This window comes from Petaurus breviceps, unplaced genomic scaffold (assembly GCF_028583685.1).
Source record: "Petaurus breviceps papuanus isolate PSGF00001 unplaced genomic scaffold, PetGlider_PUasm1.0 40, whole genome shotgun sequence".
NCBI classification, from domain to species: Eukaryota; Metazoa; Chordata; class Mammalia; order Diprotodontia; family Petauridae; genus Petaurus; species Petaurus breviceps.
The window spans coordinates 9,577,231-9,631,737 of NW_027186315.1; the positions used below are offsets into that span (position 1 = coordinate 9,577,231).

General features: G+C 35.9%; 1 pseudogene; it reads left to right on the top strand.

Annotated features, from left to right (window-relative positions):
• Positions 1-14,973: 14,973 nt before the first annotated feature.
• LOC138170896 (ski-like protein pseudogene) lies at positions 14,974-17,366 on the top strand (annotated as a pseudogene).
• The last annotated feature ends 37,141 nt before the right edge of the window (positions 17,367-54,507 follow it).

Genomic DNA, 54,507 nt, shown 5'->3' on the forward strand with positions numbered 1-54,507 from the left:
CATGGCATTACAGATGTGAAAGAACTGAGGCAAATCTTCTAGCTCTCTGTTCACCATCTTGAATCTCCTCCTTTTGATTTGCTTTCAAAATAATTATTTCATGTTGCTCATAATAATAATGACATCATCAACATTCTTATCCTCCTGATCCTCTTGTACGGTTCAGGATCTTTTTTTTTTTTTTCCTGCTGACTCTCACTCTGAAACTCTTCTTGTCCTTCTTATTGTTACAATTGTTGGTATGGGAATAATAAAGTGACTTTTGAGCTGTTTTCATGAAAAAACTTATCTTTCAGAAATACTTCCAAAAAGTAACATGGAGCAATGATGATGTGTTAAGACACTGATGTTTGTAGCCTGTTTCAATTATTAGTACATTTAGAATCAAGCGGAGTTTGATTATACAACTTCCTATAAGCTATGATTTGAAGAGCTCTAATAGAATTCTCCCTCTTTTGAAAAACATTTTTAGTATCTAGAAGCATTATCCATTCCTTTGGGTCAAGTCTTTTCTTATGTAAAAACATCAGAATGGATAAACCTTTGATCTGCTATGAACTAATACTTTATTGAAATTTAATTAATTTAGAGTGGAGAATAAGATCTTATGGCATAAGGGCATATGCCCACCTATTGTAGAGAGGGAACAGTTCATCCAGAAGGTAGATAGGAGTAACAATGTGTGGTGGGAATGCCACCAAAGAAAAATTGTCATTTTTTCGTGGATCCAGCCCCAATAATAGTATAATATATTTTGTTAATGCAATCCCCTTCCAAAAAGTTTTAATATTTTGTCTCAGATATTGATTTACTTCAAAAGATGGAAGAGAAGATGTATAGAGAGCAAAAGAACTGAAAGTTAAACATCTGAAAATGTGATTATATTATTCCAATGTCAATTATTCCTGTACTCAGATATGGTCAAGGTAAAGCTTGAAGTCATGTATTTCCAGAGCCTTTCTCTGCTGAATATAAATTATATTCAGGGGTTTTTATTTCTAATATACTCCAATTGACTTAAGGACATGGTCTGCAAACAAACGAGCAATTCTGACTTTATTGCTTTGCATTTTATGTTCTTTTTAGCCACCAGAAATATGTTAATCATCTCACCACACTGTCCCAGGAAAATATCTAACACAAACACACACACACACACACACACACACACACATGATGAAATAAGTGGCTGAACTTTAAATTCCAGTTCAATATTCATGTGATATGAAGAATACTAAAATCAAATTCCAGAAAAGAGGAGTAAGCCACTTCAAATAATTTGTGTAGTGAATTTTCAAAACTACACATACTTAACCTCATTGGAGCCAGGTGTGTGTGTGCATGAGCTATGTGGAAGAGGTTTTTTTTTTTTTTTTAATAAGGAAAATATGTTTGGAGAAGCTAGGTGGTGCAGTGAATAGAGCAGCAGCCCTGGAGTCAGGAGGACCTGAGTTCAAATTCAGCCTCAGAAACTTAACAATTACTATCCATACAACCTTGAGCAAGTCACTTAACCCCAACTGCCCAGCCTTCCCCTCCTTCAAAAAGAAAAAAAAAAGGAAAATATGTTCTTTTAGACATGGAATATTCAGTAACATGTCTCTTTTTCAAGGTCTCTTTTTTGATTTTTCAGTTTTATATTAGCCTAATTAGAGAATATAACTAAAAAAATTGAATTTTCTAAATTTTGACTTTAATTTTTTAAAAATGTAACAAGTAAAAATACACTCATGTTGAAGTAATTCATCCCTCTTGTTATAAATTTAATGAATGATTATTCATTAAATTTATAGACATAGTAGGAATTTCCTAGAGTTTGGAAAGAATGTATAAGAAAAATGGGGTTTGGACCTAAATTATTGTGCTAAAGTTATGGGAAAAAACATATTTCCAACTGTGAATGTTTACATTATTTTCCCTCTTCTCAAGTAATTCACTGCTCAATTATGAAATAAAAAAAGAAAATAATCTTTCTCAGATAATTCTTCTTCCCCTTATTTTATTGTGATCATACTTGAACAAGTAATGGCAGGTGAGGACATTATTTGAATATATCTAATGCTTTGTGAAATATGACAAATAACTCCAAAAATCCATTGCTTAGAAGTAGAATTAACAATAACAATCAGCTCAAAATTCACCAAGACCACAATCTATTTATTCAACTCACTATCTGATGAAGATTCTTACTTAATAAAAGGCATTTTCCTCACTTACCAATAACTTATAAGTAGATTGAGGATGATTATCACATTATTTGTTTTGACTTCATAAAGTAAAATCCAACTTGGAAAATTGGAGAATATTGTAAGTATGTATGTATGTATGTATGTATGTACACATGCAACTAGAGATGGACACCTGTAGACAGAGATCATGTATTAATATAGATATCTTTTTACATGTATGAAATAGCTCAAGATAAATGTTAAATGTGGAAAATCAGAGAAATCTTCACTCCAATTGTTCATATGGATTATTTCTGGACAACTTATGATATAGTCTTCTGATATTATATTGGCCTTAACAGCCATAGTTAGACATATACCTTGACCCAAGCATAGTGATGTCATTTTGGTCCTTTCTGAGCATGAAAAAGCAACAACATCTACACATATCAACATCCATTACCTATTGATTTAGATAGAAATGATTATTTATAGATATCTATCCCTATTTATCCTTCTTTCTTCTCTTATCTCTCTATTTTTTCTCCAAAAGAATGTCAAATCAGATAAAGAGATAATCATCACCAATCTAGGCATATGAAGTAGGTTCAGAGAGGTGGAGATTAAGGTCTCCCACTAGTATAGTTTTGCTGTCTATTTCTTCCTTTAATTCCTTTACCTTCTCCTCTAGGAATTTGGTTGCTATACCACTTGGTGCATATATGTTAAGTAATGATATTGCTTCATTCTTGATGGTGCCTTTTAGCAGGATATAGTTTCCTTCATTATCTCTTTTAATTAGATCAATTTTTACTTTTGCTTTATCTGAGATAAGGATTAATACCCCTGCTTTTTTTTTACTTTAGCTGAGGCATGATATATTTAACTTCAGCCTTTTACCTTTACCCTGGGTGTATCCCTGTTTCATATGTGTTTCTTGTAAACAGCATATTGTAGGATTATGATTTTTAATCCATTCTGCTATCCACCTCCATTTTATTGGAGAGTTCATTCCTTTCACATTTACAGTTATGATTATCTGTTTCTTTCCCTCAATCCTATTCCCTCCCCTGTTAATGCTTATATTTTTTTCTCCCCGTCTTCCTTCCCCTCCTTAATAGTTTTCCTTTTGACCACCTCCCTCAGTATTCCCTTATCAGTCTCCCTCCCTTTTCCTCCCCTTCCCCCTTACTTCTTCCCTCCCTACTAACCAATCCCCCCCCCTTTCTTAGTCCTTTCCACCTCCTATTGCCTGTAAGATATTTTTATACTTAATGAAGTATATTATGTCTTCTTCACACCAAGAATGACAGGAACAAATCTCATGTGAAGCTCCTCTCCCTCCCCTTTTTCCCTCTAATATGATATGTTTTGTGTCTCTTCTCCACAGAGTCCTATGCTTAACTGGTTGTTATTCCCTCTTTGCACCAGAACCAATGAGGGAAAAGCTCATATGATTCTCATCTCCCTCCCTTCTTTTCCTCTGCTATATTGTTTTTATGACTCTTTGTGTAGCATAATTTACCTTTTCCACTTCATTCATTCCTTTTTTTCCATTGCAGACCCTTTGTAGCCCTTAAGATTTTTTTTAATCATCATTTTGTGTTATTTTATACTAATACCCTCTACTTGTCTATGAACAGTTTGCTCTTGTTAAATAACAGGGTGTGTGTGTGTGTGTTTTCCTTGTTTACCTTTCTATGTCACTCTTGCATCTCATAATTGGAGGTTGAATTTTCCATTGAGCTCTGGATTTTTCATCAGGAAGGTCAGGAAATCTGTTATATAATTGAATGACCATCTCTTTGCCTGGAAAAATATGCTCATTCTTGCTGGGCAGGTGATCCTTGGTTTAGCCCGATCTTTTTTGCCTTCTGGAAAATTGTATTCCACTGCCTCTGATCTTTCAGTGAAGAGGCTGCCAAATCCTGTGTGATCCTCACTGTGGTTCCTCAATATTTGAATTGTTTCTTTATGGCCACTTGAAGTATTTTCTCTTTTACTTGGTAGTTCTTGAGTTTGGCCACAACATTTCAAGAACTTTTCAGTTTGGGATCTCTTTCAGCAGGTATCTGGTGGATTCTCTTGATTTACATTTTACCCTCAGGTTCTAGTATCTCATGGCAATTTTCCTTAATAAGCTCTTGGAGAATGTTGACCAGGCTCATTTTTTTATCATGTTTTTCTTGTAGGCCTATGATTCTCAGTTTATCTCTCCTGGTTCTGTTTTCCAGGTCAGTTATTTTTCCATTGAGATATTCTACCTCTTTTTCTAATTTTATATTCTTGTTGTTTTGTTTGACTAATTCTTTGTTCCTCATAGAGTTATTTGTTTCAATTTGGTTGATTCTAGTTTTTAGCAAATCATTTTCCTTGGTTAATTTTTGGAGCTCCTTTTCCATATCATACACTTTTCTTTTTAAGGAGTTGTTTTCTTCATTATAATGTGTTTTCTAATTCTGCAATTTTGATTTTTAAAAAAATTATTCATTTTTTCTTCTATCTCATTTGATTTTCAAAGTTCCTTTTGAGCTTGTCTAGGAGAGCTTTCTGTGCTTGGGACCCATTCCCTGTTGATGTTTCAGCTGTGGGTGTGGAGTCCACATTGTCTCCCTCTGAGTTTGGTTCCTCCCTCCAATGCTAGTAGGACTCCAGAATCTTTGTAGTCTGCTTTCAACCCATTTTGAGACAGGGCCCTAGCCACACCATTCCTCTAGGGTTCCCAAGCCTTAATTATTGAGGGTTTTGCCCTGGGGCAATAGTTACTATGTTTTCAGGGTCTGAGTGGGGGTTGGAGCAGGTGGGGTTCACTCTGCCATCCTGGTCCTTGGAGGTCCTGATAGGAACTTTTTTTTTTTTAATTTCTGGGCTATGGAGTGGTAGTCCCAGTAGTATTTGCTGTCCTGCACAGGGGCCCTGCATTTGGTTATTACCTTGCTCTTTCCAGTCCCAGCCCTTTGGTGATAGGCCTGGAAGTGGCTCTTGTGGTTGGTGGGATGACGCCCCCTGAGTTTATCAGGCCTCCTCCCAGCCTGCCTCTACATGCCCTCTGCCTTCCTGGACTGTCTCTGCACACCCACTGCCTTCCCAGCCTGAGAAAAAGAGTTTTTAAAAGATTTGCCCCAGTTGACAAATCCATATTTTTCTTGGAGGCCTTTAATGTTGGGGTTTTGACTGTTATCTTCTGTGTGTGTTATTTTTATCTTCTTTGTCACCATAATAACTATTTCTAGTTGCAGGAGCATGCCCCAAGCTTCAGCATTTTTGTGCACCTGTTTTTAGGGATGTTTCTAGGGACCTATAAGTTTTCTGTTCTTCTAAGTTGGTATGATCAAAGGAGAACTGTTTACTACTCTCTGGTCTGTGAGCAATCATGACTATTATTTTCTGCCCTGGAACTGTGATGAAGGTCCCCACTCCACTATGGCTGCAAGCTCTGGCATGCTAGTGCTCTTCTTCATACTGGGACTGTCACCTAGTACCATGACCCAAAGCCAAGTATGGGGAAAAAGAATCTGAGTTCTGCCCCAGTAGTAGCAAAGAAACCCCTGTGATATACTTCTGACAGATTGTTTGACCCTTTTGCCATCTGTGGGCAGACAACTCTGAAACAACTGCTGCTGTTGCTTATTCAATGGCTTTCAAGGTCTGCTCCTGGTTTGTCAGATGTGGGCCTGTGCTTCCCTGGCCTGCACTGGATTGTTCTCTATATTACCCAGGTGTGACAGACTTTTACTGCAGACCTAAGTGGTCTTTAGCTGGAAAGTTCTTTCACCACATCCTTTTTTGGGTTCTGCTGTTTCAGAGTTGTTTTAGAAAATTAATTTAAAGGTATTCAGAGGGATTTGGGGGATAACTCAGGTGAGTTACTGCTTTTCCTCTGTTATCTTGATTCTGCCATCAGTGTTGTTTTTATTATGATAGAAATAATTTAATTGCATTTAGATGCAGCACATCATCTCTGTTGGCCCGTTATTTTCGCCTACTATTTAGTTATTAGTAATACTACATACCAGAGCCCACAATAATAACTAAAACTGCACAAAGCTGCAAAAAAAATTTTATAGATATTTTTGACTGGATAAAAAAATATGCTTATACAACACATTTTCTTAAGCAACTAAAAAAACACAGCATTAACTATTTATTGGAGAAACCTATTTTGTAGAAAGGTCAAAAGATACTGGAAACACAACATTTTTCAAGTATATTGTATAAATTTTGTTATGCTACCACCTCTGCTGTTTCTCTACCAGTTCAACCCCATTAGGCAGGATGCAGGAATCATAATTGGCTATTACACTGCTGGAAACTCAGCAGTGCATATTTGATTTTGAGAGGTGCTAGACGCCAATGCTGGTTACATTAATGCTGCAGAAAATCAATAGGCAGCAATCACAATTGGGGAAAAGTTAAGAATTAAGGTGGAAAAGTACTGAGGATTTAAAAGAATGCGACAACAGGAAATGCAATCATATCTCATAAAGAGGCAGACACAGCTCAATGATCAGTGAAAATTAAAGAAAGAAAATGACCTGTTTCTCAAAATGAGCAATGGAAAATGAACTATATATTGGACTACATTCCTTTCCATCTTTGAAATAGATCCAGTGCTGCAAACATTATAATCCTTACATTTTACTGCTAAAGTGAATCAGATTTCAATACCTAAGAACACAAAGGAATAAAGTAAATTATTTTTAATATAATATATTTACATTATACTGTAATAATTTCATTAAAGTCAAATGATCCATAGGAAATATATTTATTTTTAGTAATTGAGCTCTAAATAGCTCAATATTTCAGAAACTCAGAGCATTTTCCCCAACTACATTAGAACTCTCATTCCTATACTTATTCATCCCAGAACCCTGTCTGATAATTCTGAAATGATTTCTATAAATACATATTGATATAAATTCCAAACATTGATTAAGCCCCTATGTTACCAGCCATTGTGCTAAGGAATGAGGGCACAAATAAAGGCAAAAGCAGTCCTTCAGCTCAATGAGTTCACAATCTACTGCATGACACAACATGCAAAGAACAATGTACAACCATGTTCATACATAATCATTTGGAGGCAAATAACAATATATTTATGTTAATCCTAAATAAGAAAATAAGGAGGGATATTAAAATGTGCATAGTCTTTGAGCCAACAATACTACTTCTAGGACTTTATTGCAAAGAAATATACAAATGGGAAAAGGACTCACATGTACAAAAATATTTATGGCAGCTCTTTTTGTGGTATTAAAGAACTGGAAATTGGGTGGCTGCTCATCATTTGGGGAATAGCTCAACAAGTTGTGCTGTATGAACGTAACTGAACACCATTGAGCTATAAGAAATGATGAGCAGGTTGACCTCAGAAAAGCCTGGAAAGACATATATGAACCGATGTTGAGTGAAGTGAGCAGAACAAGGAGAACATTGTACATAGTAACAGCCACATTTTGTGATGATTAACTTTCATAGATCTGGCTCTTCCCCCCAATGCAAGGATATAAGAAAACTCCAAAAGACTCATGATGGAAAGTGCTGTCCACATCCAGAGAAAGAACTATGGAGTCTGAATGCAGATCAAAGAATGCTATTTGCTCTCTCTTCTTTCTCATGGTTCCTCTCATTGGTTCTAATTTCTTCTCTACAACATGACTATATGAAAATAGGTTCTATATGAATGTATATGGAGAGCCTATGTAAAATTAGATGCCATCTTGGGGTGGGGAGAGCAAAAAGACAGGGAGAAAATTTGGAACTCAAAATCTTATCGAAGTGAATGCTGACAACTAAAAATAAATTAATAAATTTGATGGGGGAAAAAAAAAAAGAAAAGAAGGAGGCTACTCTAACCCTTTCCCAAGTGATACCGGTATTATTCTTGGACACTCTTTTTAGCCACCTGAGAGAAATAAGAAAAAAAAAACTCCAATCTGCCAGATTTGGACCCTATGTAAACTCACGCATATTATGGTGGTGGTGCCATCTCCCTTGTTGTAGTAATGGGAATAGTATGTATATCCATGTATCCATGTGTGGGTGTGTGTTTCCTAAATAGGCCTGTGAAACTTTCAAGACTGGAATCATTACAGCCATCAACATTTTCTGAAAACAACAACTCCTTCTTAAAATGTAAGACAGCAACTAGGAAGTGATTTTGTTGAACACACAATATGTATGTATGTCCACATGCATACATAATATTTTTTTGGTATAAAGCAATGTGATCTGAGTAGGTCAGTTAAGTGGACTTGACAGGACTAAGTTAAGGTGAGAAAAAAGGAAGGGTTAGTAAGAAAAATGTGAAATTAACATGAGATTTCAAAAGGAATGAAGAATGAGACACATTGAAAAGAGTCATTGCCATTTGAAATAATTTGACACCAGTTCCAGAAACCCAGACTAATTTTGTAATTTCCTATGTATATATGTTCATATTTAAACACATTTTTTGTTCAGCAAGCTAACTGCTGACATATGTGCACTGGATGGGTAGATAACAAAAAATATATCAATACAAAAACAAGTCACTGTACTCACAATTCTCTTACTGGGGAATTTATTGGTACTGAACTCAGTTATCTCCAGAGAAACACATACTTTCATGCATAAGTTAAATATGTTTCAATTTCTTTGGAAAATGAAAGTAGAGACAACATCCTAGTGAAAAAAAAAATCCTTGATTGAGTATGTGGTAGCCACAAATAAAAAGTTTGGGAATTGTGCATTACATAGATCAAAAACAAAGTTTCAAAACTGATTCCACAAAGGTAGAACTTGTGAGATTTCTCCATCCATACCTGAGCACAACTTCAAGAATCTTTCAGACACCTCTCCAAGTATCCAAAGGTATTTAGGGACATCTATAGCACTTACCAAGCCATGACATACAAACTCCTCATCTCCTCTTTAATTCTGGAAATGAAAACAGATAATAGGGCACAGGAATTAGTGCTTCTGCTTTGAAATAGCCATTCATTTCAAATTTTTATAGTTATTTTAGGGTTTGTTCTCTCCTACTTCACTAATACTAATAAGCATGTATGTCCCAGTTCAGCATGTATTAGTCTATTACTGGTTTTGACTTTAAATTTTATGATGGTGCATTTTATGTATTTGTACATATAAATAATGTATTTGTACTGGGGATAAAAGATTTTCCTAGTATTTATAATTATTCAATATATTTTTTTAAATGTGAATCAACTAATATATAAGTAGTTTTATTTTTCGCTTGTGTTTGATGGGTAGGTGATGAAGGTGAATAACATTTCATTTAAAAGAAAACTCAAATACAGAGAAAATATTAGATATAGAGAGAAATAAAGTTTTTTTTATACTGATAAGAATATTGAAGAAAACAACAAATATTAAATCTATCTGAGCACAAATGTCTGAGACCTAATGGATTTCACACCCTGCTTACAGATTATTAAAGGTTGTCATGAGTCATGGCTGTAAATGAAACAAAATTACACAACCCTTAATGCTAAACTCTTATCTTCCTCTCACACACATCTCCCATTACAATTAAATTTGCTAAACAATAATCTTTATAACTATTTAAAAGTTATTTATTTTAATTTGATCTATTCTATTTATCCTGGGTCATTTGTTTCCACCTTTATCAAGCTGTACTGTACATTCCCCTCTCCCCTTGGGGTGTGGCTAGGTCACAACATGGGTTTTCTGTGTGTTTTTTAACTGATCATAGTATTTTATAGTTACATCTTACACATTTTTTTTGCCATAGAAAATGGAGCTTTGAATATACTATATCTTCTCCTTTTCATGGTTCTTAACAGTTCCTAATGTTTTCCGATTATACTATTTTCTTTATTTTTGTATGTTAGTCAAGCTTGTTTTGAATAATTTTAAAAATATAGTTTTGTCTATAGACATTCCTCATTTGAACACTATAATATTTTGTTGTCTTAGAAATCTCCTATTGATAAAAGTATTGTATGATCATAGAACCTCAGAGTTGGTGAGGATATCACAAATCATTGAGGGTGATTTATATCTCAGCATGAACACCCTTTTTAAACCTCCAAAATGTAGTATCCACCTCTTTGCGAAGACATCTAATGAGGCAAACTTTCTACCTACCAAAATAGCATAGTCCTCTTTTAAGTAAATCTGATTGTTAGGAGGATTTTTCTTTTCATTGTGTCAAAATCTGCCTTTTTGAGATTTGAGATTATCTAATTTAGAGGAAGAAGATATCTTAATGACACTCCAGGTTAATAACTTCATTTTACAGGTAAATACACTGGCGCCTATTCAGCTACAATTTGGGTGATAATCCAAGAAGGGAATTGAGGAAGAGGAGTCAGAAAGGTAGAACAAAGAATGAAGAAAACTGAGGGAATGTCCATTAATTGGGAAATGGTGAACAAAATATGGTATGTGATTATATTATAATATTATTATGCTATAAGAGAAGATAAGAAGGAGGCTCTGAGAAATACTTGGAAAGACATATAAACTGGTGCAAAGTGAAATGCAATGTGTATAAAGTAACAGCAATATTGTATGATGATCAGTTGTGAATGATTTAGCTATTCTTAGCAATACAATGATAGAGGAAAAGTCTGAAGGACTTATGATCAAAAATACTATCTATCCCCAGAGAAAGAACTTATGGTGCCTGAAAATACAGATTGAATGTACTCTTTTTTTTTTTTTTTTTTTTTTTTTTAGATTTTTTTTTTTGTCTTTTCTTTGACAACTTGACTATTATGGAACTTTTGTAGGACTACACATAACCTATTTCAAATTGCTAGTCTTCTCAATGGAGGAGCATGGGAGGGAGGAAGGGAGACAATTTGGAACTCAAAGTTTTAAAAAGAAATGTTAAAACTATTTTTACATTTTTTGGGGAAAAATAAAATGCTAAATTAAAAAAAGAACAAAAAATGAAGAGGATATTCTTGATCCAGTTTCCATAGATTCTCCATCCTTAATTTATCTGTGTGAGCCTAGAAAATCAGAAAATTATACAAATCAAGGTTTGATTTATTGTTTTGTTCATTGTATAGAATTAAGGAAGCAACATAGGAAAGATTAATTATGTAGATTAAACTTAAAATTGTGTAATTTTTTTGAGAATCTGTTGTGATTTATCAGCATACTCATAGGAAAAAATGTCATAAAAACCCAGAGAGGAGAAATTATCCAAGAGAAGAAAGTGGTTAAGACAGTTAAATGCTGATTGGAGGTGAAAAAAAAAGAGTAAGAATTGAGGAAAAAACTAAATTAGATTGGTAAATTAATATACAGTCTTTTTAAAATTTACAAGCCCTTTGTTTACTACAGCTTTGTACAGGCATTGATATGCAAATTTCATACCTATAAAACAACTCCAGAGAGAGTCTGCTACAGTTAGTAATGTCAGAACTGAAACTTAAATGTTAGTATAACTTGATTCCAAGACTAGTAATTTATGCATTAAAGAAGTTAAAGAATTATTCTTTTACTTGAAAACTTTAATTTGAAAAACTTGCTCACAGTGCTCAAAAACATCAAATAAATAATTTCCATAAGTTTTCAAAAAAAAATTCAAATAATGCTTATAGACATTTAGTGGAGGGAATCTACCTTTTTCATCTTTTTGATAATTGAGAAAAAATCACTTATTTGTCATCTTATTTTGTAGTAGAACTTCTTTTATTCTCTAGCATTTTTTCAAGGGTCTCCTAACATGCCTCAGCAATTATATGCACAAATACGTAGCACAATGAAAGAAATGTCCAGTGTGATACTTAAAATTGGCAACTTGCATTAATTGATGACAGTTAAGAACTCTCTTAGTTTCATATTTACCTTGGGTTTCTGTATTTTAGGCATTATTATTTTATATTTCTCATTATGGAAGATGTCATTGGTAAAGAAACAAAAGGAAAGTGAAAGTGAAGAAATATTGCCTTCTTTACATGATATTTTAACATTATCCCAGTCAACCACCCAATGCCCACCCTAAGCAGTGATCCTCTCCTCCCTTAGGTATGTGTATTTATCTTTAATAATACTTAAAGGAGAAGGAGGAGGTAGAGGCATAGGCTGTCATCCTTATAAATTTTTGCATTTTCACATTCAGCCTGAATTTTGGTGTACTTATTTTTTTCTAAAACCATTCCATGCAATTACATTTCTTTTCAATCATACATTCTTTTGTTCATTTTCCATACAGCTTAAAATAATTTATTGATTAATTTCTTATGTAAACATATTGATCTCTTAAGACAGTTTCCCTTTTGTTTTCAAACAATAATCCTTTCTGTTATTTTTCCATCAAGAATTTACTTCCTGAAATCATCCTATTTCTCCTGATTTATCTCTCTTTGTACAACTTTGATATGGGGTACCATTTCCTACTTATGGATTGTTCAAAATCCATATATTTTGAACAATCCATATTCCAGAGTTTAAAGTATAAATCAGAATGTATAAGACTTTCTCTAAGTTTCTTGTGAAATCTAAGTGGGAATGGTACTTTCTCCCAAGGTGACTCAGAAGATAGCTTCATAAATCAATTTATAAAAAACATTCTTGAACTCTTTCATATTGATTCCAATCATAATACATTCATCAATAATAATAGACAAGAATTTCATATCTCTCTTTTAAAAATGAGGTACAGTTAATTTTCCACAAATATTTATAATCAATTATACAAGCAACACATCCTTAACAATATTAGGAAAAAGCAATGATAAAATTATGGTACCTCAGAAAAAAATAGCTCAATTCAATAAATATAATGTACCTATCCTTTACAATAAGGTTGCCAAAATATTTAAATATTACGTTATGTTTATGAGTTAGTAGACATGTGTCCTTTCACAGGGACACAATCAAAACTAGCCTTTAATTTAAACCTAAGCCTTTTAGTCAACTATTATTAGTGGAATTATTATTTATTGTTCAAGTTCTTTTCTCCTCTTTCTTTAGAAATCTGTTTGTGGGATATCAGTGCTCAAAGAATAACTTAGTATAAATGCAATTCAGAAAATGTTGAAGAACTTAAGATTTTAAAAAGAGAGAGTATTGATAAAAGTAAAGTTCTCAGATATGTATTACACTAGCATTGTAATTATCAAAAAATAATAGTTCAATTAAATTAAGATATTTAGGAAGAACTTTAAAAATATTTATTTGAACTCTGATTTTACACAAACCAAATGAGCAGAAGCCAACAGCATCTTGCTTAAAAGACACAGCTGGCAGCATGAATCATTTGTATCTGAGACAGGTATTGATTCTAAACGTTCAAAAGAATGAATTTATTGGATGTATTATGGTAGAAGTGGCCAAATGAATGGTAACTGTTTTCTGTACATGAAATGTATTGTGCTTTAGAATAAAAAAAAAAGATACTATGACTCCTGTTTTTAAGGAAATGATATGGGAATAATTAAAAATGAATGAGATGGGTCAATTTTGCATGATTTTTGCATCTTTTAGTTTACAAAAATGTTTACAATTCAATGGAATCAGTGGGCTTGGATTCGCACACTAGCTTTGGACATACTCTCTTAAAGTCTTTGGACTTTTGTTTCCTCTTCTAGAGAATGACTGGCCCTGGATAGGTTTCAGTTGCCTTTCCTCAGACTGAGGGTATAATATATGGTGCCCCACCCCCAATTACATTTTCATCTCATTATTATTCCCAAATACTTAATATATGTCAGGAATGATGTGAAGCACAACTATGGTCCCTGTCCTCAAGAAGCTCCAAGTCTAGTGTGGGGAAAAGACTACACATACATAAGATACCGAACACCAAAGGGTGTTTTCAGAGGAAAGATTTTCTTGTTTGAGTTGGACTAAGGAATCAACTACTGATTTTACAATATGAAGACATAGTATGGAGAGATTTTTGTTGGATGGAGCATTTGTAGTCTTGTTGGCTCCTAACACTGTCAGAAAACAATCCATTTTCAGTTCTCCCTTCTTCTATTCTGACACATATGTCTGGGCAGAATCAGTGTCTGCAGTTTATTATAGGGTGGGAATTTAATTGAGATAAGAGGGAATCCCAGGAAGCCAGAAGGCTAAGGTAAGGAAGAACAGAATCCCAAGCAAGTAGGACAGTTCGCAAAATTGCACATATTCTGGAGATGGAGTATCCTATTCAAGGAACATCAAATTCATCAAAGTCATGGGATTTTGGAGTATAGGAAGGAGATTAAAATATTAGAAGACTAAAAAGGTGAGATGAGATATAGTTATAAAAGACTTTAAATGTCATACATAAGCGATGTAAACTATTGCTTACTATACCTATGTATATTATGTGAACTATACTTAATATTTTGTATATCATTTTCAGATGTGCACAATGCTTTATATTTGTATTCACAATTGTTATAGCAAAACTGTTTTGGGAACAATTTTTTTAATCCCTATTTTTTTCAGGAGACAAGTCATTTAAGAAGTTAAGATACTTTGTCAGGCTCGCACTGCTAATATGTATGTCTAATGCATTACTTGAACTGATTTTTAGTGCTTGATTCACTATGCCAACTGATTGTCCTAAAATTAAAAAAAAAATTCTAAAATGAAAATCCAAAAGATTCACATACAGGAAAGGGAAAGAGTCTGCAATGTTGGAAGAGGATAGGATATTAGATAGACGTCCTGGTCAGTCAGTCAAAAAGCATTTTGGAATCACTTATTTTGTGACAATCACTAGGCAAAAATTTCTGAATACAAATGAAGTTAAAAAAAAATAGTCCCTGAGAGGGCTGGCTGTGTGTTGCCATGGGGGGGCCGGGGGTTTCTGAGCGGCGGCGCCAGTGGAGCCTCGGAGAGGCGGTGGAGCCCAGGGGAGCAACGCAGATTAATTGAAAGGAGAATGAAAGGAACATTGCCCAAGATGCACATCTGGCAGATTTTTCTTTAAGTGTTACTTTTGGTTGCAGAAGTTCAGCTGGAGATACTGATAGTGGTCATCTCTGCTGACATCCCTATGGGGCCATTATAGCCAGCTTTTCATTTGTCTGCTCGTATAGACTGTCTTTTGGAGGAATACGTTTTTCTGGTATCCTCAGAACAAACCACCAAACTAAGAGGCAAATTTCATATTTAATTATTTGAAGCTTCACAGTTAAACCATGGAAACTCTCCAGACTAGCTTCCCTTTGGTTCATGGCTCCAATAAAAACGGAATGGGCTCAGAGATGAGGGCAGCCCTCCCATGAAAAAAATGATGACAGAAATGCATGTAAATGGGAAAGTGCTGATAAATACATTGCCCACCTTAAAGAAGGAGAACTTGGATGACTATGGCGAAGCTGCAATTGAGACAGATGAGGAAAAGGCCAAATCCAGCTGTAATTAAGTGTCTGAATATTTACATTTAAATCCTAGTTTAAAGCACACACTGGCACAATTCCACTTAAGTAGTCAGAGCTCTCTGGGTGGGCCTGCAGCATTTTCAGCTCGTTATTTCCTAGAAAGTATGTCACCTACTGTATTCTTGCCTCTTCTGGCACCTCAGATTATTCCTGTGCCATTGCTCATTCCTCCAGATAGTTCCACTGAACTTATTCAGACTGTCTTGGAGGGAGAATCGATTTCTAGTTTCCAGGTTGGAGGAGAAAAGAGATTGTGTTTGCCTCAAGTCTTAAATTCTTTACTCCGAGATTTTTCACTCCAGCAAATAAATACCGTGTGTGATGACTTGTACACATATTGCTCACGGTGCACCTCCAAACAACTTCACGTCCTGAAGGTCTTGGGAATCCTTCCCTTTAATGCCCCATCCTGTGAGCTAATCACATTCGCTTTTGCTCAAAGACTGTGTAATGCTTTGCTCCGAATACGTACATGCCCTCAAAATGGTAGCATGCTTCCTGCTAAAAACTCTTTGGCCCAGTTACAAGAAACTGGCAGGGCCTTTGAAGTGGAACGTGAGTGCTTGGGTAAATGCCAGGGCTTATTTGCGCCCCAGTTTTATGTTCAGCATGATTCTCCTGTGTATACAGTGTCTGGAATACCGTGGAATGTTTGCACCCCAGACATTTGTGATGCATTTGCACAGATCCCCTGACAAGAGGACCTGCCACTGGGGCTTTGAATTAGCCAAGTGGCCTTGCTCTCTCCACATAAACCACCAATACTTAGGGACACCAGAAGAAAAGAAACTCAACAGTCTTGTAGAGGAAATGAAAGAGAAATTTAGTGTCCCGAGTGGAAAGAGAGCTCAGTCCAAAGCAGATACACCTCCAGAGCTGGAATTGCCCTCATGGTATCCAGTTATAAAGCAGGAAGGTGACTCTGTTTCTCAGCCTCCTGCATTCATCATCCCAGCTACTACCTGTACATGTGTGATAAAGTGGTTGCTCCAAACGTGTCGCTTACTTCAGAGGTGTTGCCATGTAAAAAGGTCATGAAAGCAGGGGCCAAAGTGGCAGAAGGAAACAAGTCTTTGCCAGGGCTATCTGAGAAACCTTATGCCAGCAGCAAATCTCGAAAAGTCACCTCTTACCCAGAGCTTTCCCTCGAGGAGCAAGAGAAGATGGACCTGAAATCCAGTCAAGAACTTGGCAGCTGCCCAGATCCATCCATGTCAGCCAGTTCTACAAATAAAAGGAAATTGGAGCCCAAGCCTCCAAGTACCGACCCAGAAACCAGCAAGGCTGAAAGGAGCCAAGAGGCCCCAACTCTATGGCCATCTATTATCAAGGATATCAGTTGTGAGGACGACAAGAGGAAAATTATGGAGAAAGTGATGAGAACCTATGTCAAAAAACAAGAAAAGTTGAATTCTATCCTGCAGAAAAACAGCAGCTTCAGATGGAAATGGAAATGCTGAGCAATTCGAAAGCCATGAAGGAGTTCACAGAAGAGCAGCAGAATTTATAGAAAGAGCTGGAGTCCTTACAGACCGAGCACACTCAGAGAATGGAAGAATTCTATAGCGAACAGAGGGACTTGGAAAAGAAACTGGATCAAGTGATGAAGCAGAAGTGTACCTGTGATTCAACTTTGGAGAAGCACAAGGAGGCTTAGTATGCTGCCCAGTTGGCTAAGCTGTGCCAGAGACTGGACCATGCTCAGGCAGACAGACAAGAACTTCAGGACGAACTCCGGCAGGAGCGAGAAGCGAGGCAAAAGCTAGAGAAGATGATCAAGGAGTTAAAGCATCAGATTGCCAAATCTTCCAAGACTGTCAAAGAGTAGACAGCAGTGAGGACTCCCCTGTGTTCTCCCAATGGTGCTTTGTGATTAAACTGTGAGCGACTTCTCAGGGGAGAACATGGAGAACAACTGAGGCATTCTCTTGATGTGGAGTTTACAGAGAAAATGAAGAGATTTTGTGTGTGTGTGTGTGTGTGTGTGTGTGTGTGTGTATGTGTGTATACACACACACACACAAATTTTTAGATTTTCCAAATGAATGAAAATCTATTTCTTTGTACTAGTGTTTTTTTTAAATCTTAAACAACTAGTAATAATGAAATCATATGTTTTAAAATAGGTGTCTGTCTCTCTAATGCAAACAACTGTTGTGTACCTTTCTAAAGCAGCATTGTATGATGGAGAATACCCTGGGGTCCATTTTTTTGTTATCCATGTTTTACACTTGCTTTTGGAAACACTTTCTACAATATTTTTGGTGTCGTCATACTTCAATATTAAATCGGGAGGCATCCAAAAAAAAAATTGTCCCTGTTCTCCAGGATATCAAAGTCCAATGATGGAAGACAGCATTCAAACATTGAATACAGGCAAGATACATACACAACTAATTAGATACAATTAACAGATATGGTGCCCTGGTATTAAGGTGTAGAAAAATGAGGTTTAACTTGGATTTGAAAGAAGTCAAAGGGTCCAAGAGGAAGAAATGACAAAGGAGAGAATTCCAGAAATGGGACACAGCAAACAGAGATACTCTGTGTTAGGAAATAGAAAGTGAAGAATAGCAAAAAGTCTCTTGTCACTGGATCACTTATGGTATGGAGGCAAACCAAGTCTTTAGAAAGACTTTCCCCCATATGTAGTAAGGGGTATAAATACCAAAGGGAGGAAATAATGTAAATAACTAGCTTCTTATCCACCTAACCTTCTCTAAGAGAAACTTAAGTTCCTATACAGGGGAAAGAGGCAGTTGTGACCAGAGGTTGGTGACTCAGCTTTCCTCATCAAGAAGGGATACAAGGCTATAATTATATCTTTCTGCTTTCTTAAAGATTATCATGAGGAGATGTAGTTTTCATGCTCAAGCTAATCTTCTGATTACTATTCATTAATGGAGAAAGGAAAATCCCAAACTTTATATCTAAGGCTTGGCTTCTTTCCCACCAAAATATCACTTCCAAAATGAATACATATAACAAATAATGAAGAAACCCATCTAAGTCAAGTGCAAAATAAAAATCAGAGAAACACACACACACCAATGTAAAGGCAAGCAAAGAAGTAGTTAACACCTTGTTCCAGCTATTTAATTATTTATCACCTTGTTTCAGTTCAAGTTTCTTTTAAGCCTTGCCCATGATTATATCAAATTCTTGTTAAGAAATAGAACTTGTGAATCCCTGTTGCTGAACAGGAAGGGGCGGGACAGGGAGGAGCTTAATGACCATATATAAGAAGCCCAGCCTGAGAGAAAGCAGAACTGAGAGAGCACTTGTGGTGGTGGATTTTGAGAAAGGAACATTTGTGGTGGCAGCACTCTGTTTGTTTCTTCTGTCTGTGTTGATTTTTGTTCATGATGTGTGTTGAGTTCTCAGACCTTGTTGGTGGGTCCATGTTGATTTCACAGGCAGACAGTGAATTGATGATGGTGCCTGCAATGTGTTTTAATGTTATCGTGGCTCTTTTAAATTTTGTCTTCCCAGAAACAGAAACTGTGAAGGACTTGGTGGACTGGACACTTCAATATGGAATGGGAACTTGAGGAGTAACTGGATGAGGAACTGCATGAGGAACTGGATGAGGGGCTGAGAACTGCCTACCTTTGAATGCAGCTTTGTCTTCCCAAAAACAGAAACTGTGATGGACTTGAGGTTGACTAGACACTGTGAGCTTCAATATGGAAAGAGAACTGGATGATGAGGGGCTGAATGAGAAGCTGAGAGCTGTCTGCCTTTGAATCCAGGTGACAGTTGGGTAGATTCAGGCAGGAGTTGGGGCCATGGAAGAGGAAGCATAGAATCTGAGATCAAGCCTCAAGTTAAGATGAAATGACATCTTCTTGGGTACTTAATGGTGACTGAGAAGATTATGATTTATTGTGACCTAGGGATGGAGAACTTTGACCTTTTTACTTTGTATCCCTTAAGGAGGCCTGCTCCTGAAGAATGATTGAGTTAGGGACTTACTCAATGATATTGTTTGCTCAAAACTATGTGGCCACTTTGGTGAAAACTATGTGGCCACTTTAGTGACAACTTCTTATCTCATAATATTATGAATGCTGTACTTTGGTTTCTGTCAATGTTTTTTCTTAGTTTATTATTGAATAAATAGAATGCTCACTATAGTATGTAATCAGAACCTTGAAGTTGTTCACAGTAGCAGTCTTCTTGAAAACTGCTTGTGCTTGGCTTTACAACCATGCAATTCAGAGCAATGGAACTCTCATATTGAGAGTGAGATAACTCAGTTGAATCAAGAGAGAGGGTTCAAGATCTCATAGAAGGGGAAAATTCTCCAAAATCTTTAGTGTAGTAAGCTAGGGATATGAACATGGTGAGGATTATCAGTTCTTTTCATGTTAATTTCTTGTTATTCTTTCCCTGTCTTCATGGCCTAAAAAGAGATTGTGGCATCATAAATTTTCTCTATTAAAACTAGAATCCAGAGATCCATGAGACTAAAAAGCCAGAGGAGACTGGAATTCCCTTCTTCCTTATTCCTGACACTCCATCTCATTCCACCCCATTCCACTCCCATTCAGGTACAATATTAATCTCCACAAATGAGGAGAAAGAAAAATATCATTGGGATTTGAGGCTCAGGTTAAAAGCTAAAAATATAGGGAAAATAGGATGGGGCCAAGTTATGAACTATTTTGAGCACCAAGTTGAAGGTAACACCTAGGTTGAGAGACTGGGGATTGAATGAATGGTGGCATGCTTAACAAGAAAAGGGAAATTCAGAAGCAGGGAGATTTTGAGGGGAAATAGAAAGTTCAGTCTGGCTTTAAGATAACTATGAAGCAATTAATTTGAAATGTCTTGTAGGTGCCTGGAGAGGGAAGGCTGGAGGTTAAGAGATAGTTTAGGGCTGGATAAATAAATCTGGAAATAATAAATATAGACAGGATCATTGAATTGATAGAATGTGCAAACAAAATGCTGTAGAGGGAGAAGAGGGCCTAGGGAGAAACACTGAAATACACTCATGATTACTCATTATGACTTGTGTTCTCAACAAGTATATTGAGAAATGATTCAACAAGTACAAAGAAAATTAGAAAGGTGATATGAATGGACATTTATTAACTACTATGTTCCAGGCACTATTAAACACTTTACAAATATGATCTCATTTGATATTCACAACAACCTTATAAGGCATGTGGAATTATTATTTTCATTGTATAATTAAGGAAACTGGGGCAGGTGGAGGTTAAATGACTTGCTCAAGGTGACACAGCTATTATGGTACTAAGGCTAAATTTAAACTCATTTTTTCCTGGTTCCAGGACAACCACTCTTCACTGTATCACCTAATTGCTGTGAGTAATAACTCGAATCCCTAGAGAGAATAGAATATCAATGACAAGAGAATGATCAACAGGGCCAAAGGCTTTAGAGAGGTCAAGAAGGAAGAAGATTGAGAAAAAAAGTATTATATTTGATGATTAAGTTATCATTGGTAATTTGGGGTTTAATATCAGTTGAATGACAAGGCCATAAACGAGACTACAGAGATTAAAAAAATAAGAATAAATGAAGTGCCCAATCCATGATAAATCACCTAAAGGTAGTCTACCATTATATTACATGGAATTATTTCAATTGAGTAAAGACATAGACACATCAGAAAATAAATTTGAACATACTGTGATATGTACTAAAGAAGGCTTATGTCAGTCAGTCAGATCACAGTTCCATTAAACTGTAGAAGTATAATAATCAGGTTCTTAAATCTCTAGTTTCGGCCTTAGTTTTATTTTTAAAATGTCTAGACTTTCTGCAACTGTTTTAATGTCCCTTAAATTCTCTTAAATAATAGTAGAACTTTAATGATTTTAAGTGGGACATGGTAGAAAGACTAATGACTCTTAAGTCAAAGGATCAGCATATGAATCCCATCTCTGACCTATCCAACTTTTGGTAATCATTCAATATATCTATAACTAAGTTTCCTCATCTGTAAAATGAAGCATTGGGCTAGATAGTTTCTGAGGTCCCTTTTAGCTATATATCTATAATGCTTTAATGAAGTATTCAAAGAACAATTATTTTAATATATGTAATTTAATTAGTTTTCCATATGATCTTTCTATTATTCCCAGTACTTTTACTCATTTGCCTGGGGCCTCTGGCATAACAGCTTTTCCTTGTTGCTGCTTTCTCACACAGAACAATATCAAGGCATGATCAGATTGAGCATTCTCCCTAGTCCTGTTTAAATTCCAGCATGTATATCCAAGTTAGATTTTTCCCTTCCAAAGAGATGAGGGATCAATATTTAATTGAGAAATATTAGTATTTTTAACCTTTTTTCTTTAGATCTATAGATTTTATTTTTTTCTTATGACATATCAACTAATCCCTTGAATTAGTTGAAATCCTATTTTTTTCCAAATTAATTTTCCACTTTGCTATGATCTTTAACATATTAAATGACCACCCACATGTCCTGTGGTAGACTTAGAAGCAACATCAGTCTGAGTAGAGCTCACCTACCTCCTCATACTTGGCTTTTCATCAACACTTTGAGAGTCTATGAGTCTGCCTGTTTCTTTATTTCTAATATTATTAGAATTCATGATTTTCTTTGACTTTTTTTTGAGGGTTGAAGGCAAGACAATTGGGGTTAAGTGACTTTACCAAGGTCACATGGCCAATAAATGTTAATTATGTGAGGCTGGATTTGACTCAGGTCCTCCTGGATTGCAGGGCTGCTGCTCTATTCACTGTGCCACCTAACCACCCCAGAATTCATGATTTTTATGACCTTTCTACTTCTCAAGGACTTATTCTTTGAAGTGGTCATATTTAAGTAACTTATCAACTAGTAATCCCATCTTCTGAACTGTGGAATGGAGTATTTTTTATCTTCCGAAATGAAGATGTATAGTGCCAGCTCAATGTTGTTGTTGTTTTGTTCCTGAAAACCTCTAAACTTTGTGTGTTGTTACATACTTAAGAGAAAAAGTTCAACATCCTTTTTGATGTTATGGGTAATATGCATTTTGAGGGATAGTATGCATGATCTCAATATAAGCAAAACATACTTTTATATTTAGATTTCAGTTTTACTTAGATAAGATAATATATGCCCAGGTAAATATCCATTTAATAAAATACATCTTATGTACTTATATTTCACTACTTTTATGGTATAATTAAAACCTTTTGAAAGAAGGTATTTTTTTTCTGGTGGGCAGGGGTGAATATAGAACATTAGTGGGAAGTCCAGAAAAACTGTTAGAATACTTCTACACAAGCATGTGCCATATAGTGATTTTTCATTGTAAAGGTTCCTACATATTCCTTATTTCATGTGATATTCATTTCAAATCTGAGTCAAAAATCCAAGTAAAGCCATATGACCCTGGGCAAGTTACTTAATCTCAGCTGCCCTACCTTCCCCTCTTAAAAAAAATTGGGGGTGCCTAGGTGGCACATGAATAGAGCACCAGCCCTGGAGTAAGTACGACCTGAATTCAAATCCCACCTCAGATACTGAACACTTACTAGCCATGTGACCTTGGGCAAGTCACTTAACCCCAATTGGCCTGCCCTCCCCCCTCCAAAAATTAAAGCAATAAAAGTTAATTCCGTGTACAACAGATTCATTAAGTGTTTAGTATTTTCTGGCACTTTACTGGGTGCAGTAAATACAAAGACAAAATAAAACAGTCCCTGAATTCAAGGATCTTATTATTCTTAATCATCTTTGTTCTCATATTCAATCACTTACCAAGTCTAGTAGAATATATTTCTGGGGGCAGAGCCAAGATGGTGGCAAAGAAGAAGGAAAACTCCCTGTGCTCCCCCCATAACCACCGCAAATACCTATAAAAATGACTCTAAAAAACTTTAGGGCTACAGAACCCACAAAGTGACAGAGAGAAACAAATATCATGCAGAAGATAGCTCAGCAGACCAGCAGGAAGGGTCCATTGCAGTTTGCTGGGAGCCATGGTTTTAGCCTCAGGGAGGCCCAAAAATGCTGGCAAGAGAGACATTGGGAAAGTAGATAACCAGCAGCTGTGATGGTTTCCAGAATTTTCAATCCATAAATACCAAAGACAATGTGAGAGGTCAGTGTAGACTTTGGGAACAGGGAGTCTGGGAGTGTGGTCCGGCCTCTACCCCTGGAGGGAGAAGTCTCTGAGGTGTTGTGGTCACTGCCGTGTGGCTACTTCAGAGTTCCTGGCCTGAAGATTTTAGGGTGACCAAGCAAATATTCTGAGGGTTAATCACTCTTGCTTTAACCCTGCTTATATCTGGAATGCTTTCTAGGGTGGAGTTCCTGGGGTGTGTGACTAGGTGCCAGAGCCAGTGTAGGAATCAGAGAGGGCACCCAACTAATAGCTCCAGCAGCTGCAAAATACCCCAGAGATTTGGGACAAAGCTCTCCTCTCTGGAAGTAGAGTTCTACTTTGGCAAAAAACTCAAAAGTCAAGTAATTGAGTGGCAACATGAGCAAGCAAAGGAAACAAAGCAAGGACAGCAATCTGACTTTAGATTCCCATTTTGGTGACAAAAAGGATCAAAGCATAGAACAGGAAGAAGACTGCAAAGTCAGAACTCCTGCACCAAAAGCTTCCAAGAAAAATATAAGTTGGTTACAGGCCTTAGAGGAGCTTAAGAAGGATTTTGAAAACCAAATAAGAGAAGTGGTGGAAAAATTGGGAAGAGAAATGAGAATGATGCAAGAAAATCATGAAAAGTGAGTCAACAAACTGACTGAACAAAATAATACCTTAAAAATAGACTGACTCAAATGGCAAAAGAGGCTCAAAAAGGCAATGAGGAGAAGAATGCCTTAAAAAGCCAAATTTGCTAGATGGAAAAAGAATCTTAAAAGCTCACATAAGATAATAATTCCTTCAGAAATAGATTGGAGCAAATGGAAGCTAATGACTTTATGAGAAATGAAGATACTATTAGTCAGATCCAAACACATGAAAAAATAGAAGGCAATGTGAAATCTCTCATTGGAAAAACCACTGACCTGGAAAATAGATCTAGGAGAGATAATTTAAAAATTATTGGACTACCTTAAGGTCATGATCAAAAAAAGAAAAAGAATCTAGAAATAAACCTTCAAGTTATTCTCAAAGAAAACTGTCCTTGATGTTTTAGAACCAGAGGGCAAAATAAAGGTTGAAAGAATCCACCGGTCACCTCTTGAAAAATATCCCCAAAAGAAAACACCTAGCAATATTATGGCCAGGTTCCAGAGTTCCCAGATTAAGTTCAAAATATTACAAGTGGCCAAGAAGAAAGATTTGAATATTGTGGAAACACAATCAGGATAACTCAGGATCTGGCAGCTTCTACACTGAGGGATCGAGGGCTTGGAATATGATATTCTGGAGATCAAAAGAGTTGGGATGAAAACCAAGAATCACCTAACCAGCAAAACTGAGTTTCATGTTTCAGGGGAAAATATGCTCATTCAATGAAATACAGGACTTTCAAGCATTCTTGATGGAAAAAAAAAACAGAGTTGAATAGAAAATTTTACACACAGATAAAAGAGGCAAGAAAAGCATGAGAAGGTAAACAGAGAAAAGAAATCATAGAGAACTTATCAAAGGTGAACTATTTACATTCCTAAATGGAAAAACAATAATTATAACTAATGAAACTTTTCTCAGTATGAGAATAGTTAAAGGGAATATAAATGTATCTATATACATATATATGTATATACATATATATGTCTACATAGGAGGGTATATGGGCATATATGAACATATATTTGTATATACATACATATATATGTGTGTGTGTGTGTGTGTGTACAGGTATACATAGACAGAGGGCACAGGACCAATTGAATAGGAAGTTATAATACTTAAAATGTGAAATTGATAGGTGAGAGAGGAATATAATGAGAGGATATGGGGAGAGACAGAATGGGGTAAATTATGTCATATAGAAGAGGTAAGGAAAAACTTACAATGGAGGGGAAGAAAAGGAAGGCAAAAAGGAATGGGTTAACCTTACTCTCATTGAATTTGCCTTAAGGAGGGAATGACATACACACCAAATAGGGTATCTCACCCTACAGGACAGTAGTGGGGAAGGGGATGAGAACGGTATGATGGAGGGGAGGGCAGGCTGGGGTAGGATGGAAGCTAGAATCACACACTTTTGAAAAGGGACAGGCTCAAAGTAGAGAATAGAACTAGTGGGAGGGCAGCATAGGATGAAGGGAAATAGAGTCAGTCTTTCCCATTATATCCACTGTGGAAGTTTTGTGTAGCTGAATATGTACAACCCATATTTAATCGCCTCTCTTCCCAGTAAGGGTGGGCAATGAGGGAGGAAGGGAAAGAATCTTAAATTCAAAGTTTTAAAATCAAATCTTTAAAAATATTATTATTATTATTATTATTTTACACACAACTGGCAAATAAGATATACAGTCACTGGGGTATAGAGATCCATCTTGCCCTACATGAAATTTGGAAGGGGAATTGGGTGAAGATATAGGAAAGTGAAGATTGGGGGAGGGGTTATACAGTAGCATTGCTCTTTTGGGGTGATGGGTAGTGGAAAGATGGGGAGAAAATTTGCAACTCAAAATCTTGTGGAACTGAATGATGTAAACTGAAAATAAACATAAAATTTAATTTAAAAAGCAAAAAATAATTTAAAATATTAATGATAAGAAAAAAAATGGAATGTATTTCCTCTATTTCTTTTACATCTATTCACTTCTTTCTGTCCTCAGAGCAACCAGTCATAACATCTCATGCTTAGTGTCAATAATTTGAATTGTCATGATACTTGATTAACTAGTGCCCCTACCTGTAGTTTATTATTCCTTTCAATTCATATTTTGTCATATAGTGAGGTTAACTTTCCTAATGAAATTGTACGTTAATCTCACATTTCTCTTCAAAAGTCTTCCATGATTCCCTTTATTATACTAAATAAATTCCAAACTCTTAAGATTGTCTGTTAGATACCAAAATCTGGCACATTAATATATTTCAAACACTAGAATAATGTAGGGATTCTCAACCTGGGATGATTATTTTGATAAATGTTTTTCAATATAATTTTTGTTCATCTGTTTTCTTTTATGTGTGATCTGGGTTTATTTGGGCATTCCCCTTTCACCTAACATGGAGGCATCCTGAAGAGACTTTGGAGTTATCCAGACTGCCTAAGGAGGCCTATTAGTGGGTAAAGTTTCCATTGATTTCTTGTATCTTTAATGTTGGCAAGATTGAGGAACTGTGTGTTCCTCACAAGACTGAAGGACACATTTTGGCTATTCTCTCTGCATGCTGATTGTCTCTCCTGGGCTTATTCAGTGAGTGAAGATCCTGGTTCCCCACAATACAGAAAGCATGGATTAAAAGTGAGAATGGGAAGAATTCTTTCACCTGCTCGCTTAGTACACTTAACTCTGAGAAATGAATCTGGGAGTATTAATGTTCTGTTTTTTTTTTCTCAGTTTCTGGTGTTGGCAGCAATACACATCCAAGACCCATGATATCAAGTCATGCATAACTTTGAAGTCAGGATGATAGGTAACATGGAAGTCCTGAAAAGCGAGGGTGAGTATGTCTTGAACCTTAGAAAAGTTTCAGAATTCGAAGTGGAACTGTGCTCAGTAGCAGCTGAGCTAAGATATAAATTTAACCTCTTTCCTCTCATAACTCCCTCCTTTCTCCCATACTACCATCCTTTGAACACCCTCAGGTGGTAGTATGGGGGACAGGAGGAGAACAATTCCCATATATTGTGGGAGTAAATTTGTTTATTATGATTTAAATATTTATTTTTAAAATATTATATTTTATTTTTAAATATTATTTTTAAAAGCTATTCTATGAGTAGTGGCCAAATGAAAGTCAGGTACAGGTAACCCCCTCGACAATTGAGAGAAAAATGGAACTTTTAAAAGAGTACCTAGACATTCCCCAATACCCTTTAAGAGTATCAGAGTTCCCTGGAGATTGTAGGGGGAGTGAAATATAACATACTAGGCCTTCCTGACACTGATGATCAAAGTAGTAAGTGTTAGATATGCAGTCAGATAAAAGGGTCATATGTTTAACTGTACTACCAAAGAAGACCACATGAAAATAAGAAACTATAATCTTGTCTATCATATATATGAAAAAGTACAGTATAACTTCTCCAACACAAGATCAGCCAACCTGTACTTTAAAACTTATTATCGGGGATGGAGCCAAGATGGTGGAGTAAAAGCACAAACTAAGTATCTTCTCCAGCTACCACCACCTCCAATGCCTGTAAAAAAATGACTCTGAAAAAATTTTATAGCTACAAAACCCATAAATAGACAGAGAGAAACAAGTCTCCCACTGAAGGCAGCCTGGCAGGCTGACAGTAAAGGTCTATCCCAGCATGCTGGGATCTGAATTAAGTCCTCCCAGAGCCATGGTTCAGTCCCCATGGCAGATCTTGATTTCTCATAAAGTCATTAGCTTCCAATTGCTCTATTTTAATTTTAAAGTTGTTTTCTTCAGTGAGTTTTTGGAATTCCTTTTCCATCTGTCAAATTTTTCTTTTTAAGGCATTCCTCTCCTCATTTGGCTTTTCGAACCTCTTGCCATTTGAGTTAGTCTACTTTTTAAGGTGTTATTTCCTTCTGTATTTTTGGGTCTCATTTAGCAGGCTGTTGACTCACTTTTCATGATTTTCTTGCATGATTCCCATTTCTCTTCCCAATTTTTCTTCCACTTCTCTTACTTGATTTTCAAAATCCTTCTTGAGTTCCTCCACGTTTTGTAACCAATTCATATTTTTCTTGGAAGCTTTTGATGCAGGGGTTCTGACTTCACTGTCTTCCTCCTGCTCCATTCCTTGATGCTTTTTGTCCCCAGAAAAGGATTCTATGTTCTGCTTGTGCTTCCATTGCTTGCTTATATTGCCAGCCAATTGCTTGACTTTTGAGCTTTTTGCAAGAGTAGAACTCTGCATTCAAAATGGAGAAAACTTTGTCCAAAATTGCTGGGGTTTTCACAGTTGCTGCAACTATTAGGAGGGCACCTCTTTACAACCCCCACAAGCTCTGGCTCACTGGTCACACACCCCATGACCACCACTCAAGACTGAGATCCAGATCCAAGCAATTTAAGCAAGAGTGATTACCCTCTGATCGGGCCCTTGGTGCCATATGATCTGCAGGCCAGGAGTTCTGAAAGCAGCTATGCTGCAGCAGCTACAAAGCTGCTGTGCTTCCAGCCACTTCTTGCCCTGGGGTCAGGGGCTGGGCCATGCTCTTCATTTCCCTCTTGTTCCAACATAGTTCCCAACTGACCATTTACTTTGTCTTTGTCATTTATGGGTCGAGATGTCTGGAAAGCTCCACAGCTACTGATGATTCATTCTTCTGAAGTCTGTTCCAGTGGCTGCTGTTCTGGGCTACCCTGGGGCTAGAACCACGTCTCATATCAGACTGCCCTGAGCTCCCAGCATGCTGTGATAGACCCTTCCTGTCCAACTGCTTTGCTTCCTTTAGTGGGACATTTGTTTCTTTCTGTCACTTTGTGGGTTTTGTAGCTCTAAAGTTGGCTTAGAGAATTTTTTTTACAAGTATTGGAAGTGATTGGAGTGGGAGCCCATGCCAAGTTTGTGCTTCTAGTCTGCCATCTTGGCTCTGCCCTGACCTAGCAGCTTCTACATTAAGTGATTAATGGACTTTGGATATTATATTTTGGAGGTCAAAGGAGTTAGGATTAAAATGAAGAATCACTTATCCAGCAAAACTGAGTATAATGCTTCAAGGAAAAATATGGTAATTCAACGAAATACAGGATTTTCAAGCATTCTTGATGAATAAAAAAAAAAGAGCTGAACAGAAAATTTGACTTTCAACTACAGGAAGAAAGAGGAGCATGAGAAGGTAAATGGGAAAAAGAAATCATAAGGAACTTATTGAAGTTGAATTATTTACATTCTTACATGGAAAACTTATAATTGTAACTCACGAAACTTTTTTCGATATGAGGACAGTTGAAGGGAATATATGTATATATATATATATATGTGTGTGTATACATACATATATCTATGTATTAGAGGTTATATATGTGTATATAAATATATATGTGACTGTGTGCATATGTGTGTACATGTAGATATAGACAGAGAGCACAGATCAGTTGAATATGAAGGGATGATATCTAAAAAATAAAATTAATAGATGGGAGAGGAATATATTAGGAGAAGGAGAAAGGGAGAGATAGATTAGGGTAAGTCATCTCATATAAAATAGGCAAGAGAAAACCTTTACCATGGTGGAGAAGAACAGGAAGGTGAAAGGGAATGGGTCAAACTTACTCTCATTGAATTTGGGTTAAGGAAGTAATATCATACATATTCAATTGGGTATCTTACCCTACAGGAAAGCAGGTGGGAAAGGGATAAGAGTGAGGGTTATAGAAGGGAGGGCAGATTGGGGGAGAGGGTAGTTAGAAGCAAACACTTTTGAAAAAGGACAGGGAAATAAAGTAGAAAGTAGAATAAGTGGGGGATGGGATAGGATGGAGGGAAATACAGTTAGTCTTTACAATATAACTACTATAGATATGTTTTGCACAATTACTCATGTACCACCTATGTTGAATTGCTTATCTTCCCAGTGGGGGTGGGTGAAGGGAAGAAGGGAAAGACTCTGGAACTCAAAGTTTCAAAAACAAATGCTATTTTTTACATGAAACTGGGAAATAAGACATACAAGCACGGGGGTATAGTAATCCATCTTTCCCTACTAGAAAGTTAGGTGTGGGGGGATGGGGTGGATATAAGAGAGAACAGATTAGGGGAAGGGATGTTCAGCAGGCTCACCATTTTGGGGTGGAGTTAGGGGAAAGACAGGGAGGAAAATTTGTAACTCAAAGTCTTGTGGAAGTGAATGTTGAAAATTAAAAATAAATAAATAGGGGAAAAACTTATTATCAAGGAGAACCCCTGTCTCCTAAGATATCCTATTCTACTTTTGGTTAGCTTTATTTACTAAGATTATTTACTTGGTTTCAAATCCAAGTATATCCTTCATTTTCTACCCATTGTTCTCATTTGAGGACTCCATTATCAAGCAAAACAAGTATAATGCTTCTGTCACATACCAAACCTTCAAAAAGTTGAACACAAATAATGGAAAGAACACTGGCTCTATGGAAGGACAACGAGTCCAAATCCTGCCTCTTTCACTTACTATCTATGTGATCTGTGTTAAGTCACCTAACAATGTTTCTTCATCTGTAAACTGAGGGAATCTGATTAGATTACCTCTGGGATCCTTTTTAGCTATAGATCATGAGAAGGGGCCACCCATACCAGGGAATAAACTTGTTTTTCATAAGACTTGTTTTTTTGCAAGAAGGAATGTCAGCACATTCCTTGCCTCACCCTGACTTCCTGGTGACCTTTAAGATTCCGGTACTGAATCTCGACCATCCCCCCCCTGGCCCCTATAGAATTGGCGTCAAGCCACTATCTCTAAGGCTCATACTTGTCTGTTACCCAATCCCTGACCTTTGTTTTCCTGCTCTCCCCGCAAGAACTGTATAAAAGAACGCCCGAGAAGACACTCGGGGTCCTCCATCTTAAGTGTATGGTTGGACCCGGGTTCGAACTCGTGAATAAATGTTTTTCGTCTTTTGTCAGTCTTGTAGTCTCTGTTTTTCCCCTGGTACCACATCCCACGTTTCAGATCAGTGTTTCAATATCCTGCAAATTTCTGTCTGTCTTTCTCTGATTCTTAATATCTCCAGTTCTTCCAACTGATACTTGTTAGACATTGATTCAGAGATCCTTAAAATTCTTCTTGCCTTCTTTGAAACATCCTCCAATTTCCTAATTTCCTTTAAAACAAGATATCAGGAATTGAATAGAAAACTGCAAATGTGGCCTGAAGAGAGCACAATATAGAAGAATCATCATGCCCTTTTTCCCCCTGGAATCAACGCCTCGAAAAAATATGCATTTTCAGATGCTCTATGGCACTATTGATATCTACCATAACTTGATCTCTCTATTATGTTCTAAACTAGAGAATATATTTTTCTATTCACTTGCCTAATATTTATGTGGTGAGTTATTTTTACTCTGTCCCTTTGTTCATATTATTCTCAGTGTTCCAAATGTTTACCCACAATTATTTCAGACTTTGTGACTTACCCATTGTTTAAGAATGAGCTCAAAGGATACCTTTTATGATACTGATCCTAGATCCCCAAAAGGATTCTTTTTGTTGCCTATAGCATTTTATGTCTCTCACAAGTATTTATGTTCTATTTATTTGTGCATATTTCATATTTCCTAAGCTAAAGTAAAAGCCCTGTGGGGCAGGAATAATGGCTTATTTATCTTTTTTTTTTAATATATCCTCCAGTGTCTAGGGGGGAGACAATGAAAGATAAGCCTTGAATTTTCCATTTCAGTTATGATGGAATAAGTCCCTATGTTTAATCTGCACTAATCTAAGTTTGGGAACAGGTAAAATGTCTATAACAAGATAGAAGATACAGATTGCTTTGTCCTGCTCATGAAGCCAACCTTGTAGGAAAAAACTCACTTTAACCTTTCTGCAAGGACAGTTAGAGACAACTTTTAAATAGCTGTTTGGTTGCCCCATTCAAAAGGGATTCTGCTGTGGACTCTTATGTGTCTCCATATCTATCTGTTTCATAGAAGAGTTTCCTTTAGTGTACTTGTAGCAGCAAGCACCCCAGCGTTCCCAGGGTGGCTGCTAGCACAGGTTCTTGGATCTGCTTTGATAAAGGAAAGCAACTCAAAATGGGTTAACAAGCTTACTTTAATCAGTCAGACATATCGTTTACCTTGTTCAGGGGGAAAAGGTGAGCACCCCGAACTTCAAAGTATACAGGCAGAATTATCAAGACAGAAACAGATCAAGTAGACAGATTTCCAAACTGTCCAACCATTACATCCATACCCAGTCAACATCTGGGTTTTTCAAAGCTGGGGGGGGGGTGCTCTGGACAACGGCTTTTCAGAATACAGATCAAATCACAGAACACTTCTCAAAGTGAGCCCCCAAAACAAAGCTACACATCAGGGCTTATATAGCCTTCTCCTGGCTCAGAGAATGTAACAACCTTATTGACTCACTGGCCAATCAAGAAGTATCTACTGAAAAACAAGCCTCCCTCCCCAGGCTTCAGGTGCACGTTAGCCTAGGGGCAGGGAAGATCTTCCAAATTTGCATTCCCATTACATTGGGCCCCAAGATCTTTCATGCCCATAGCATAGACAATTTACTTTAAAATTAGCTCTGAACATTTCTTAGGTCACATTTTCAAGATACAGAACTAAAGTTACCAAAGTGGCCACTGGGCCTTAAACAAACACAAAGTACACAGCATTATTACCTCAATTCAAAACAAGAGTTCAAATAAAGTTCTCTGGGGGGAGGGGAAGGGTATCCTTCCCCTCACACAGCTCCAGCCCCTGCCTCCAAGCACAGAGAGGGGGCTGGGCAACAAAACCAACAAGGTGGGGTCCCTTGGCATCCAAGGCACTTCATCCCACCCACCATAGTCACAAGTCCATCCTCCCCCATTGTCCCAAACTGTGGGATGCAGCAAGGAAATACATTCAGTGCCCCTGCATTGCTCCTCAGTTCTTATCTTTTCCCGTGGCTGAATTCCGACCTCCTGGGTTCCTTCTCCTCCTGAAGGAGGCAGCTGCTCCTGGCTTCTGCCCAGGTCCCGATGCAGGCAGCTCGCCATTCCTGCTCTCAGCTCAGCGAAGTCTGCATGCAGGCCATTCTTCTCTCCTGCTCCACGGCTCCACAGAATCACAGCTACCACAACTGGGAAACAAACAATTATCCCAGCCCCCATACTTTCCTTTTACTCTGCAGATCCTATTCGTGACGCCATTTTGTAGCAGCAAGCACCCCAGCGTTCCCAGGGTGGCTGCTAGCACAGGTTCTTGGATCTGCTTTGATAAAGGAAAGCAACTCAAAATGAGTTAACAAGCTTACTTTAATCAGTCAGACATATATAGTTTACCTTGTTCAGGGGAAAAAGGTCAGCACCCCGAACTTCAAAGTATACAGGCAGAATTATCAAGACAGAAACAGATCAAGTAGACAGATATCCAAACTGTCCAACCATTACATCCATACCCAGTCAACATCTGGGTTTTTCAAAGCCGGGGGGGCTCTGGACAACGGCTTTTCAGAATACAGATCAAATCACAGAACACTTCTCAAAGTGAGCCCCCAAAACAAAGCTACACATCAGGGCTTATATAGCCTTCTCCTGGCTCAGAGAATGTAACAACCTTATTGACTCACTGGCCAATCAAGAAGTATCTACTGAAAAACAAGCCTCCCTCCCCAGGCTTCAGGTGCACTTTAGCCTAGGGGCAGGGAAGATCTTCCAAATTTGCATTCCCATTACAGGAGGTCAGTAGTCAGAGTGGATGAGGGAGAATATTTACTTGTTTGCATATTTCTCCACCATTGGATTGCAAACTCCTTGTGGGCAGGAATTATGTTTTGCTTGTTTTTCTGTCCCCAGAAGTTAACACACTATTTGGCACATACTAGGTGATTAGTGAATTTTATTGAATGTTTGATCAATTGATTGAAGGCATTGTACTTGCTTACTAAAAAAGGTATACTTTTTTTCCCCTAGCATCTAGGAATATAACTGAAAATGGTTGCTTTAAATGTAACCACATAAACCACAACTCCACTCTTGTAGGTCACTTTCATGATGCATGTTCAATTGAGGACTCTCTATGTCTCTAAAATCTTTGCCCTGTAGTGATTTTGCAGATTCTGTCTTTAAAGTCTATTGTAGGGATTGTTTCACTCTATTTCATAACTTATTCATTTGATGTTGACAAATTCAACTTACCCTTCCTCTCCTGACATATTGTTTTCCTGTTAATATTATCCCTTAAGAATTCACTCATTTGTTATTTGAATAAGTTAAAATTATAAAGTAAAATTTAAAGTTATTTCTAAAATTATATCTTAAAAATTCTAGAGCACAGACTCACTCCCTTTCCTTCCCAAAATTTGCATCTTAAACACCACTACCTCTTCTTTACTTTTTTTTTGTTAACCAGTCTTTCCATTGCATATTTCATATGATTACTTTACAGGTATAAAATCAGTCTCTTCTGCTGAGAAATTAAAAGCTGTAAATAATAATGATATTTTTTTTAATTTTGTTATTATTTTTTTAAAGCAATCAGGGTCAAGTAACTTGCTCCAGGTTACACAGCCAGTTATTTCTGGGTGCTGTTGCTAAGTGTTTGAGCCTGGATTTGATCCCCAGGTCATCCCAAAACTGGAGCCGGTGCTCTTACTCGCTGTGCTACCTGGCCGCCCCAGTAAATAATAATATTAATAAATAATGTTATAGTTCTGGTGAATGATTTATATTTACAAATGGCCTCCATCTTCTGCCTACCCCCAGAGTTACCCATCCATCTAACTCTTGTTAATCTGATATATATGTATACATACATACAATATACATATACATGTGCATGTATATATGTATATGTGTGTGTGTATATGTATGTATATTCCAAGGAACCTGGGTATCTTTGTGGTACTATACCATCTTGGAATCATCTTCTGAAGTCATTTTCAGCAAGATTAGCCATATAACTACATGTAAGCTCAAGCTTTAGAAGAATCAGAAAAATTCTCAAAGAGGGAACAAAGAGCACTTCATAATCCTTTTATAAAACACTAAGAGGACTTGAAACCTATTCCAAAGGCAAAAATGGACTTAAATGCTAATATCTGTTTTCCACACATAATTGTTTCTTTGACACTTAAAATAATTTGTACCTGAAGATCAACAGGAAATGATATGTTTGCTTTATAAGAATGACTTGAAATTATGTATGTGAAAGTCCTATGCAAACTATGAAGTGATATGAATTTCTAGGTATTGTTTTATTAAAACAGAGTACCCAGGTGAGAGAATTGTTAAGTTTCGTTCTAGCTGTAGTACCCTAGCATTCTAATTCTATTGAAATAGTATAGCTTCTTCTATGAAAACAAACCCAAGAACTTTGGTGTTCTCCTTTCATAATTCCTAGCTTTATTCTAGGTCTTCTAAATAAATATCTCCTCATTTCCTTTGTTCTTCTTATTTGTCCTCTTTAAATTATCGTATGTGCCAATGTCTTTGTACATCTTCATTCACTAGTGCTTCAGTTCTTTAAGGGTAGAAATTTTGTACATCTTACTGTTGACAAAATCCCTTGTATTGTTTTGGTAGATATCCAGTAAGCACTTTCTGATTAAATGGAATTAAATTCAGTCATATAGGGAAAAAAATGAATACATTTTCATGGACAAAGAATGATATTAGATGTTGAAATATGATAAGGACTAAGGACATCAAATATTTCTTTAATATGTTTTTCAAATATCTCTAATTTGAATCTGTTGATGGAAGTTAAGGTTCAATCATGAGTAATGCATTGGAACTTTTTCCATCTCTCAATATCTTTGATATTGCTTTGTGATTAGGCAGTAATCAAAAAGGGGAAAGTAGTTTCCTTTCTTTTTAAAGAGGCATTCATCTGGCATGAGTAGTTGTATTCCAACTGGAATATATGAAAAATAAATAGAATGTCCAAAAATATTGACACTTTTCTTTTTCAAAAATATCTTTATTTATATTTAGTTTTCAACATTCATTTCCACAAGATTTTGATTTATGAAATTTCTTCCTGTCTTTCTGCTACCCCCATCCCAAAATTAGAAGCCTATTGAGTACCCCTTCCATCAATCTGCTGTATCTTATATCCTCCCCCCCTCCATTTCTTGCCTAACTTTCTAATAGGGCAAAATGGATTTCTACACACTGGTGCCTATATATCTTATTTCCCAGTTGCATGTAAAAATAAAATTTTTTTAACATTTGTTTTAAAAACATTGATTTCCATATTCTTTCCCTTCTTCCTTTCTCATCAACCCCCACTGGGAAGACAAGCAATTCAATATAGGTTGTATAAGCATAGTTAGACAAAACATTTCCATAGTTGTTATATTGTGAAAGACTAATTATATTTCCCTTTATCCTATTCCACCCCCACTTATTCTATTTTATTTTTAATTAAACTTTGTGTTTATTTTCAGTTTACAACATTTATTTCCACAAGATTTTGAGTTACAAATTTTTTCCCCATCTTTCCCCTACCCACCACACCAAAACAGCACTCCCACTCTATACCACTTTCCCCAATCTGCTCTCTCCTATATCCTCCAACAACCCCCTCCAACTTTCCAGTAGGGCAAGATAGGTCTCCATATGCCAGTGCCTGTATATTTTACTTCCCAGTGGCATGTAAAATAATAATAATTTTAAAAAATTTGATTTTAAAACTTTGAGATCCAGATTCATTCCCTCCCTCCCTCATCACACACCCTTACTGGGAAGATAAGCAATTCAATATAGGTTGTACATGCATAGCTACACAAAACATTTCCATGGTGGATATATTGTGAAAAATCCACTCTATTTCCCTCCATCCTATCCCATGCCTCCCACTTGTTCTATTCTCTACATTGACCATGGCCCTTTTCAAAAATATGTGCTTCTAACTTGCCCCCGCCCCAGCCTGACCTCCATCATACCCCCTTTCATCCCCCTCTCCCCTACTCTCCTATAAGGCAAGATACCTAATTTAGTGTATGTCATTCCCTCCTTAAGCCAAATTCAGTGAGAGTAAGGTTGACCTTACTTGCTGACTTGCTCTTACCACACCACTAATAAACATCACAGGATTTTTTAATTGGCATTCCAGGACACTGCCTTACATGAAGTAATAATTGTCATTGGGTCTGAAAAAGAAGTGTTGAGCTATTCATTTGACTTGTGTTCTTCATTTTATGTGTTGGCAACACCCCTCCCTCTCCATTTCCCTGCAAAATTCTTGAGAATGGGTGACCTGTCACAAAATTTTATCATTTTATACAGTGTCAATATGTTTTGTCACTGAAAATTATTAATGGTGATTCACCCTCCCCACCTATCCTTCTCTTCCTTTCATAGTCCCAGAGAGAAAATAACATAATTTTGTGGTTCATAGTTAAGTGTCTTTTTATGGGAATTTTCATCTTGGAACCTTACACACAACCTTTAAAACTGGCAGTAGAAACTGAAGTTTAATCCATTTATCACTGCTGTTTGTAATGTATGTGATTATACTATAAAGTTTCATTTTGTGTTTTTTCAAACACAAAATCTTTTTTTTTAGTTCAGAGATTTTATTCTAATAGCTTTAATTAGAGTGCTTGTTTGTTTAAAGGAAAACTGAAAACAAGTATACAAAACAGTCGATTACTAATTTTGTATTGAAAGCAGTAAGAGTTTCCACAACACCAAAAAACCAGTTCTGAGTTTTCCCAAGATAAAGTTTAACAGCTCCAGCTTCTTCAGTGTTTATCAAAATATAACAGAAAAATAAAGTAAAGATCTTTTTTTTTTCAGATGGCAAATCTGACCCTTGTAGTAATGAGGGGTAGTTGTCTTCCTGTTCTTCCCTTCTATGGTAACAGTTTTCCTTTGCCTCTTCTATATGAGATACTTTGCCCCATTCTGTCTCTCCCCATCTCCTCTCATTATATTCCTCTCTCACCTCTCAATTTCACATTTTAAATATCATCCCTTCCTTTTCAATTGATTTTATGTTCTCTTTTTATGTATACTTGTACACACACACACATATATATATACATAGGTATTTATACATACATATACCTTCTTATATAGACATATATGTATGTATGAATATGTATATGTATATATATATATATATACACACACACACACACACACACACATTTATATTCCCTTCAATTAACTTCATGCTGAGAAAATTTTCATATGTTACAATTACCATTTTTCCATATAGGCATGTAAATAATTCAATTTTGATAAGTTCTTTATGATTTCTTTCTCTGTTTACCTTCTCATGCTTCTCTTGCTTCTTGAATCTGAATGTCAAATTTTCCATTCAACTCTGTTTTTTTCATCAAGAATGCATGAAGTTCCTCTATTCCATTGAATGACCGTATTTTCCCCTGAAACATGATGCTCAATATTGCTCGGAAGGTGATTCTTTATTTTAATTCTAGCTCCTTTGATCTCTGGATTATCATATTCTAAGCCCTATGAGTCAAGTTGTTTATTCCTGGCTGCTTGTAATATTCTCTCTTTAATCTGGAAATTCTGGAAGCTGGCTATAATATTCCTAGGAGTTTTTTTTGGGGGATCTTTTTCAGGAGGTGATAGGTGGATTCTTTCAACCACTATTTTGCCCTCTGGTTCTAAAACATTAGGGCAGTTTTCTTTGAGAAATTGCTGGAGGATGATTTCTAGGTCTTTTCTTTTATTATGGCTTTCAGGTAGTCCAATAATTTTCAAATTATCTCTCCTGGATTTATTTTCCAGGTCAGTGGTTTTTGTAATGAGATATTTCACATTGACTTTTTTTTTTTAAGCAATTGGGGTTAAGTAACTTGCTCAAGGTTACACGGCCAGTTATTATTTCTGGGTGTGGTGCTGAGTATCTGAGCCCAGATTTGATCCAGGTCATCCCGACACTGGAGCCGGTGCCCCTAAGCAATTGGGGTTAAGTAACTTGCTCAAGGTTACATAGCCAGGTGTTTCTGGGTGGGTGCTAAGTGTCTGAGCCTGGGATTCGATCTCCAGGTCTTCTCAACACTGGAGCCAGTGCTCTTACTCGCTGTGCTACCTGGCCGCCCCTTACATTGACTTCTATTCTTTCATTTGTTTGGATCTGTTTAACAGCATCTTGATTTCTCATAAAGTCACTAGCTTCCATTTGCTCCAATCTAATTCTGAAGGAATTATTCTCTTCAGTGAGCTTTTGAAATATATTACATCCGGCAAATTCAGCTTTTTAAGGCATCTTCTCCTCATTGACTTTTTCGGTCCTCTTTCCCCATTTGTTAGTCTATTTTTTAAGGTGTTATTTTCTTCATTCAGGTTGTTGACTCTCTTTTCATTATTTTCTCCCATCATTCTCTTTTAAATTCCAAATTTTTCCTCCACTTCTCTTACTTGATTTTCAAAATCCTTCTTTAGCTCCTGCATGGCTTGTAACTTGTTTATATTCTTCTTGGAAGCTTTTGACGCAGAAATTTTACTTTGTTTTCTTCTGGTTCCATGTTTTGGTCCTTTTTGTCCCCCAAAATGGATGCTATTATTTGATTGTGCTTCCTCTGTTTGTTCATTTTGAGCTCTTTGCCACAGTAGAACTCTGTTTCCAGAGTGGAGAGAGCTATGTCACAAATCTCTGAAGTTTTCATAGTTTTCAGAGCTATGAGGAGGGTGCCCTCTCTACAACCCCCACAAGCTCTGGCACACTGGCTTTCTCCATCCCAGGACCAGTTCTCAAGCATGTGACCCAGATCCTAGCAGGTCAAAGCAAGATTGATTACCCTCTGAGTGGTTGATTAGTCCCCCTACAATCTGCAGCCCAGGAGCTCCCAAGGCAGCCACATGGCAGCAGCTGTAGCCACTGTACCACCATCACCTCTCTCCCTGGGCAGGGGCCAGACCATGATCTTCTGTCATCTGTTTCTAATAGGATTCCCACTGACCTTTTACTTTCTCTTTGGTGTTTATAGGTTGAGACATCTGGAAACTGCTGCAGCTGCAAGTGATTCACTCTCCTGAAGTCTGCTATGGCTGGTCTAAGCCACTGATTGTGGCCACTCTGGGTCTTGGCCCAACTGGCTCATGAGGGACTGTGCTTGGCTCCCAACATGGTGGGATAAACTATTCCTGTGGGCCTGTCAGGCTGCTTTTAGTGGGAGATTTGTTTCTGTCACTTTATGATTTCTGAAGGTATAAAATTTGTTTAGAGCCTTATTTTAGAGGTATTGGAGGTGATTGGTATGGGAGCTTAAGCAACTTCCTTCTTTTGCTCTGCCATCTTGGCTCTGCCCACCCATAATGCCAATCCGACACTTTTATTTCTTTGGAAAAAAAATAAACTTTTGCACACCTCACAGAATGTGGGAGCTTCCTGTTTACAGGGTCTATTTAAAATGAGAATAAAGAGAGCACATATATAAAAACTGGTCAAAGGCAAGCATTTTGTATTGAAATGGAAAAGTTTTGCACTGTCTTCAAATATAGGGAAGTTGTGTCTTTTCAGTATTGAATAACACTTATTAAAATCTCATTGGACATTCCCCTAATACTAATATGTACTAACTTTGGGTAAACTTATAATGGATTGTCAGAGTTCCCCAGTGATAAATATCATCATTTCTTTGCATTTTTCTGATGATTGCTACATTGGCATTAACCTAACCTTTTTGGTTGAGAAATCAGAAATTGTAGATGAAAAATAATGTAACAATAATATTATTCTTCCTTTAGGTAAAACATTTATCTTCCTATTACTTTATAGATCCATATGCAATTAAAGTATTTTAATGAAACAGATAAGATAGATGGTTTAGTCTATCACATGTTTGAGAACAAATTTACTGACTAAAAATCAGTTAATCTATGCCATCTAATTTTCTCATTTCCTCAGCCATCCTGATTGTCAAATAATATTATTGTCCTCTCATTTTTCATCTTAATTCATATGGTTTGAGGATGTAAATATTGTTTTAATGAAATAGGTATCCCCTCGTGTAAGATCTTTGATACATTAAAAAAAAGTGGTGAATTGATTGTACCATCTGCTCTGACAAGAGGCAAAGACAGTTATCTTAGACTCACCTTCTTAGTTTTCCTTAATAACATCAAGTTACTTTTCTTTGCAATAGTGAGACAAATATACAAGGAATGGATAGATTTTAAATCTAAAGAATGTAAACAAAAGGAGCATATAAAAGAAAAATTGTTCTGACTTAGGCCATCCTACATTCTTAGTTATCATTTGAGATTATTTCATGTATAGTTCTTTTACATCATAAAAATTCCCTAATGTGAGCCTCGCACACCCCAAAATTATTATGCAATATTTCTCCTCCCTTTCATAGTCAGTATTCTAGAATAGTTGCCCGTGCTCACTGCCTTTAGTTCTTCAACTCTCATTTTTCACCTCTTATGATCTAGTTTCTGACCTTATCAATCAACAAAATTTACCTTCTCCAAAGGAAATAATTGTTACTTAATTACATAATCCAATAACATTTAAAAAACATTCTCATCCTGCTTAATCTCTTTGCTGCCTTTGTTAAAGATTCGGTTGACTGTGACTCCTCAGTGCTTTATATAGCATTGGTTTTCCTCCTATATATAGGAGGATAATCCTTTATGTTCATTAATGTCTTTACTATGAACTGTGAGTATCTTGCAAAACTCCCTAGACCTCTTTTCCTTCACATGCTGTCTTGGTGATCTCATGTTTCCCCTTGGGTTCAAAGTTATCTCTTTAGTTGTATCATTATCTAGTCTCTCCCTTGTCTCATTACACAAATCACCAACTGCTGCTTTCACATTTTTAGCTGGATATCTTATTGATGTTTCTGAAGCTCAGGATATATAAATAGAACTCCTTATGTCTCCATTCTCTGCCCCTGCTAGAAAAATAATGTTTATAACTTTTTCTTGTCTCCTTTAACTGCATTTTTTTGAGTCATCCATGTATATAACCTTGCAATCTTCCTCTAGGCTTCACCATCTCTCATACTCCATATCTAATCAGTGATTTAATCTTGTTGATTCAATGTCCTCATTTCCTTACATCTTCTTATTCTTTCTATGTACTCACTTAAAACCATAGTTCATGCCTCTATTGCCTCTTGCCTCAGGTAGTGCAGACTTAATAGGTCTCCCTATCTCATGTTTAATTCCTCCCTAATCTACTCTCCACATAGTTACCAAAGTGATATCCCTAAAGCACACATGTGACAATGCATTTCCCTGCTTAAAAACTCCATAGGTTCTCTAATACTTTAAGGATAAAATTTAAAATCCTGTGTCATTTTAGACTCTTTGAAATCTAGATCGTTTTTTGTTTTGTTTTATTGTATATGAATTGAAATTTGAACTCTAGATTAAAAAATAAATAAATCACAGTTTTGATCCTGATAAAAATACTGAAAAGATTATAATGAAGTTGTATTCTTTTATTTAATGAAAGCAATCCCCTTACAATAATTATAATAATTTAAAAGCCTGTGTGAAAGCAATGAAATAGAGTTACTACCTGTGTTGTGGCCTATAAACTGTACAATGCCTTTTCAACAATAGATATGTGCAAGAATATTTTCATGCAATACTTTATATGTGTGTATGAAAGAAAATATATGTGTGTAAAATATTTATGCATGTTATAAATGTGTATTATGTATATAAAATATTTATACACACATATATGTATAAAATAATTTTTACATGGCATTCTTCTAGAGAACATTCATTATTAAAATCAGTGTTTCAGTTGATTACTTAAAAGTGAAATGTTATAAATATGTATATGTATATTTTAATATTTCCTATCTCAAATACATTACAAAAACATGATACTTCAAATGACTAAAATTCAAATAATTAAAATAATGAAATCTATTTGCCTAATAAATTCAAATTGACAACTACTAGTAGAGAATCTATATGAATGGAATAGGTAATAGATGATAGATAAGTAGATAGATGGATGGATAGATGTATGGATAGACATAGACAGAATGATATTGATAGATAGATGATAAATAGAATCATAGAACATTACATGTCATGGTATGCACTTAAAATATTTATTTATTGGTAGATTTACCTATTTCAATTTCTTATTTTTCTTTAGTTCATTACCTCAATATGATTCCACATAGTTTCAAAATACCTGTCCAAGCTACTTTTAAATATTCATTTTTATTATATTAACATTTGAAGTTTCAGTGTGCTTAACTTCTACTTTTTATTGTACAGAGGACTATTTTGTAATGCAGTTTGTCATCTATTTTTGTGATTATTACATGATTTCTGTTGTAATTATAATGTTTACTTGCCTATGTCTATACACATATTTGATATGACATAAAATTAATATGTGATATAGAGATGTATAGAAACAATTATCTATATAAACACATCCACATATATATATATACATGTAGCAAATGTAAAATAAACATATACACATGCACACATATTTGTGGTTGTGTACATGCAAGCATATATGTACTTAGGAAAACAAATATATGTTTATGTATATTTATATGAATTTTTTGCATGTCAGTGTGTATACATGCATGATTTGCATGACATATTTGTGTGTAGACACATATATTACAGTAAAAATGATTATCACAAAAACAAATCACACATGGGGCCATAAAAGTCACATGAAAATTCAAATAACCAGAAATTATAAAGACTATAATTTAAGAGAGTAATATAATAAAATGGAAATTAACAATTACCTGAGAAGATATTAGGAAATTTCACAAAATTCTACTAAACAATGATGAAATAAATACAAAATTTAAAAATAATTAATATTTAAATGTCAAGCATGACAGCTGTGAAATATATCAAAACCTAGTAGATGCAACCAAAATTTTTCTCATGAAATTTGCCTATATTGATGAGAAAAAAATGAATAAATCAAGGGGTGGCCAGGTGGTGCAGTGAGTAAGAGCTCTGGCCCCAGATTTGGGAGACCAGGGCTAGGTTCTGGCATCGGATACTTAACACCCACACAAAATAATTGGCCCGGTCACCTTGAGCAAGTTACTTAACCCCAATTGCTTAGGGGCGGCCAGGTTGCACAGTGAGTAAGAACCTAGGCCCCAGCTTCAGGAGCCTGTTATCAGTTCGGGCCTCAGATACTCAGCAGCCACACAAAAATAACTGAACAAGTTATTTAACCCCAATTGCTTTAAAAAAAATGAATAAAGAAGGAATGAATTATATCTTTACTTATAGTCCCTAGTAATGAGCAAAGCAATAGCCCATTGTTATTTGTAAATCAAAAAGTTAAGAGCAATAAGTAGAAGACACATCAAAGCAATTGAACTACTATTTTGACTGATAACACCAATATTTTTGTTTGTTTGGTAAAGTATTGACAAAACCTCAAGTAATTTGTGAATTTTTAAAGAGTAAAAATGTAAATCAAGATAATTTCAAATAAAAGCAAGCAGAGACCACAACAAACACAATGGAAATCAAGAATATTGTGAGGAATTTAGGCAATATTCCTTCAGTAATTGTCTAATAAATAAGGGATTTTAAGGAAATTTATGATTATCTATAAAATATATATTTTTGAAACTAAGATTAATACTAATTAATAATTGAAAAATGCTACATGCAGAGGAAATATATATGAACAAATAAGAAATTGTGATTTTACAATTATAAAAAAATAAAATATAAATTTAACTAAATTAATGCTAAAAATAACTAACTAGTAGGCTAGTTAAGCTAACAAGCAAAATGAAAAATCACTAGAGTACTTACTATGTGCCAGGCATAATTATCTCTTTTGATCCTCACAACAACACTGGTGTTATTATAAAGTTCAGAAAATTGAAGGGAACAAAAATGATTTCCCCATGATCACATAACTAATTAGGGTGTGAGGCCAGATTTGAATTTAGGTGTTTTGGACTCCATGCCCTTTATCTATTGTTCTACCTACTTACCACTAAATTTAAATTTTAAAAACAAACAACAGAGTTTGAAAATATTTAAGGCAAATATGATTAAAGTATGGTACCTAAATATAGTAAGAAGTAAATAGTAAAATTCAAAGTGGCATTTCCTAATATGCATCGAATAATCAAAGCAGGAGAGCAGATCATTTTCAAAAGGGAAAAGAAAATTGTTAAAAAGGATTTATTTAGAAAATAAGATCATAGAATTATGAATTAGAGCAAAAAACATATTACTTATCAGACAAGTATAGATGAACGGTTTATAAATTAACAAGAGATAGTAAAGCTAGGTATAAAATGAATAATTTCAATTATCATTCATTTAGAAGAGCATTCTGGAATTATTCCCAAACAGTTATTAAACTACCTATACTTCTTGACCTAGCAATATCACTACTAGGTTAATTTCCAAAGATTATTAGGGAAAAAGGAAAAGCAGCTATATGTTCTAAAATGTATATAGCAGCTCACTTTGTGGTAGAAGAGAACTGGAAATACCAGGACATCCCATTAACTGGGGAATGACTGAAGAAGTTGTGGTATATGATTGTGATGGACTACAACTGTGTTATAGGAAATGATGAGTTCAATGATCTTAGAAAAACATGAAAAGACTTGCAGGAAATAATGAAGTGCAAAATGACCAGAATGAAAAGAATATTGTATATAGGGACAGCAATATTGTTTTAATAATGACTTTGAACAAATATTTTTTTATTATTATTAACAACCAAATTGATTATAAAGGGCACATAAAGCAACATGTTATCTTCACCCAGAGAAAGAACTGATAAATAGAAATGTGTGTAGAAAAAAAATTACATATATATATATATAACTATTTGTGTCTAATGGTAGCTATCTTAAGGGAGAAGAAGGGGTGGATAAAAATGGTAACAGAAATTTATGTGATAATTTTGTTGTATATTTGGAAAAGAAATAGACATAGTAAGTTGGACATAGTAGATTTGCAGTTTCATGTGTCATCTTTTTTATTGTATGATGTTATGAAAATACTTGTTTTATTCCATAAATTAAAAATAAATTTTAAAAGTAAACACTTAACATTCTTCAACTGAATTAATAATCAAATAGTCAAAGATTTATAAATTAATTAAAGATGTATAAATCTAGACAATTTTGTATTAAGCCATAAAAACTATTTTACTTGTAATCTTTTTATTTTATTAATAAATATTATAAATATACTATTTTATTTAATCATACTTTAGTTGCATTGTAGAAATTTCAATACCTCCTATATTATCATTTTCTTTCACATAATTGTTCATTGTTTCTGTGATTTGTGCTTTGGCTCTTTATTTAGATTTGTATAGTAAATCTTTATTTAGTTTTATTTACATTGATCTCAGTCTTTTTTTTTCTTTTTTTTTTTTTTTAAGCAATCAGGGTTAAGTAACTTGCTCAAGGTTACATGGCCAGTTATTTCTGGGTGTGGTGCTGAGTATCTGAGCCCAGATTTGATCCAGGTCATCCTGACACTGGAGCCAGTGCTCTTACTCGCTGAGCCACCTGGCTGCCCCTAAGCAATTGGGGTTAAGTAATTTGCTCAAGGTTGCATGGCCAGGTGTTTCTTTCTGGGTGGGTGCTAAGTGTCTGATCCTGGGATTCGATCTCCAGGTCATTCCAACACTGGAGCCGGTGCTCTTACACGCTGTGCTACCTGGCTGCACCTACATTGATCTCAGTCTTAAAGAAATGCAGGACTCTATTAGGTGAAGTATAGGAGAGATGGCATTCTAGTCATGGGAATACATTTGTCAAGTATATAGAATCTCAGTAAGTAACTTGTTATAATATTTGCTTTTTATCAATTAAACTTCCATAGGAAAAGGTAAATCAAATTCAATGTATTTTCCTTTATCCAATTTGTATTTTTTCACTATCAATGATTTGTTTAAATGCCTTTAGTTATGGTAACTATCACTGCAGTTTTTGGTCTGTTTTATCCTTTTAAATTGGTAGGGTTTTTTTGTTTGTTTATTTGTTTATTCCTTACTTTATTCAATCTAATTGAGGATCAGATTGTATCCATAAAAATTGATTGAGAAAAATTTTTCCCACATCATTAACCTCTTTTTTCCTTTCTATTAGCACTTGCCCACAGTTACATAGCAATAAATATTAGTAGTAAGATTTGTACTACCAGCTAGGTAGCTCAGTAAATAGACAAGTGTGTCTGGAGTCAGGAAGAGCTGAATTCAAATCTGACTTCAGACACTTATGACCCTGAAGAACTCACTTAAAACTATTTTCCTTAATTTACTAAGTTGTAAAATGAGTTGGTGAAATAGTAAAGGAATTTGAAGAGCCCCTTGTATGGGCAAGCTAGAGGGTATTAGAAGTTAGTTTCAATTCAAGTGAAGACCCAGAACTTGTGAATACCACAGGGGGATGGACTTGTGGACATAACAGGAGGGGCAGAACAGGAAGGAGCTAATAACATATATAAGGAAAAGCCCAAGTTGAGAGAGGCCAGAACTTCTGGGAGAGAGCATCTAGAGGCTGCCCTGCTACTACTGGAGAGACAGAAGAGAACTAGAATTGAACTGAGAACTGAAAAGTGTAATGAGAACTAAGGACTGAACTGAGAATTGAGAAGAACTGAGAAATGAGAAGAGAGGAGAACTGAGAGGAGGCATGGCTGTGGTTTTGGTACGTTGTCTATTTTGATGTAACTTTGTCAGATTCATCTGCTGATAGAGGATGGTGCTGGGACCTTTCTGCTGGTTCAGAAGCCCTGAAAGATGATTTTCTTGTTGTCTGTTTACAGAAATCCTGAAGGAGGGATTTTCAGAGGTCTAGGGTCTATACTGATGATTTATGTTGATTCTTCAGGCCTTGTTGTTGGGTCTATGTTGATTTCACAGGCAGAAAGTGAATTGATGAGAGTGCTGGCACTGTGAATAAATGTCATTGTGGCTTTGTTAAGCTTTGTCTTCCCAGGAACAGAAACTGTGGTGGTGGACTAGACACTGTGAACTTCGGTATGGAAGAGGAATGGAACAAGAAGCTGGAAGAATTTCTGACCATGGAAGGGGAACCATGGAAGTGGAGAGCCAGGCTCAAGTCAAGATGAAAAGATTTCTCCTTGGATATTTATTTCAAATTGATGTCATGATTTACTAGGGGGTGGAGAACTTTGATCTTTACATTTAGATGATTGAGTTAAGGATTTACTAATTTTTTTTTTAAGCAATCGTGGTTGAGTAACTTGCTCAAGGTTACACAGCCAGTTATTTCTGGGTGTGGTGCTGAGTATCTGAGCCTGGATTTGATCCAGGTCATCCTGACACTGGAGCCGGTGCTCTTACTCACTGAGCCACCTGGCCACCCCTAAGGATTTACTAATTGAGGATGATTAGAAACTAATCTCCAATTAAGAAGAAAGAAGACATTTTGATTGAAGGGATTAAGACAATGTGACCTAGGGGAGGAAAAGTTTTGACCTCTGTACTTTGTTTCAATGAAAGAGGCTTGTCTACTTAAGAATTATTGAATTACTGAATGAGTGCTAGCTTTTGCTTAAAATTATGTGACCACTTTTGTGAAAACTATGCGGCCACTTTAGTGATAAGTTGTTAAGTCATGACATGGTGAATGCTGTATTTTTATTTTAATTATGCCTTAATTTGTTACTGAATAATTAGAGAGTTTACTATACTGTGTAATCAGAACCTTGAAAGCAGTTCACAGCAGCAGTCCTCTGGAAAGCTACTCATGCTTGGCTTTACAGCTGGAAAAAGAAATGGCAAGATACTTCAGTATCTTGACAAGAAAACTCCATATGGGATCATGAAGAGTTGAACACAACTGAAAAAACTGAAAAACAACAGTTTCCTGACTCAGCCCTAACATTCTATCCTCTGAGACACATAACTGCCTCTGACACTCATGGGATGTATTTATTCTCCCTTTACTCTTTTGGTAGCTTGAAAGAAACTAAATTCTCCTGCTGCATACTCCCACAAGTTACCTATTCCTACCACATAATGGTTTTGCCCCAGTCCTGCCCATTCAACTCCTGAATCCATATAAATATTTCCTCATCCACATGTCCCTGATTTTCAATGATTAGGGAGCACAAGGTCACCACCACAACCATAGCATTGGGACATTAGGTCACTTTTGTTTAGCACTTTAAGATTTTACAAATCAATTCACATATTTTATTTCATCCTCAAACTACCCTGTGTGGCACGTACTTTTACTATTCACATTTTATGAATAAAGAACTGGAGCCCCAAGACAGCAAATTAACAAATTAGCCTTATGACTTCTAGATATAGTCAATTTTCATAGGACCTTTGAGTCACAATGTTTTTAATCCAAAAATATAATTACAGCAGTAACTATTTCAGGCCCTCTTTTTATGTGGTGATGTTAAGGGATAACAATGTCCTGATAGGGAAGAAATCTACACAATAGCTTAATTGGCTCAAATTATATATATATATATATATATATATATATATATATATATATATATACATATATATATATATATATATATATGAAGAGAACTTATATAAATTCAATGCATTAGATGATATAAATAAAAATAGTTGCTCAATTTTCCTTCATAATTAAATTATCAATATTTGAGCCACAAATTTAAAATACAGGAGATAAATGTGTTTATTGTTCTATAAATTCAAATAAAAATTATCTACAAGTGTTATCTAGTTGATACAATTTTAAAAAATCTTTAAAGTAGAAACTAATAAAGAAATCTTTACTTATTTATTTCCAAGGACAGCTTATATTTAAATCATTTGCTGTGTATCTATTGAGTACTGAGTAATCTAATAGGAGACATGAGGACCAAAAATTTGAAAAAAAAAAAAAACAACTTTTTTCTTTATAACAGTAGTTGCCAAACTTTATGAAATGATCACCCAAATTTAAGAAATAAAATTTCCCTACCCTCTCACCCTTACCTTTTAGTAACATAGTGTATAATCCCTACACCCCCCAGCTTTAGATAATGTTTTATTAAAAAATTAAGGATTTATAGAAGTTTGATAGCATAAAGAATAGAATGGTATATTGGGAGAAGCAAAGAATTAAAAATCAGAAACTTAATAGTTATTTGGCTCTAGCATGTGACTTACATCTCATAGACTAAATTTTCATATATGTACAGATTGGGTATACTAATAGCATCTATCTTAAAAAGGTGTAATTAGAGTTGGGATCCCGGGGGTGGAGTCAAGGTGGCAGAGTAAAAAGAGGACTTCTTTGAGCCTCCTGCTTCCACCTCCTCCAATTCATTAAAAAATGACTCTAAACAAACTTTGGAGTGACAGAACTCACAAAATGACAGAGAGAAGCTAACTTCCCACTGAAGACAATCTAGCAGGCCAGCAAGAAGGGGCCAGCACAGTGCTCTGGGAGCTGACTCCAGCCTGCATGAACTGAAGATTTTAGCTCAGAGCAGCCACAACCAGCAGCTGGCTGGAGGGACTTCAGATCACCAGCAGTTGTAGCAGTTTCCAAAATTATCAACCCATAGTTGCCAGGGACAAAGTGAGAGGTCAGTGCAGTGTGGACTTTGGGAACCTGGAGTCTGGGAGTATGGTCTGGCCTTTACCTCCTGCAGGGAGAAGTGGCTGAGGTGCCATGACCATGCAGTTGCTGCCACTAGGCTGCTTCAGAGGTCCTGGACTGCAGATTGTAGGGTGACCAAGCAACCAGTCTGAGGGGTAATGCTTTAACCTGCTTGGATCTGGATAACTATCTAGGGTGGATGCTGCAGTGTGTGACCAGTTTGCCAGAGCATGTGGAGGCTTCAGAGAGGGCATCCAACTAATAGCTTCAGAAGCTGCAAAAAAAACCTATCAATTTGGGACAAAGCTCCCATCTCTGGTAGCAGAGTTCTACTGTGGCAAATAGCTCAAAAGTCAAGTAATTGAGTGGCAACATAAGCAAGCAAAGGAAGCAAATCAAATAAATCAATGTGACATTAGACTCCTATTTTGGGGACAAAAGGGATCAAAGCATGGAACAGAAGGAAGACAGCAAAGCAAGAACTCTTGCATCAAAAGCTTCCAAGAAAAAAAAAATATGAGCTGATTACAGGCCATAGAGGAGCTTAAGGAGGATTTTGAAAACCAGATATGAGGAGTGGAGGAAAAATTGAGAAGGGAAATGAGAATGATGCAAGAAATTTATGAAATGAGAGTCAACAACCCAACTGAAGAAAATAACACCTTAAAATGGCAAAAGAGGCTCAAAAAGGCAATGAGGAAAATAATGCCTTAAAAAGTCAAATTTGCCAGATGGTAAAAGAATCTGATAAGGTCACTGAAGAGAATCATTCCTTCAGAATTAAATTGGAGCAAATAGAAGCTAGTGACTTTATGAGAAATGAAGATACTCTTAGTCAGATCCAAACACATGAAAAAATAGAAGGCAATGTGAAATCTCTCATAGAAAAACCACTGACCTGGAAAATAGATGAAGGAGAGATAATTAATTCCTAGATCAATGTCAAAATATTACAAGCAGCCAGGAAGAAACAATTTCAATATTGTGGAAACACAATCGGGATAACACAGGTTATGGCAGCTTCTACACTGAGGGATCAAAGGGCTTGGAATATGATATTCTGGAGGTCAAAAGATCTGGGACTAAAAGAAAGAATCACCTACCCAGCAAACCTGAGAATCATGTTTCAGGGGAAAACATTGTCATTCAATGGAATAGAGGACTTTCAAGAATTCTTGATGAAAAAAACAGAGTTGAACAGAAAATTTGACATTCAGATTCAAGAAGCAAGAGAAGCATGAGAAGGTAAATAGGGAAAAGAAACCATAAGGAACTTATCAAAGTTGAACTATTTACACTCCTACATGGAAAAACAGTAATTGTAACTTATGAAACTTTTCTTAGTATAAGAATAGTTGAAGGGAATATATATATATACATACACATATATGTGTGTGTGTCTATGTAGAAGGGTATATGGGCATACAAATGCATATGTGAGTGTTTATATATATATCTGTATATGTATACATAGACAGAGCGCACAGGACCAATTTAATAGGAAGTCATGATACTTAAAAGGTGACAATAAGAGGTGACAGAGGAATATAATGAGAGGAGATGGGGAGAGAGAACAGGGGAGTAAATTATCTCATATATAAGAGGCAATGGAAAACTGTTACAATGGAGGGGAAGAACAGGAAGGCAAAAGAGAATGAGTCAATTATATTTGGCTTAGGGATGGAATAGCATACACACTAAATAGGGTATCTCACCCTATAGGAGAGTAGGGTGGCAGGGGATGAGATTGGGAATGATGGAATGGAGGGCAGGCTAGGGGGGCTGGGAAGTTGGAAGCACCCACTTTTGAAAAGGGACAGGCTCATATTAGAAAATAGAACAAGTTGGGGTGGGAGAGCATGGAGGGAAATATAGTAAGTCTTTCACAATAAATCCACTATGGAAATGTTTTGCATAGCTATACATTTACAACCTATATTGAATTGCTTATCTTCCCAGTAAGGGTGGGTGATGAGAGAGGAAGGGAAATAATCTGGGATTCAAAGTTTTAAAATCAAGTGATTAAATATATATTTATTATTATTATTTTACATGTAATTGGGCAGTAAGATATACCAGCACTGAGGCATAGAAATCCACTGTGCCCTACTGAAAATTTGGAGGGGGTATGGGGTAAGATAAGGTAGAGAGCAGTTTTAGGGAGGGCATATTCAATGAGATTGCTGTTTTGGGGTAGTGGGTAGGGGAAAAATGGAGAGAAAATTGGTAAGTCAAAATCTTGTGGAAATGAATGATTTAAACTAAAAAATTAAAAAAGATGTGATTAAACAAGATAAAATGTCTGAAATGCTTTGAAAAACTCAAAGCACTATAAAGTGAGAAAGAAGAAGGAGGAAGAGGAGGATAGGGAGGAGCAGAAGGATAGGGAGGAGGAGAGGGAAGAAGGAAGGAGGAGGGGGTAGGATGAGGAGGAAAAGTAATTTTTATAGAGCACAAATTAAAAAGATTCAGTAAAGTAATTGTATTTATCTTTTTCTTGCATATAGCATTTGAGTGTCTTGTATGTTTTGAAGGGAGAAAGAATAGACATTTCTAGATGCTTCTTTACATCACTCTTATCTAAGAGAGTCTTAATTTCCTTTTTGCAGTTTTTAATATTAATTAATTTATTTTTAGTTTTCAACACTTTCACAAGATTTTGAATTCCAAATTTTCTCCCCTTCCCCCACCCCAAGGCAGTGTGCATTCTGAGTAACCCTGCTTCCAATCTGCCCTCCCAGATTTCTCCCCAAAGGGAAATTCCCTAAAGTCTCTAGTGTTGCAAGCTGATGATTGGGACATTCATGATGAAATCTGCTAGTTCCTTTCATCATAGCTTTTTCCTCAAATTTTTATTCTCCCTTCAGCAACATCATCATCCATTTTTTCTCATAATTCTGCAAGCTAGAAGAGTCCAAAGCCATTCCAGGACCTGAAGAACCTGTAGAGACTTAGAGATACTAAGGAGACTATAGTTCACCTCTCTCTGTCTCTCAACAATTCTATCCTGCCACTCAATTTGACTCAGGTGATTGATTACTCTCCACAAATGAGGAAGGAGTCTCACACCTCAAGGAACTTTGAAATTGGGTCACATATTGTTACATGTGCAGACATTTATGGATAAAAATTCTTTAATTTTTTCATATTTATATGTCACAAAAGAATAATCATGTATCATTTTTGCTATTATAATAGGCTAGGTTGTTTTATAGCACAAAGCTCCTTAAAATGAAATGTTATTAATCCTAATTATTACTTGCAACTATTTTTTAAATTGCTAATCAAGATTAATATCTTTGTAAAAGCTACAACAGTAAAACATCATTTCACATATGGTTTTATAATAGGAAATGTCCTCTCATTTCACTTGTGTAGAGAAATACAAAGTGAAAAAGCTCTGTCAATGTGGATTAGCACTTCCTCTTCAATTGATAGTTTTAGAAAATTTTCAAGGTCACTTAGAAGTTAAGGCACTTGCCTAGTGTCACACAAACAATATGTATCAGAGGCATTATTTGACACCAATTATTTCTGTCTCTAAGGGCAGATTTCTTTTCCCTCCCCCAACGTATCTCAGAGGTCAGACAAACAAAGGCTCTCCCCCACGCCCCACCCCACTTCTACTACACAAAAACACAGAGGGAGAGATAGATATCTATGTCTATCTATCTATCATCTATCTATCTATCTATCTATCTATCTATCTATCTATCTATCTATCTATCTATCTATC